This window comes from Micropterus salmoides, unplaced genomic scaffold (assembly GCF_014851395.1).
Source record: "Micropterus salmoides isolate LMB-PRFRI ecotype aquatic unplaced genomic scaffold, ASM1485139v1 Ms_hic_scaffold_11, whole genome shotgun sequence".
Lineage (NCBI taxonomy): Eukaryota > Metazoa > Chordata > Actinopteri > Centrarchiformes > Centrarchidae > Micropterus > Micropterus salmoides.
Window position 1 is genome coordinate 13,799,200 of NW_024040152.1, and position 56,267 is coordinate 13,855,466.

Sequence of the window (56,267 nt, forward strand, 5' to 3'; positions counted from 1 at the left end):
ATAGTTAAAATTTTTGGTCTAAAATCAAGTTATTATCATCAATGTTTTTTAGGATCTTTTTTCTCAGTCTTTTTTGTTTTTTGTTTTTAATACATTAGCGATAAGTAAGCAGTAGAACATAGATCTTTTTCTACAAAATCTATAGAAGCACTAACAGATACATTCCGTCTAAGAGTCAATGTGGAGAAAAGGTTTCACCTTTATGGTGCAAACCCCACATCTAAAGTTTGGTTCATGAAACGATTCTCGCGTGTCGACTGTTTTTCTGGTGTGGATCAAAACAAATATTCTTTGGATATGTTTACGTCCAGCTCTCTAACCGTCAACTTGACTGAGGGTGCTGCTGCGTGCGTTGCTCTGTATCTGAAGTGTTATGTTACTAGGGTCAAAATTTATGACAATACATCACTGCAGGGCGCTATTCATTTTTCTTGTCTTTTTTTTTAACCATTTGGCCTCCCATAAGCACTTACATACAGAAAAACGCACAGTTTCAACCCCAGACAAATTGACTTTAACCCATTTCTGTGCCCTCACACAGAGAAGGCAGTTCCTGTTCGACTCTATTGTGTTTGATTTGGTTCAGTATTTGGTTTGGCATTTTAAGGTTTGCTATTCAACTCTTTGTTTTTGGCTTTTTGTATGTCTTTTTTTCTGCCAAGACAGTCTGTTTGTTTATCTAATAAAAATCTGGAAGCTAAATTTTCACAGTATTTTTTCCAACCACCTGATAAAAATCTCTAGCACGACTACGAAAAAAATAAGGAGCTCTTGTAGTAAGTAAGCGAGTACGTTATTCCAAATGAGTAATAAGCACTAAAGTACAGTACATAAAACGGCATCAAGAGACACAGCAGAGATAAAACAATCAGAACCAACCAACAGAAAAATAAAAACAGATTTTTAGAAGATTTCAGTTCAGTGAGGTCATTTGCGTTTAGCTCCATCCAGGACCAGAGAGCTGAGCTGGAGAGAGTGAGAGGCAGGGGAGGGGAGGAATTTTCTGTCCTTCTTTTGCTCGCCTGTCTATCTGCCTGTCTATCCATCCCTCCATCCATGCTACACAGTTTCAGAGTGGGGTCAATGCTGCAGCCTTAAAGCTAACAGACAGAAAGACAGACAGACAGAGAGATGCGGCGGCTTCACTTCTTTCAACACCTGCACTTTGTCCTCCTCCCCTCCTCCCTCCAGCCACATTTGGTTAGGGTTCTTTTTGGTTTGCTTCTGTCATTCCTTGTGTGTTGTTTTTTTTTTTTGGTTTGGGTTTATTTTTGGTATCCTCTTACAAAAAAAAAGTGATGCCTGCTCCCCTCACTACGGTGTGTCCCTCCTTCGCCTGTCCCAGTGTACCCTTCTTTCCGGGGGTTCAAAGTAAAGGATCCGTTCCCTAAATAAAGCTTCCCCCATGGGTTTTTGGACAGGCCAGGTGGAGGGGTTACGCCAGGGGGCTTCCAGTGGATAACGTCCTGTTCTCAGTCCCCCCCAAAGACTTGTGTCTTTATTGTGTTCATGTGTCTAGGCTGAGGCTCTTTAAGAAGAGCTTGAGACAGCCTTGAGAATGCTTTGGTTTCCTTTTGAGAATTAATGGCAGTCTGAAGTGGAAAATGACAGTGAAATGTGATTGATGGAGTGATGATGGAAACAGACAAATATCAGTAAACATGTCTACACAGACAGGTGTTGGGCGTCTATACTGATTGATGAGGCAGGAATGAGAGCCGGCTGTGACTAAACTTGGCTTTATTAACTAATTTAGCGTTCAGTCTCAACAGTTATTACTTTATATCTCCAATCACAGCCCCTATTTCATACTTTAAAAGTGGTCGGCACTCTTAACCAATGTCATTTTCAGTGTGTGAAGTTTTCAGGGCATGTTCATTTAGCCATGGAGTCATCAATAATGGGGTATCTTGTGCGAGTGAGGAAAGAGTGGTCTGATTAAGAGCACAAAATGCCCCATGTTTAGGTCTTAATAAATTCATTCAGACCTTGAAATCAACTCGCATTGCCAACTCTATTTTGGATCTGTGGCACTTGGTGACAACTGAAATGAGTATCTTTTTCACCGTCATCATCTCTGTTCTTGCAGAAGAGTCACATTAAAAACAAAAAGAATGCACATTGACAACACAAAAACAGATGATGAAGACAATGATGATGACACTGATTATGATTCAAACCTCAAAAGCTGACACTAAAAAAACCTGCAACAATAAATAGGAGCTGGATTGTAAAATGACACTAATAAATAATCAAATAACAAATCCCAACTGTACTTTTCAAAATGTAAAAAATAGATACTGAATAACAAGCCTCTGTCAAGGAAATCTGAAACAAAAAAGAGAGAGGAAAGCTATTCTATGCTCTCAGAACCAGAGGTAGGTAAAGAGACTAACACATGAAGGTACAGTAGTACTGGCATTCATTCATACATGAGCTCTTCACTTGCTCGGTAACAATCTTTTACAAAATTATCCAAAATATCTAGCATGAAAATCTACGGGAGACACATGAGCTGACACAGACAGGATGAGTCAATGGCAGAATGGAGTGGCTCTTGATGTGTGTGTGTTTGTATGTGTGTGAGTAGCAGTAGCAATAGAGTCCTGGTCCTGGATAGCTTCAGTATTTACACGTCCTTTGAATAAAGCTTTTCTCTCCGTATTTTTGGTTTTTGGTATTTGGGATTTTGGTATGGTTGTCGTTTTTTTTTTGTCATTGTGTATTCCTCCTCCGCCTCCTCCTCAGGTAAATTTTTGGTTTAAACTTATCCTCCCTACTCCTCTTCCTTCAGACCCGCAGCTTTTCGAAATAATAAAAAAAAAGGAAAACCTAACAGTCCTCCTCTCCATTTTTTGTCCTTGCCGCCATTCCTTTGTCACATAGTAAAGTTATCTTTTGTCATTTTTGGTTTATGCACTCCGACATGCATCTCCGTCTCTTTCATCTCTTTGTTAAAGAGTCATTGGTCTGTTTTCCTTCAGAGCGAAAGAGTGGAGAGGCATCATGTCGATATCACGCGTTATTGACAAAAGGTCCCACGTTGCCTCCTCCCCATCTGTTTGGATAGATAAAGATTTTTGGTTTCAATCTTCCCCTTTCCCCCCTTCTCCCCTCTTTCACTTCTTTCCCTCCCTCTCTCCTCTTTCATTATGTGTATTTTTGGCATCGAAAGACTGGGAGAGAAAGAGAGAGAGAGCCATTGCGAAAAAAATAACGGAAGAAGAGCGTAAGAGAGAGAAAGAGATAGCTTTGGTGTGAAAGGCGAGGTTCTCTTTCCTCCTTCCTCCTCCTCTCTGATTGGCCCTTGGCGTGGTCACTCAATCTTGGCTCCGCCCAGAGAGGGCGGGCTGTGTGCCATTTCGCTGGAGGAGCAGGAAGAGGCGGGGCTGGAGCAGGGGGAGGGGGAGCAGAGGGTGGGGCTGATGCTGCTGGCCGAGGGGAAGGGGGACGGCTGGGAGGCTTTGGCTATGGCAGCGCTGAGCAGTCCAGCGCCAGGGTTCTGGCCCATGTGAAGGAAGGCGGGGTGGTTGAGGAAGAGGGAGGAGGGGAGGCCCCCTCCCTGGCCCCCAGAGGCCCCCAGCATCACCTTACTACCCCCCTCAAGACTGGAAAGAGGCAGCTGGCCACCACTGGCTGCTAGGGCTGAGGGAGGGAGAGAAAAGAGAAAAAAGTTGAAGGAATATTTCACTTTTACAGTTTTTCAGCTTCATTTAAATTTTTGTTATTTGATATTTTTTGGCATTAAGTAAATGTTTGGTTTAAATTTATCCTTCCTACTCCTCTTCCTTCAAACCCTTCAAAATGGAAACTAAACGCAGTCCTCCACTCTATGTTTTGTCCTTGCTGACGCCATTCCTTTGTCACATAGTAAAGTTTGTTATCTGTAGCTCTAATGTTCAGCACTTTTGAGGGGCTGTTGTTTGTTATAAAGTGTTTTAATTTATGTTTTTGATCTATGAACTCTCTGTCAGCCTTCCTTATCTACCACTACTCAAGTTAATAATTTCCTACGAAACACAGCCAAGCCACAGAAAGTGCCTGAATGTGTTGCATTCAACAGAAGCAGCATAACTGTCACCATCTGTTTTAAATGAAAAGCACAGGGGACAGCCACAAGGTAAAAAGTGCTGCATGAACCTGTGTGTGTTTTTTGTGTTGGGGGGTTGGTATGGGTGGGACGTTTTAAAAATGTTTAATTTTTCCTCCCCAAAAAACCCACCATAATTTCAACACTGTGCCAATGGAGATAAAAGATTATTGCAATAACTGAATGTGGTCTAATATCTGTAGCAAGCTAATTGTGTGTGTGATAATGCAACAGGAAAGCTGATATGAATGGTCTGTTGTTATGGAAATAAGGTATAGTTTCACGCACAAAATACTACATGTGAACACATGATGATACCAACAGCAATACAGATTTTGTTTCCATTGGAGATGAAGCATTAAGCACCCCTGTTACTCAAAGCTCAAAATGCCTTGTGGCTGCACTGTATTATGGTCTGTTGAGTCTACTTTTGTTGAAGAAACTGTTATTTCAGCTATTGATCTCTTGGCGTGTGAGTGTTGAGCATCAAAGTGGTGCGAAACGGTGAGTCAAAAATGTAGTTCTTGCTCTGTGACTCCAAAACTTGATATTTAAAGATGATGCTTTAAACGTTTTTTGTCAACATGTCAATTACTGGTGCACACATTCACGTAATTTCCCTAACAACAATGTTTTCTGTGTCACAGTGTTTTATGGTGAATGAATGAAGAGATGAAAGGCTAAAGATGAGTGAGACAGCACAGACGCACAAGCGAAAACTTAGCCCGCACACGTTAACGTAGCCATCGCCATTCACACACAGTCACTTGATGGGATGGATTAATGGATGTTTGATGGCAACATATGAGAAATAAGTCCATTCTTCCTCTCTACAACTCTCTGTCTCAGCTGCTTCACGCTGTTGATGAGCAGAAACCCTCAGCTGCCTATTCATCCATGTCTCCAGTCAGTAGTCTACCAGCGCGATTTGATTCACCTACCATGCATAACTGTATTACTCATCATCACACTTCTCTTTTTAATACATCCCTCTCCCTTTCTCGCCCTTGCACCACACAGTATGATTAAAAATTAGGTCTGCTTATGGCGGTCGGGACTCTTTGGTGGTCATTTCTGCAGGATTGCACACTTTCTTTTTTCTCTCCTGTGCTATTCTTGTATTGTTCTCAAGTGTAGGAAGGTGTGTGAGAGGGGATGTGTCGTGTACAGTATGTGGCTGAGTTTGAGCATTTATGTACGTGTAGGAGTGTATGAGAGACAGAGGTTTGTGTAAGTGTTTGAGAGGAGGGAAATGTTTTGTCAGTGTGCTGAACACAAAAACTCTCTTCTGGGTGTTTTAATGTATTCTGTGAGATTTTTCCAGTAATTAAATAATAACCTCCACCTCAGCCTTGAGGTCTATATCTATATTCTATATAAGTGTTGCTGATGCTAAGTTTCTCCTGAAATAAACCCATTTCAGTGTCTCGCTTTCTCTGTCTCTCGCACACCTTGGATAGTGGCCAGGGGATTGTTACCTAGGAGGGCTTGGTTCATCCCTGTGTTTACTCCCATCACAGTGTTCCTGTTGTGTCACACACACACACACACACACACACACACACACACACACACACAGCACCACACGTACACAAGCATATATACGGACACAACAGACAGGCAGAGGAGAAAAAGGCGAGAAAAAAAGCAGGTTTAGCAGCAAGGACAAGCAGAGGGCAAATTCAGCCCTGCACATATAAATAGCAGTAGTTTGCTGACAGGTGGCTGTACAGGCGTAAACAAGAGGTTAGAAATGCAGAAAGAAACAGGACATCTTGGAACATGTTATAAAACATCTAAACTCTCATTAACTATGCATTCATATTAAACTATGGAAGTCATTAAATATAAGAACATAGAGCCTTCTGGATTAAACAAAAGTGTATTGTAAGTTTATTGTGTGTCTCTGTTGTATTCACCTCAAGTTTGCAGCAAAATCGGTGATGTAGTTAGACACGTCACCATTCTTTTTACCCATACGCCATAAGCTGTGAACACAAGAACCACACACACAAACACACACAGGGTTATAAAGCACTGCCACATAAGGGAAGCAGTGGCGCCAAATGGCATGTTGAGATATCGTGTGTGTGTGTGTGTGTGTGCACAAACAGTCATTGTGTGTGTGTATCAATCATTTAACTACAAACTGTAGGTGAACCCGAGCATGGTGCAGTGCAGTATTCATGGTGAGCATGTTTATGGAAATGTGTGGCTATGTGTAGTTACAGTTCGTGTTATGTGTGCTTAAATGTTTTGTCTAAAATGGATTCAGCTGCGGTAGCCACCACAGACCAAGTCATCATAAAAATTACTATTCAGATGAATTTTACCTCAAAAGAAGAAGAAAGCAAAAATAGCTGTATTACATAAAGGGTCACCCATATCATTAAATGAAATGGTATCTAGCCAGGCAGATACTGTGGATTATTTATTGTATTCCGACTTTGCAACATCCATCTATGAGATTGTTGCTGCCAAGCCAATACATTGGAGATAAATGGAATTGTGTCTGTGGGATTCACAGCAGTGAGAACCTATATAATAATAAAAATATTATTATAATATTATAATATAATTATATGTAACAGCAACACATTTTGAATTAGTTAATTTGGATAATATGTAGCACACACAGTTAATATTTTTATTATGAACCATTTGATAATTATAGTTGTTAATATGCTTTTTTTTCAGGACTCCTATCGACACCAAATCTTATTCCACTACCTCAGCAAAACCAAGGGACCCTGCTGTCTGCTCCAACTAGAATGGGACTCCAAGCACAGGTATGAAAGTAGAGCCAATAAAAAATATATGGTGTGTTCTGTACATTATCCAGACTAAAAGGACCGAGGGATGTTGCTCTTAAATTCTTAAGCTGTAACATTACAAACCACAAAACAAGTTTGTACGACTTGCTGTCTATTTAGGATGGAGGACTAATGTGTAAAACAGCCCCACTTGAAGGCCGATGTGAATATAGAGCAGAGAGGGAAGATACTTGTTTAAATACGGGGATAAAGGCACACATTTTCAGACATCCTCTCCTGGAAGGTATTTATTGTGCTACACTCATTTGCCTATATGAAAAAAGAAATACTTTTGTAAATATCAACAAAAGAGGGATTAAGGGAAAGTTCAAACCCTGCCAACTTTCTCACCTCTGAACACCTGGTGAATGAAGTGGGTGTGAATGTGGGATTGCCACATTCAGAAAGCTGTAGAAATTGTTAGGTGCAGCCCCTCATTCCAATATCAAAAAGGTGTGGGGGTTGAGGGTTAGGGTTAGGAAAGTTGAATTATCTGGCGAGCCCTTCTGTTGAAGCACACTGGCCCAGTGAAGAGACAGATATCTTAAAACCTGGCCAAATGAAACAAACTATATGAAAGGCTAGATATCTCCAAAGCTAAGTGGAAAATAGGTTTTCTTTTCATAATTTGGTGGTGAACAGATATTTTAAAACCCCTCATTTGCCCTGACCATAACCGCAGTGAAGTAACTGGGGGAATCCCAGGTGGTGTATTGTTTCTTACCCTGTGTTAAGGTTGAGTGTGCTGTGGCTGGGAGTGGCTGGGCTGGCCGTGCTGCGGGGAGGAGGAGGAGGAGTCACTGGGGAGGGTGTGGAGCTGAGGGAGGGGTGGGTGGAGGTGAGGCTGGAAGTCAGGGGGCAGACGGGGGACATGGTTGTCACTGTTGTGCTGAGACTGGTCACAGCCTGCGACAGCTGGCTAGACATCTGGCAGAGAGAAAGAGAGACCGATTCTGAAACTACAGACAGCTGAATAACAGAGTTTATTACCAGCTTTTCACTAAAATACACGTACTGAGAAGACTGTGATGCATGTGTGTCCATTAAGCTAACAGGTGTAACAGTGATGTCGAGGTTGGATATTTACCATGTGAGGGCTGTAGCAGGGTGGTTTGTGCGTTGGAGGGGCAGAAGGGGGCTGGCTGGTCAGGGGAGGGGTAGCACTGGAGGGATTGATGCGTTTCTCTTTCTGCCGGCGGTTGCAGAACCAGACCCGGATCACCTCCTTCTCCATGTTGAGCTGCTCTGCGATCAGCAGTATCTCTTCTGAGGTAGGCTTCTGGTTCTGCAGGAGGGGAGGGCAGGAATTCAGATCATTTCAAGGAGTGCTACGTTTCAGCCACACGATTCAAACCATTAAAAACAATGAGGCATAAATCATTTGTATTAACACAAAGAGCAGAATCTGACATTTAAAAACTCGACACAACAAATGACTGTCCAGTATTAAGAGACTATGCTTTAAAATCTCATAAAACTCCTGTGGCCATTACAGCATTTTCACCATAATATATTTACATATATCAACTCTACAAAAACAAATTGTCTAGCAGGCTGAGATAAGTTATTATTAAATGAATCAGCAGTCACAAAGTTGTTTTGTACTTGGGTCAGGCAAAAATCAATCACTGCAAGAAAAGCATTTGGATTACTTTTAGAGTGAAAGATATACAAATTTCAGCTTTTTAAAATTTCTAATAAAATGTCTTTATTTCTTTATTGAATAATAAGGTTATTTATCTTACCGTCATGAATGCGCGTTCCAGGGCCACGCGTACATTTGTTTCGATGCTGGTTCTCTTCTTTCTGCGGCGACCAGGAACGCCGTCGAAGCCCAGAGAGGAGGAGGACAGGGAGCTGGGGCTGGGTAGGGTACTGTCTATGGACATGGTTTCTGATGAAGGAAAACAAATACATACAGACTGAATGTCAGACTAATTATACTTGTCATACTCTCCTAGCATGTACTTTAAACACATAAACACATGAATGTAAAGTTATTTTGATGAGGGCTCACCTGCATCATTGAGCCACTTCTCCAGCAGTGGCTTCAGCTTGCACATGTTCTTAAAGCTCAGGTTGAGGGCTTCAAAGCGGGAGATTGTGGTCTGACTGAAGTCATTGCCATACAGCTTCCCCATGGCCAAGCCAACATCTCCCTGGTGGAAAGATAAAAGGAGGAAGTACCATTTTAGACAAGTCAAAACACAAAACATTCAACGCAGAGGTAACCTGCACATTCACACATATACAGTAGGAGTCTCTTCCTACCTGTGTGAAGCCTAGTTTGATGCGTCTCTGTTTGAAAGTGCGGGCGAATTGTTCCAGCTCCTCCAGGTCACTGGGCTCCTCGGGGTGAGAGGTCACTGAGGGTACCGTGGTCATGCCTCCACCGCCGCTCACCTCCATACTCTTATCTCGCTGTAGCTGGTACAACATCAGAGGAATGAAAGTGAGAACGAGAGGGAAAGAGAGAGGAGTTTGTTCACTGAAGATGACACTGTTTTCCTTTTCTGACTAAAGCATGAAAGTTTCCTCCTACCTGTGCTTGGAGTCCCATTCTAGTTGGAGCAGACAGCAGGGTCCCTTGGTTTTGCTGAGGTAGCGGAATAAGATTTGGTGTCGATAGGAGTCCTGAAAAAAAAGCATATTAACAACTATAATTATCAAAAAAGCAGATTTTGTGTTAACAACTCCCAAAACACAAACAATTATTCCAGTAAGAGGCCTGCCCACCTTGCTGGCCCTGCTGTGCCTGCGGGAGGAGGAACTGGGTGGGAGACGGGAGCGGGTGGCCGGGAACCAACACCAACTGCTGAAGCTGCAGCAACTGCTGGATATCCTATTCAATCAGATCAGAGAGAGAATGAAAATGTATGAATTCACAAAGGATGGATGGAGGGCTCAGTCACACAAAAATGTCTGTATCTTATCTATCACCAGCCGAGGAAAGGAACAGATTTGGACATACACAAAACATAGAAGTAATCGGAAAAAATCTGTTATTGTATAACGTAACGTATGGAAAATGTGTGCATTCACTCAAGGTGGAAACTGTGAATCATGAAATATACAGTAGACATGTAAGAAGAATTGTTCCATGGCTGGCTCCTCAATCAAGCCGCTCATCAGAGAGTGGCTTTGATTGTTAGTCAGTACCTGGGCGGTGAGCTGGATTGGCTGGGAGAGGGTGAGCTGGGGAGGAGGAGGGACAGGGACACTTTGGGCTGTCTGTTCCTGTGTGCTCTGTCCCTGACCGTGGGACTGTGACTGGACCTGATGCCCTGTTTGTCCCGCCTGCTGCTGCTGCTGCTGTTGCTGCTGCTGCTGCTGCTGCTGCTGCTGCTGGGCTTGCTGATTTGCTGCTGCGGCTGCCTGAGCTTGCTGATTGGCTTGGGCGGCTGCGTGGGCAGCATGAGCGGCATGGGCTGCACTGGACTGCTGCACAGCTGCAGCCAGGAGCTGCGCCTGAGCCTGCTGCAGCAACAACTGCTGCTGTGCTGGCAACAAAGCTGTCAGCTGGTGAAGGGAACGAGTAGGAGAGGAGAGGAGAGGATTGACATAGTAAAAAAGGAAGAAATTTACACAGTAGCACAAAGAAGGAAACAAAGTCTTAAAAAAGCAGCACAAGAGAAGCAAGCAAAGTAAAAGCAAAGCAGTGTGTGTGTGTGTCTGTGGGCACATGTTGCAAGTTTGTCTTACCCCTGCTAGCTGGGAGCCGGTCAGCATGAGCTGTGTATGTTGCAGGGCCGTCTGTGAGGGGGTCGGGCCGTGAGAGAGAGGAAGGGCCGGGGACATCTCACCGCACTCCTCCATCTTATTCTGTGTGGAAGACAGAAAAAAGAGGGGTAAATATAGAGGAACATTAATTTAAAAAAACATACATGCATCCAGAACATAATTCCTAAAATGAGCTTTCTTCTCTCAGAAGATTCCTCTTATCTCACTGCTGAAAAGAGTAATTACACGGCTCCTTACCAACATAAATCTAGCGAGTAACAAAGCATGTCTGCACTAAAAACACAGTCATAGAAAAAGAGCAAATATCAAAAACAAAACAACTACCCAGAACTTGAAACTGGTCAGAAAGGACAATTACAAACATACAACTACATAAGCTTACCTGGCTATTTAAGATCATGCTAGGAAGCGATGATTATATCAATTTCAGTAATTTCTGTCAATGCTAATAATCAGTCACAAATAAGATGATCAGAAATGTGTATCTAGTCTGTCTCAGGTAATGAGAGTCCACTAGTCTCTCTTATTCTTGCACAAAGAGATGAATTATCTCTTCTCCCAGGATCAGGCATGTTTGCACTGGAAAGGGGCACTCTTCCAACTTACTGATTTGCATACAGCATCTCCTGTGGTATGCAAATGAGGAAGGTTTTACCTTTTGGTGAGTTGTGGCTTAATAGATTTATTTCAATTCTGAGACTTTGTGAATAGAGAGTGCCATCATACGCTCTACTCTCAGGGAATTTGTTTACATTCAAGGCTGGGTGGAGAGTCGACACATTATGGACCTCAACGTCGAACACGACAAAAGAGTAATTGAACACACAGCAATGAATACAAAGCGGAGGCAGCTATATTGTCAATAATCCTGTTGTGTGATACTGAAACACAAAAGATTCACAAACATAGGCCCAGACATTCGAACAGACGAGCACAGGCAGTTCAGTAACATGGATACACACACACACACACACACACACACACACTCACACACACAGTCACACACACACACACACTCACCTTGCTGCTGCTCAGTGATGGTGAAAGAGGAAAGGGATTGACTTTCATTGACTGAGCCTACAGGAGGAAAATTAGAAACTTCATATCAGAAATGACTGCCAAAAACAACTTCAAGTGCATTTTATTTTATATTATTCTCTTTTCTTTTCACAACAAACTTTACCAACAGAAAAAATGTTCTTTTCAAACAGTTGTTTTAGTGATTTACCAAGCAAAAACACTCACCGCTTCCAACTGCTTAATTTGTCAACTGAATTTGTTTGTATTTTACACTGTTAATTGAACAAAACAAGTAACCCAAGATGTCACCTTAGCCTGTGAGAAACTGTGATGTGCATTTTTTTACTATTTTATGACATCATATGGACTAAACGATTAAATGAAAAAGAATCGACATGTTAATTGATAATGGAAATAATCAGCCGCACAAATATCTGGCATATCTGTTATCTCTTGTGGTGCATCAGTTATGTAGGTGAAAGAGGTGGGAGATAAACGTAATGATCACAGGAGTCAGATGTACCTGGTGATTCGATTCAGGTCCATTCCGCTCTGAGTCTGCGTGGGAGGGAAAGGAAAAAGTGAGAAATTGATCACGTGTTAGAGTACAAATGCACAAACAGACAACCGCAATATACAGTGCTACGTATGTAGAACTTTTTACATACAATATACTGGTACATATGTATCATGATTATTTGCCGCCACAGCAGCACATCTTACCTGTGCCCTCCAGTGGTGAGTCAGCCCCCGCTTTCTCCACCTCTAGTGCCTTTGACATCCTGATATCTGTAACAGGAAGACACACGAATAAGTAAGTCAGTATGATTGATTCTTAAATCTGGTGTCAGACAAAAAATGCAGACAGAAGCAGAATAATAGATGTTTATGAAGCAGGTAATCAGAATCTTGATGACGAAAGGGGAAAGAGTTTGGCCAGGGTGTTGATCTTATTTAGGTTAGGGTTAAGTGTTTTCAGGTTACAGACCTACACACTGTACACCAAACAACGGGGCTGAATCATTCACAAGTTGAATCCAGCCCACATCCATTCATTCTTTCCAATCAGTGGTTTAACATACGAGTAGGCTGACCCAAGGTGATTGCTTGTTCTAAATTTAACCCAAGGTGTTTATGTGGGAGCAATTTTGTACTAAAAAAGTCTCATGTTGTGTGTCACTCATGACAAGACCACATCACTTCCTGGTTGATACTGTATTGGGACAGTCCCTATGGCAACAGCAGTGAGGGTGGCAAGAATTTGATTAATTTAATTCTGTTTATTACAAAAGTTATGAGGCATTTTGGCGGCAGAGAGGATGATTTGAGGAAAGATTTGAGAGAATATGAGCGTGTGTGTGTAAATGTCTGTGTACCTGTGTGTATGCAGTAGTTTTGTTTTGTTCCTCCATGGTATTATCTCACTATAAGCCTTTTTATTTGTCTGAAACCACAAACTGTGAGACAACTTTTTGTTCTGTCCATTTGAAACTTTTTTCTCTCTTGTTCTCTCTCTCCCTGACAAGCGTGCACACACACACACACACACGCACACAAATACACAGCTACTTCCCTTTTGTGAAAACATGCAAATCTGCCCAACGACCAACTAATTATATCTGCCACCTGCATAATAAACTCTCAGTCCTCCTTTTTCTCCCCCCCCACCCTCTGCATCTCTTCTCTCTTCATCCTTGTTGTTTCTCATGTTGCAGATGAGCAATGACACTATGGCAATGGGATTTTCACATCAGCTTATTGCTGTGCTTTTATCAAAGCAATACAGAAAATACTCTTATTTGACTTTCTTCCAACAAGCAGGTGGTCAAGCATGGTTTCACCATTGGGGGGCAGCAGTGACACATGGAGAAGATGACAAACCTGCTCCACTGACCACCAGTGCAATCAATATAAGGGAAGAAGTCATAGATAAAGTGAGACACTCCCTGATCAAAATAATATTCAACACACTTGTTTCAGTGAAACAAATGTGACAAAAGTGGACTTTGGTACATGCAGTGTCTTTCGGGGAAGGGGGAAGTGGCGGTCAGCTACAAAAGCTCCACTCTCACACTCACACAGGCTAAAACCCAGGGTCAGGGAACACATGCACACTGACCACAGGATTTCCCTCAAATAAATGGACTTTTGCAAAAAGCTAATTTGGTCACCAGCCATGTGGATGCAAACTTGGTTAATCTATTATTAGGGTCAGTTTGTGGTAATCCCAAAGTTACATATACAATATAGTACTGTTTTGGTAATATATGGCTGAAACTGTCCAATGTTGCTCAATGTCTGGTGAAAAACCACTGAATCTGCAACATGTACAAACAATACAAAAAACGTCATGTCTTCCTCTCAAGATACACACATTTAAAACATTAACAAATTGTAATGCAAAATAGAATTAAGAATATTTGTTACTTGGATTACATCGGACTATTGTGTGCTCAAATAATCAGTATGTACAGTGTACAATACCAAAGCCAAATCCACCATATAAAATGATTGTCCAGCTCATAAAACAGTTGTAACGTGAAGTTCCCAAAGTGCTGCCTCTTGTACTGTACTGCCTGCTCGCAGGACACACGGGGAAGGTGTATATTGATTCATGGCTCAAAATGGCCTACAGACAGTAGCATGGTGGATAATGTGGTCAGTAATACAGTGGTGGGACAGTATATCAAGATGCTGTGTCTTTTTCTCACTTCCCCTCGCGACTTCCCCTTGTACCGGGTTGAACGCATAGTGCTAAACCCAACACTTACTGTCAGTGAGGCTATTAATATTAGCCTGTTCTCTCTCACTCTCTCTCACTCTCTTTCACTCTATCTTTTAAAAACCTCCCACTCTTTTACAACACATTGCTGCACACACAAACACACAGCTAATTTTTATTTGACACAGAGCAGAGCTACATGTTATTAATTGTGCCATTTTAATGAACTTCTCTAACTTAATTTGAGAATGAGAGGCAGCATCTCTTAACAGTGGCTCATAGTTTGTCTTTAAGGGGTAAAAACTTAATTTCCAGTAATGTTAAGAAGCATTTTTCCATGTATAAGGTTAAATTACCCACGTCTATTTTGCCCATCGTTAAGCTGTTACAGCATATGCTAATCTTACAACAAAGCGAGAGTTTTTCTTTGACCCTGTCAGAGCCACACAATACTCACTGTTTCTGAAACAGACCAAATTTAATGCTGTATAATCCTGTGTCATGAATAAATGACGCAACAGAAAGGAACGAGGAACAAAAGTGTCTGTGCTCAGGCTGGACTGTTTCTGTTATTCTCCTCTGGGTATTTTGGCTGAGATGAAACTCCACTGCAACCACCCTTAACCCCCCACCAACACCCCCCCCCCACCACCCCACTTCCTGATTCAGGACACAACCCCATCGCCAAGGGGGATGTCTGGAAACCGGAGTCATCACACCTACTAACGACAGATTTCAAAAACCAAGCAGCGCTGAGGGGTGCCTAATTTTGATTGCAAAGGAATATTTTCCATTTAAAAGTTAGCCTCAAAAAGTCTGCTAACCAGCTCAATAGCTTTAGCACATCTGCATGAGGACAACATTTCAGCATGAAACAAGGAGCTGAACAAAGAAAAATAAGAGTGAATAAGTAGATCATGACAGAATATTTAAGAATAAAGGAAAGGAATTGAAAAGGAAAATCTAACAATACAGTAAGAAGCTAAATTAAAACCTGAGATGTGACAGCAACTTCAGGTTGACCATCAAGGATGTGACATTTTATTATGGTCTGTGCTGCTGACATTGTTTCATCAGTTTTAAGTTTGTCAATTAAAACATAACCTACTGTGTCTCCGTAAAAAATACTAAATACTAAAGACGTAAAATGCTAAATATGAGCACATAAAATACCTTACATATGCAAATGCTGCTGGAATATAAGCAGATGTCACGGTGGCAGGTCTTTGACAGTGAGAACCATGACAATTTAAACTATATGCAGAATTATGTTCATTTTTCAGAGTAAAACAAATATGTTTTCAATTAATGCATTGATGCAGGGATTGAGCAGGGATGTAAATGCAGAAGGTGAGACTCTTCATGACCATACAACACATACACATTAAAATTGGGGAAACGCCTCTTTATAGCCAAAGGCAACACTTAATATTTCTCATTTATTCATTTACAATTCTGGCATAAATTAGCAAAACTGCTGACCTGTTTAAACAACGTTAACGTGACCCAGATAGTAGAATGCGAATGTGACAATGTTTTTGTTAACATTCTAAATAAATCCACTTGCAATGTGATGTAATGATATGTCACTCTGGTTTGAATAACTCACGGTCACAGCAGTGACCACAACAGGTTAAGAAGTGACTCTAAGTGGTTTTATTAACTAATGAATCACTTATTGATAGACACAGCACATTGTCAAAGAAATGTGTAATTCTTTAGAAATCATAACAGCCCATCAAAGACTGAGAAACATGAGCTAATTGACATTTTAAAATATTTTTCTGGTAATTGGTGAGTCAGTTAACAACCTGCTGTGCTTTTCTCTTCAGCTAAGACTGTGACTACCACTTCTTTCAGCCTGAGCTGAGCCCCCAAACAAGGCCCATATAGGGCAAGAACTGTCACATTTTGTTCTGCTTTGTTTTCATACCAATTTTGAAATACTGATGACAATGATTTTAGGCTTTTCCCCTTTCAAGTGTCTGTCTTTTTGTTTAAGTATATTTGCATCTGTGTGCTTTCAAAACGTGCTTTGAATGAACAGAAAAATTAATATTTGAAAATGAGCAAAGCAATAATCAGTGCAACCCTCCCATGCCTCCAACACACACATACATGCACAGAAAGTTAACACCGGTTTCAAAGTTGCACGGCAAGAAACCTTACCAGTTAAATATCTCTGAACTGAACACATATGTAACGCGGTGCTAAGCAATATAAAGAATGAGGGGTTTTATGATGACAAATAAAAATTAATTCAAATCACAATATAGAAAAACACTGGCGAGATGTGCAAGCTGCAACACTGGTATTTCATTACCAGTGCATATCAAAAAACTTTTTTACTATATTTTCTTCAAGCTTTTTTAGCATTCAGTATTCAGTATAAACACAAACACACACTTATACACACACAGAGGCATGCTATGGGCGAGGTGTCTGACCTTTCCCTCTGCCTGCGACAGGCGTCCACCCATCCATCCATCCATCCATCCACATCTTTCTCTTCGTACCACCTCTCCCTCTTTGATGCTCTCTAATTAGCTCAGCTTGTTAGACTCAGTGGTATTAATCAACAGCGTAGACACAGTTCTCTTTCTCTCTCTCTCTCTCTCTCTCTCTCTCTCTCTCTCTCACACACACACACACACAGACACAAGAACACACATACACACATACACACACACACAGTGTCCTCTCCGTCACGCAAAGCTTAATTGGTCTTGGTAAATGAAGGCCAGCAGAGAGAGGGCTGCACAGACAGTCACTCACCTGGCAACCACATACTGGAGAAGTCCTTTGCCGCTATAGCTGCTGTCTTGGTCATATCTGTGTCTGTGTGAGAGAGTGTGTGTCCGCTATGTAAAGAAAAACTCTCACTCTCCCCCGTCTCTGTCTCTCTCTAACCAAAAAGGAGGAGTGTATTAAATCATATGGTTGAGAGAATCACTCTCTACATCCCTCTCCTCTCTCTCTCTCTCTCTCTCTCTCTCTCTCTCACAAACGCACATGACAGTCCACACCCCCAAGCCCCACCCCCCACCCCACATCCTGCAGCAGAACAGGAAGTAAGCCTCAAAAGAATAGGGACTTGGCACAGAGGAGAGAAAAATACAAAAAAGAAAAGAAAGAAAGGGGGACACGCAAGAGGTTAGGGAGTGGGAGAGAGTGAGTGAGTGAGCGAGCAGATCGAATAGATAGACAAGGTGAAAAAGAGGGGGATGACGGGTGCAGATGGAAAGTGATGGCGCGGCTGGAAACAGCCACTCACACACGCTCACTCACGCAAGAGAAAAACAGCAAGCTTGACATTCTGACCGAAGAGTGTGTGATACATTTGTACAACATATGACCCAGTGTGCCTTCAAAAACCTATCCAAACCTCAAGTGATGAGACTTTTTCCTCAACTCTAAGTTATTTTAACAAGCTCCTGTTTCTTCTACCATGAGTCATGACCATCTGTCCTCGGTCATATCTGTGTCTATGTCAAGACTGTGGGATTGTTGTTAGCAAGTACATCGGTGGGTGTAAGGTGGTCTGTCGAGGGAGTTTGGCACAAACAAGAGAAGATGTGAGACATCCTCAGCTAAGTTTACCAGCCACAGCTCCACTCAAACCCAAGCGGAAGGAAAAAGTCAGTCACAACAATCACTGTACTACTGACCACGACATACTGTGGGCTGCACACAGTGTTACCCCACAGAAAGCCACACACTAAATTGGTACATGTGACAGGTAGTCGTGGAATGAAAGTGGAACATTATAGATAAACAAGATATGAGCCTCTATCAGTGCCGCCCACTAGGATTAACAGACTAAGAAGCTGCTAAATAAGTGAAAATATGATGTCGGGGAATGATCTTGAGGAAGGAGAATAGCGTGTTTCAGCAGAAATACTGCCTAGACTTTTAAATCTGAAAGTGTCGAGGTGCTACTCTGACAGCAGGCTGAGCTGACCACAAGGTGGCACTCTTGATTCTCAAATGAGTGAACAGGCTCCATCTACGGAAGAGGAGAGGAGGCAGCCCACTGATCGCCCCCTCCCTCTCTTTGCTTTTCCCTTGGTCCGAGTTCACTAATTCAAAAGCTAACGGCAGCAGAGTTCCCAAGTTTAACCTTATAAATACTTTATGTGGTGATTTACAACAGTCCAATGTACTGCTGGATAGACGCTCACTGAGCATATAGCACTGCACTGGAGGTGCCCTCAGTTATTCATCTTCATCCTCAAATACATACAAAATACTGATGTTCTGACACATGTAAATATATATTTACCATTAAGACAATATCAGTATAGAAACTCTGGTGAGATGGGTACAGAGCTTTCCTATAAATGCAAAATATTCTTTGGTAAATAGTTGGATTTAGAGCTGATCAGTCGATTAACAACCAACACTGGCAACTATTTTGATAGTTGATTAATTATTTTGGTGATTTTTCCAAAAGCCTAACTTCTCAAAGTGAGGATTTGCTGCTTTGTCATTTAGTAAACTGAATGTCTTTGAGTTTTGGCCTCATGATCTGATAAAACAAGGAATTCGAGGATGCCATCTTAGACCGAAACTCTGATGGGGGTTTCATTTATTAATCTAGAAAATAATCTGATAGTAAAAATAATCATTAATTACAGCTCTAGCGAGATTTGCTTGTTCTTTCTTTTTTGTGGTGCTAATCAAACATACAGCTAATATAGCAGCCCAAGATCTGCCAGACTCCAGACAGACTTAAATCCTGAGACAAATCTTCAGTTTCACCAATTTATTTGGAGGTAAGGTTTTGACCCAATCAGTGGCCAGGCCTGTCCGAGGACTTTGACAGACTGCACGTTGGGAAGGGGGCGTCTCTTTGGGTCAGAGGTCGTCTGGGCAGCCTGGCTTTGGCCGTGACCTTTGTTCAAACTGCAATCTACCCACATAACTACCACAGTGTGTATCTTTGCATGTGTACGTCTGAGAAGTAAGTAATAAGTGGTTGGTAAAATTTGATTGTGCTAAAGTGTGAGTGTGTGTGCCATACACACAAACACAAACACAAACAAACAGACACACACACACACACACACACCTCCTTCCTGCCCCTGCAAGGTCTGAATCTTGGTTACCCTGGAAACCAGGCCTTGCAACACTGCAGCCTCGCCATTTAGATGATATTGGGATGATGAGAAATGGTCTCAATTATGCTGACCTATTAACACATACTTTATAACAAACTGTGATATTATTAACTTGGAAAATAAACTAAATTAATATAAAAAAGTATTAATTTGATTATTATTATTAGCGAATATGAGGTATGTTTGCGCAGTGTGTTTTGGTCACCACCAGAAGTTATGTTTATAAGATAACAAACACACACACCAACACACACACTCATACACACATACACAATGTGATAGTGGGACCCCAGGGAGGAGGATGGGGGGAGGCTGAGGCCTCTAGAGCGCCATCAATCACTCCAATGTCAGGGAGAGTGGGAGAGGCAGGGGGTTACTAAGAGCAAGAAAAAGAGGAGTAGTAAAAAAAAAAAAAATGGAAGGGAATGAAGGAGAAGGGAACGAGTGATGGTGGGAGACTGAGAGACAGGGATAAAAAGATAAAAGATGTTAGCTGGGGGTGAGGAAGGTGGGAGGAGACTGTATGTATAATGGGTCATTGCAGGGACAATTCAGAGGTCTCCAAACCAGTTCAGCATCCCTCTACGGCTCGGTCCTCCTATATCTAGTGCAGCCTCAAGCCTGGAGCGCACACTGGCTCTAATTCATATAATCCATCATATTCCTCTTCTTATAGAGGGGACAGAACACGGCTCAGTGATGGACAAACCAAGTCCTCTGCACAGTCCAACAGCAAGGCTATATTCTACAAGGTGAGAGATTTAAAATTTAGTCTAGTGTATAGTTGTGTGTGTGCAGGTGTAGCCCCATGAGGAGTTGCAGGATTATAAACAGTAGGTCTAGAAGTGTGTAGACTACAGAGGTTGAGGTTTTGTATGAGAAGCAGCAGGGGCTATAACACACTCACACTGTTGGCTGCCGTGGGACCGGTGCCATGTCACACACACATACAAGCCTCCTACACTATTCCTAACACCTATTCCTCTCCTGTCCTTAAACCTCTCAATCGCTGCTTTTCCTCTGGCCCCACCGCCCCTCCATCCCTCTCTCACACCATTCCCCTCTTCTCTATATCATCTCAGCAGCCCATAGGGAGCTTGTCTAGACAGACACCGCTCTCTCCCACGGCGTTACCAAGGTTGAAGCTCAAATCTTTTTCTTCGCTCCCCTCTTCTTCTTCTTCTTCTTCTTCTTCTTCCTCTTCCTCCTCCTCCTCTCCTAGCACAAGAGCATAGGGTCTACTGGGACGGACTGGTGGCCTTCATCGCCAGCTCAAGGAGCATTGAGGCCCGTTTAGACCAAACTGTTCACTTACACTTACAAAGCAGGCTGTTGTGTAGAATTAGCTTTCATATTAGTCCAATTAAAATACAAAAAAGGGAGTACTTTAGTTATGGCAACCATTGTCTTTTCATGCTCTTTCTGCCCATCCATCCCCTCTTTCACCTTCGCCTGCTCTGCCTTTTTACCTTCAAACCCTCTCATCATCATCCCACTCTTTTTTTGCGACCTTCCCCCTTTTCTTTCTCCAATTCAAACTTTCTCTTCTCCTCCTCTGTCTCTCTTTTTCTATCAGACCTGCTGGTCAGCAGCAGCTGTGACATCACTGGCCACTGTTCTCCGCTTGGATTGGACACTCGGCCACGTTGCCAGGCAACAGCAGTGAAAGGTCTCAGTGTGAGCGTGTGAGTGTGTATGTGTGTGTTTATGTCTGTTTATAGCTACGTGAGTGAAAGGTGTGTGAGCGATTTTCCTCGCCTTGCCCTTTATCTGTGCATGAAGAATGATCAGAACAGATCTACTTCTATGCTTTATCTCAGATCAAAGCATGTAGATGATTGTGCTGCCTCGCCACTCTCCTCCACCACAGAAGAAGAGAGATGTGTGTGCATTGCGTGAATGAAAAAGAAAGAGGGTACGAGTGTGTGTGCGCGTCAGTATCTGCACTTGCGTCGGACCAAATAAATGTGTATGTTCATGTCGTATACGGGTATGTGTCTGTATGTTGTGTGTGTGTGTGTGTGTGTGTGTGTGTGTGTGTGTGTGTGTGTATGTACGTGTGTGTGTAAGCCCCCGGGAGCGGGTGGTTATTGTATCTGACACAGCGGCTCTTTCTCGCGCCTCATATTTCTGGGCCGATCGATTCCTCTGACTCCCGACAAGACAATAATCGCACCTCCCTCTCTCACTCCATCACTACCATTATTACTGACCTCCCCAGGGAACGAACAGGGTGGAGGGAGGGAGAGAAGGATGAGGAAGAAAGAAAGGATGGAGGGAGGGTGAGGAATGAGAGGGGGGCATAGAGTTGACAAAATGAGCCTATGATGATGAAAAAGCTAAAAGGGACAATGCTGAAAATGAGACAGTGAGAGCTGGCCTGGAAAAGGGACATCAGCGGTGTAGAAAAGGAGAAGAGGGCGAGAGCGAGGAAGTTGAGATAAGGTGATGGAGGGATGAGGTCCGAGGGAGAAAAAAGGGCAGGAACGATGTGGATATGACATCTGTGCGAGGTGATAGAGTGAAGGGAAGAATGAGAGAAAGCTAAAGCATAACAGGAAAGGACAGGAAGGAGGGGGGGGGGAAAGCGAGCAATATAGATCATGCTGAGAAAAGAAAGGAGGACACAAGTGAAGGAGTGCAGAGAGAGTGAGAGACGGAGGGCCGAATGGAGGGACAATAACGGAGAGAATTAGTGGAGGAGAGATGAAGGATTCGCGCTATCTTCTTCTAATAAAGGAGAGAATGAGAGACAGGGATCGGGGAGGGAGACGGAGGGGGAGGGGGTTAGACTGAGGTGAAAGAAGGAGAGAGAGAAAGAGAGAGAGAGAGAAAAACATATAGAAACACACACACACATATATATATAGAGCGGTGGCTGTAGCGCAGTGGAGGTCAGCGCGCAGAAATATTATTAAATTGACAAGACTACAATAGTTGATTGGCAGGCTGACTCCTGCACTGCCATTCAGTGGAGAAGAATGGAGACAAGGACTCACACACACACACACACACACACACACACACACACACACACACACACACTCACAAAATGCATCTGTAGTTTCACCAAACAATCAACACAGCATGTAGAGATGTAGAAACACACACTGTCTTTTGTCTGTTTTGCGTGTGCATGTGTGTGTGTGTGTGTGTGTGTGTGTGTCTCAGTTGCCTGCGTGAGCCTGTCACTGCCGTGTCTCTATGCTTTGAATCCAGATTACAATTACAGTAATTGGCTCTCAATTCAAGGGATTGCTGTTTGACCCCCTCACCTCTCTCTCTCTCCCTTGCCCACCCCCACACATTTTGCCTCTTCCTCTATCTACCCTCCTCCTCCTCATCAATATTCCTCCACCTCCCCTCTACCTGTATTGCTACATCCATCTTTCTCTCCCCCTGTCCCTCCCTTCCTTTTCTCGTCCTTATCCCTATTCCCCCCTGTACACACATTCACACACTAAATATCTTCTTGCCACTTTTCCTCCCTCATCTCCCTGATTCTACCTTTCTCCCCGATAGTTGGGGAAACGGGGAATCTATTGTATACTTTCTTCATCCTGTATTTATTATGGAGAGATAGCTGTTCAGCTATACAGTCAGGGGATATATTGTGCATTTGGGGAAAGAGGTGAAAGAGAGATAAAAAGAAGGAGGTAAGGAAAGGGGGTGATAGAGGTGGTGGTGATGGTGTGTTGGAGAGGTGGTGTTGAAGAGATCGAGGAGGAGGGGGGTTAGGAAATTGGTCTGGCTAGCGGAACAGCTTTTCACCTCTCTCTCTCTCTCTTTCTCTCTCCCTCTCTTTCTCTCTCCCTCTCTCTATTCTGCTTTGTATTCTGCAGAGATGACAGGGGGAAAGCTTTATTGCTCCGAGTTTGTATCGATCGGGGCCCCTCTAAGGGGGGAGGCCGGGGGACGCGCTGAGCAGGCCCTTTCTCAACGACCGCGGCGCCAACACCCCCCCAAAGCCTCTCCTCCGCTCCTGCTCACCCCCCTCCTCCCAAACCCTTCTCTTGCTCGCAAGCTCGCTCGGAAATTCAAATTCAAGGCTCTTATTCTCAAAGGTTATAGGAGAGGGAGAGCAAGAGAATGAGAGAGAGAGATTGAATGAAAGAGAGATGGAGGCATCTGGCTTCTTCCCCTGACTGAGGCCCTGAATGGAGCTGAGATCTGATAAGCAGAGCCCACAAACACAAACAAGGGAAGAAATTGAGAAATAAAGGAAAGCAAAAGAGGAATATATCAGCCCCCATCCTCTTCTTTTCTTCCCTATCTTTCCATCCCGTTTCCCCTCTCACTAACTGTCCCCTGCCCTCTCCTCCTCCCTACTGTATCTCCATTTTTTTCCGAGGTGAAAATGATTTTGTTGACAGGTGAAGAATGAGCTGGGTCTGAGCATGCATACTCTCTGCTTCTGTCCTCGTTAGAGGGACACTAGGATTAGGGTTCACACTGAATACTCAATGAGTGCAAAATTAAACTCCCTTTTAAAATTCCCTCTGAAATCCAGCTTGCAAAATAGAAATCACAACAAACAGAGATAAAAATCATGAAGTTAAAATAACAAATTACTGCTCTTCAGGCTTCTTTTTTCACCTCTTCTTTTTGACAGGCATTAAATAAAAAGGGGGCAAAACCCAATGTCAAAGCCATGGCCAACTGACCAAACACTTGACTCACACATGGAAGTATCCATGTGTACACACACACACACAAACACACACAGACAACCTATTTATCCGTTAATGTCATGCACAGCACTGCAGTAAGGCTGGGGAGAACAACAGATTGTCCATCAGGGGGTTACAGGGTTCAAGTCCATGACCAGAGGGCTAGAGGAAGGTTAGGGTGTTGTAGGTTCAACTCCCAGGGGGCGAGGAGGATCCCTGCTGTCTCCCGTCCGACTCCAATCCACCCCCTGAAAACCTCCTCCAGGACAATATAACCCCCCCCGCTCCACCCTTCTTTTCTCTTCTCCATCCTGCTGCTGGCCCTTTTAAGCCCTGCTTAGTCTGATCACACACGTGTAAACCTGAGCCTTGCCTCCAGACTCTCTCTATTTGTCTCAGATGTGCACATGCATGCGCACATGCTGGCCTGCTCAACACACACACACATTCACATGCAATCATACAGATAACTCACCGATGCACAAACATATTCATAAGACTCCGATACACTCTTACAATTCAAATACAAAAGATTTGCTCTTGCTATCTTCTGTTTTCCCATATTATAGCAAATCATTTTATTTTCAACCTACATCGTGATTGAAACGGTTGCTTCCCTTTTCCGACTCCATCTCACTTACTCCTCTTGTGGTAAAGACCAAACAGAATCACAGCATTGCCTCAGCTATCAGCTGCAGCAGATGTGAGTGGATATGAGATATTTGTGTAAACATTGGATACATATACTGTATATATATATTGTCATTGATATTGCTTGTGTGGTTTACGTGCAGCTCCAGATTGAGTTCAGAGTATACATCAGAGACTTCTGCTGGATGCTACACGTCTGATTCATGAAAGAATACACACAATACGCACCTGCACACACACACACACACACACACACACACACACACACACACACACACACACAGTACAATAACCTCCAGGCCTATAACCTTCCTTGTTGGCCGGATGGGTGGATGCATTATTAAACACAGGATTTCATATGTAGAAACAGAATATGAATGCTGCACTGGGTCCAACTGTGTACATTCGCTTGGTCGCTCCAGTCCTCCCTCTTTTGCATTTTTCTTCAAACTCTTTAACTTATTACACTGGGTGTTTACTTAATATATTAGGTACTTTATTTACCTAATATTGTCATTCTGTTTTTTCATTTTGTAACTCTAATACTGCTATTTTTGTTGACTGTATACACAACTGCATGTCTGTCCATCCTGGAGGAAGGATCCCTCCTCTTTTTCTCTTCCCGAGTTTTTATTATTATTTTTCTTTTCAGTTTTAGGTTAGTTTTGTGAATCGAGGGTGTACATAAACAGGATGTGAAAAGAACATTTATAGCCTTCTGAGACAAATTTCTGATTTTCCGCTACATAAATAAATTTGACTTGACTTGACTTGTGTTGCTTTACTAAAGGCTCTAGTTCTTTCTAATTGTTTTGAACAACACCAGAAAAAATGTATCAATTAGAATATGGATTGGGGCCTTGCACTGGAAAAGGATGTCTGCCTTGATGTCACAAATGAGAGTGATGAGAGATATTTTGGTGATGACATGCCACAGGGCAGATGGTGAGTGTATAACGTCATCCTCCAAATGATCACGTGTGCCAGTCATCACAGAAACCAAGCATAAGCAGGTGAAAACCCACTGGATCCCACTGATTAACCAAGATGCCCGCACATGAGGAGCGGTCGAAGGGCAACTAAACCACAACATGAGCGCTGTGTGTGTTTACATCTGTAGGGCGGGCGGGCCGGGCCCTGACTCTCACGGTAATCGATGAACGAGGGAGGAAAGGGAGGTAGCGGGCGAGGCAGGGATGTGTGTGGGGGGATGGCGGGTGGGAAAAAAATCGGTAAAGAAAGCAGGTTATCTCCCGTCATTAGGGGAGGGGGAATCCCTGTCTAGAGGGGAGGAGGAAGGATGGGTGAGGGAAGGCTGGGGTTCATTGATAAAAAGGGAGGGAAGGAGGGAGGGAGAGGGGAGAAGGGGAGACTATGTTTGGCATCGAGAGAGAGCAGACAATTATCTGTATTGATTAGAGCAGCCCAGTACTGTGAAGACTGAGAAAACTATGACTGGATCAATATAGAGAGCGAAAGAGAGAGAGGGAGGGAGGGAGAGAGAGAAAGAGAGGGAGAGAGAGGGAGTTAGAGGATAGACAGACCAATAGAGAGAAACAAACGACAAAGATAAAAGATACATATAATGAAAAACATAAAGAGATAGAAACATAGTTTATGGTGCAAAGCAAAGTCAAAGACCCAAGGTGGCGTAAACGGTAAGAGGGGGGTAAGGGGGAGACAGGGAAAGTCAATGAAAACACAAGGAGATACATTACATTGTTGATGTCATTACTCTTTATCATTGATTTGTCAGCACAACCACAGAGTTCATTCAACAAGCCCACCAGAGCCCTCCCATCACCACAGCACACGGATAAGCAGAGACAGAGAGCTTGAAAAAGACATTAACTAAATACACACTGAGTGACCACAACCTGACCACTGAGACTGGTGTGCATAGGAAATCCTGGCAACCCAGAGAAAACTGAAAGCCAGTCAGTCACTACCGACAATAAAATGTAGGGACCATGCATAAGAGAAATGGATACAATGTCCAAGCTGGTGCACCATTTTTTCCAAAGTAAATTGCTCACATATACCGAAAGTTTTCAGGTTTCAAGTTCCATTGTTTTAGGCCCCACAGAGCAAGCGCATTAGAGATATCTATCCAATTGTGAAAGAGAATATGTCTAATTGGGCTAATTTGTGACATGTGGGACCTACAATGGAGAGTTTGGTCACTATGCTGAAATAGCCCCGTGCTGTTCCTGAGGGCTTAATAGTGACAGTTCAGACAACACTTCATGCTATGCTGCAGCTTGTATGCTGACATAACAACCAAGTTATTTACCAAAATAACAGAAGTCAACATTAACTTGTTTATAAAAACTGACAATGCCAATGGTGATACAGCAAAATACGCAGTCAGTGTTTGCAAAAATCTGCTTTTCTTTTATTATAGTATACTACATAACAATGTGGTTGTATAGTGCGGGATTATGTAGTTTGTACTGTATAGTGTGTTTTATAGTGTAGTAATGTGAAAACCATCTGTCATCTTTTTTCTTACATTGTGATTTATTATACTTACATTGTCAACCTTGTACAACATGCTTTGGTAATAACTGTGCTTTATTATGGCCATGTGAACGAAGCTAATTTGAATTTGAGAGTGAGACAGAGAGAGAGTAGGGATGAGAGAGGGGGGAGAGTGTGTGTTGGAGGGGGAGAAAATTATCAGGAGGGAGGCGGTGTTCAGGTAGGGGGCCTTGCTGTGGGGCCTCTTTTTGTCCGGGACAAAAACCCAAAATGGTGGAATAGGGGTGGAACAAAAGGCACACAGGGGGGAAAGAGGAGATTGACAACCTGTGCTGAGTAAAAACATCCTGCTGGCATACACACATGAGAGCACACACACATACACCCACACTCACACCCACACACACACACACACACACACACACACACACACACACACACACACACACACACATATACACGCGCATTAATCCCTAACCAGACCACGTTGAGTGTGTGTGCAAGTACCCACTAACTACACTTCCGGTTGCAACTTACATTTCAAGGAATCCTTGGCCCCATTACCCAGGCAACCCAGACCCACACCACAAACTCACACGCATGAACACACACACCAACACGGGGGACCGCATCTGTCATTCTTTAGTTTATTGAACATTACAAGATGATAGAATTCTGCCTCCTACTCTCCTGATATGTTTTGACGCTGAAGAGCAACGTATTGTCAGAAAAGGTTTATACAAAAGCAAACAAATAGATGAAAAACATAAACTCCGAATGGGGGAGCTGGGCTGGATATTGAAGAAACCTTTGGTAAGGGCAGAAAATGTCAGGTTTGACAAATGACCTTTTAAACATGGAGCAGATGTAGAGAGTCATGTACACTTTGGACAGGGGGCAGCTCAACTGTCTGTCTCTTAACAGCTAGTGAAAAGATAAGCGTCACTGTCCCATACTGTTAAAATAAAACACATTACACCAAGTTTAAATAAATATCTGGAAGACACCTAAGTGATTCCTAAATCAAAAGTGGATTTTATTCTAGCGGGAAGAAGTTGGAAATAAGGAGCAGAAACAGAGGGGGGAAATGTACAAAAGCATTCGAGATGGGGTGAAACAGATGAAAATAACTCGTGGAGTATAAAAAATGGGGTGGGGGGGAAACAGAAAATGAGAAGAAAGCAATAAGGAAAGAAACATTTGACAAAGACAGAGTGGAAGGAAGAACAGGACATGCATTTTACAGGTGTACAGTTATGCATGCATGACATCACCGGACCCCTCCTCCAGCCCTTGGGAATGGGCACCTTGGAAACGGTCGCTAAGGGAACAGAGTATTGAGAGAGAGAGAGAGAGAGAGAGAGAGAGAGGTGGACGAGATGGTTGAAAAAAACTCAAGAGGTACAAGACAGATAGCTAATGAAAAAAATAAAGACATGTGGTCATGGAAAATATACTAATTCCCTAACAAACCAACGTTTACATTTCTCATGTCCCATTCCGCAAATGAGCCACCTCTGCTCATAAAGGGTGAAAAGCAAGCTCCATCACAGCTAAAGTCTGCATTGTCCTCCTCCCCATATACTATGACCTCTCATCCACTCCAGTCATTTAGAGAAGGGAGATTTAGTGCAGCACCGATGCAGCGTGATGGTAAAAAACCAGCACATGATAGAGAGGCAGAGATGGCCTCGGGTCTCCGGTTTAACACATGGAGAACTACTGATGGAAAAACATGTTGATGGACAAAGAGAAGCTGGTATAGTGAAATGTTGGCTGTTAATGTATATGGGTGCTTGGAGGTCATTTCAACCAAGAAGCTAGAAGCTCAGAAGTGGATTGAGAAATTGAAGTTAGCACACAGCACACGCTTTGGTCTTTTGAGGCGCCGGAGTAATGAACACAAACGCTGAAGCCCACAGGAAAAAAAAAAACGCCATGCCATTCTGACCTCAGTAAACTCTCCTCATCCCTGCAGACGATGTAGTGTCCACACACACACACATACACACAGCGGCTGAGTGGATGCACTTTGCCTGCCTCGGTCCTCTCCTTTGACCAGTAAACAAGTCACTCTCAGCTCCCAACTTTAATGCTTGATCAACATTACTGCATACTATCACCACATCAAATAACTGCAGCTGCAAAGAAAAAATATATATGTAGATATATTTTGCATCAGCATAGCGTGGTTGAGTTTATGCACATAACAAACACCTAAATTCTGCATGCAACATATTCGCAAAGCGGCATCATATACATATCAAAAGCTTAGATTTGGTGTGCAATATAGATTTGGTATGTATGCATAATATGTGATCAATATCTGTTGCTGAATAAAACATGCTACTGGCTTTTGACAGGCCGATTTGAAATGGAGATGCTATGCGAATACAAAAGGCTTCGGTGAGATTGGCCCTGAACCCTACACATAGCAGCAGTTCACATTTAGACGCTCTCACCTGCATTCTCCATAATGCATGAGCTGCCTGAATATATATCATCCCCTGCACAGCTCACACACACACACACACACACACACAAACACACACACACACACACACACACTTCCACATGCACGACAACGGAGGAACACACCAGTTTGTGCACAATGACAATGGTTCATACGCACAAGATAGTCATGCACACCTACATGCTCACACACACACACACACACACACACACACACACACACACACTCAGCAGTCCAACTACAACACAAAACAACCCAAAGACATGGACTCTACAGTGAGAATGCGATACTATACATGTAGTCTGAAGAAAAAGAAAGAAAAAAAGAGACAAAAACCAAACTTTTCTGTAATGTAGAAGAAGCGTTTGGCAACCTTAAATCATCTATTTTCTATTTACTGACAGAATTTTGCCGGCAGAAAAACAACATAACATTTTTAAAAGCTTTGATTGCTATGAAACATGTAGGAGCCATATCTAGTAAAACAAACAAAAAAAACTGAGAAAACACACTGTTTTTCTTCTTTGATCAACTGGTGTGAGACACAAAGGCAGTGCTTAATCAAAACACTGGTAAGCCATCCTGAACTTCTAGGCTTTCAGCAGCAGGAAACAGGGTGAGGGTTGCCGAACAATTCAGTGTGAACTGGTGTGGAGTTTTTGTGTGTGTTTTTGTGTGCGACCGCCAGTGTGTGCATGTGTATGGGTCTGCTGTTTATCTGTGAGAGGCCATGTCAGTGGTGTTTGTGGGCTGCCAATTAACACACACACACACACACACACAGTTTCTGAAAGGTAGAGTCAGCTGAAGCGAGGAATGAGGAATGGAAAGCAAGAAAAGTAAAGACAGTTGGACAGTTGAGACTACAGCTGGGAACATTACAGCAGGGCAGATTATGATGTACATTACATTACAAGATAGACAATAGTAAATATGCATTTACAGGGCAGCATGCCTGTTTTAGAAGAATTTACTTAGTGCCTCTATCTCTTTCTGTCTCTCTGCTCCTGCTGGTCTTTAACCTTGGCCTCTGATACTTCTGCCTATCGCAGTAATGTCACCCCCCAACCCCCATCTCTCCCTTCCTTTCTCTCTTTCTTGCTTTTCTTCCTCCTCCTCCTCCTCCTGTCTCTCTCTGTCCCCCGGCACCACTGTTGTCCACTGTTCCACTCATTCATAGTAAACACTATTGATTTTCAGCAGGGAAAATAAAAAAAAGCCCATGAATTTTAATGCCCCTATCTGTCCCCTTCTCCATCTCTTCCTATCCCCCCTGCCTCTCCCTTCCCTTCACCCTCCCCTCCACCTCCACCTCTTCTTTCCTGAGGGGAGGATAAAGAGATGGGGATCGTGTATGTGTGTGTGTGTGTGTGTGTGTGTGTGTGTGTGTGCCGTATGTGTGAGTGTAAGGTGGTGGTATACAGGGAGGGGGGTTGCATTTCTCATTTCCCAGCTGTGCCTCTCTCACACTACCCCATCCTATGTTTCGCTCCTACTTTTCCCTCCCCTCTCCCCTCCACAGCGGCTTCAACTCTGAGGAGTGGAAGCAAACGATGCTCACACACACACACACCGTCACACAGATAGGGGTTGTCCCATCCCGCTGGTATACACGCACTTAAACAATCACATGCACACACTACAAGTGATATAACTGCCCCTCGGTCAAGGCTAGGCACAGCCAAGACAAACATAATCATATAAACGCCCTGATTTACACACACACACACACACACACACACACACACACACACACACATAAACACAGGTACTGTGAGTGACACAAGCCATTCACCATCCCCAGATTTCAGCAGCACTGGAGTCAAGTATTTAAATTTCCTTGCATCTCGCATCTCTTTCTTTTTCTTTCCAACAACTTCCTGCTCTATCCTCGCTCCCTCTCCTCTGCCTCGTTGCATTTCGTCTACCTTCACACGCCCCTCCACCCCCTCCGTCTTTTCTCTTCCTCCCTTGGTCTCTCTCTCTTCTACTCTGTGTATTGATTTTGCTATAAGCGGTGTCCCGTTTGCGACAGGTTAGCACAGACAGACAAAGGCAGACTTCATCAACCAGCGTTAAACACAGGAGCCACGTCCTCAATAATCACTCCATCACACAAAAGACGACGAGAGAGAGAGAGCGGAGAGCGAAAGGAGCATGTAGCGAGTATTGACGGTGAGGTGAAGAACAGAATGGAAAATGGCTGTCGGAGTAATTTCAAGGTTTTCTTTTTGTTTTCTTTAATTTGTAGGAAACACAGGGAAATATTCTACCGCCTGGATTAGGCACAGGAAGATTCACACAAACACACATTAACAAACTGAACTGAACTGATTCTGTTCCCCTACTCTTTGTTACTTTGTTTTTTTTGATCAGCACTCTCACACAAGCCTAAAACTTGGCACATGCATAGGTTTGAGTTATGCTTCATGTTCAGTGCAACACTGGCTCCAATTAGTATCGTATTAAATTTTTGGTTAGTTCCAGAGGAGGAATTTTCTTCTACTAACCTCATTAACAGGGAGTGTATGTGGACTTTACTGGTCTTTTTAAAACAGTCACAATTTATGTGTGTCTGTGTGTGTGTGTGTGTGCATGTGCGGGGAACCTGTGTGTGCAGTTCCCTGTGTGTATACGCAGACAGTTTTCATCTCCACTTAATCTCCCGCTCCTAATTCAGAGTGTACATTGAGCCGCCTAATAGGATGTGACTGGAGCGCCTGCTGCAGCGCTAGCTAGCTAGCCGCTAATGAGAGGGCCGCCACAGCCGGAGAATCAAAGCGCTTCATCAGCACTCCTAATTACTGTAAACCTCGTTAGCTGGCTGGAGAGCTAACATCTGCTCTCACTAACTAAAGTACATCCAAATATATCACGGACCAGGCCTGGTGTGTCCAAGCGAGAATCAAAGGCCGTGCTGCTACCACACCCTGTGAATTCATTGTTGTTGCTAGTCTGTGTTGCAATTACAATGACAGCAGAGGAGGTTTGGTGCTATTTGTGTTTAAATAAAAAACAGAAGTCCAAGTTCAAAACTATTTACATTGTAACCATAATCAATACACGGTTTTCCCATTAGTTGTGGTTACAGAGAGCTGTTAGAAAGCTTGTCTGTGATGTTCTATAGTATACTGCGGTCTGAGGGCGCTAATGTTGCCCATATATGAAGCAGCAGGTGTGTGGACAGCAGGTTTCCATGTCCTCTGTCTGTTTGCCCGCTCACCCCCTCTCTATCTCTGATCAAAGCACTTCGTTTCAACCCCACCACCACCTTCTGCTGTTCCTCTCTTCCTCCTCCACCTCCCCTGGCCTCTACCTTCTCCCCCATCATAATTTGACTGATGATTACACTTGTCACTCAAGGCAGCATGTGGCCAATTAGAAAGAGGGGCGGAGGGGGAGGGGAGGGGCGAGCAGGTTGTGATGAAGGGGATGGGCGGCAGGAAATTTTGGTTCCAACTTTCCATCGTTTGTTCCACTCAGGTAGTCTTTTTAGCTCCTAGCTGTGGGAGAAACAAATATTTGTTTCAGTTCAATTTTCCTTAAGAGACTCAAGAAACATCCAAGAGCCACTCTTTCTTCCCCTCTTTCTGATGCTCCAGCCTTGTCTCACACTCTCTTGGCCACTTCAGTATCTCTCCATGTTCCAGGGTAATCACAGACTCATTTAAAGTCACTTTTGTACACTACCTCTGACTGGTGGTTAAGAGTGCGGCCACAGACTAGGCTTTTATGGGCCTTAATGTGTCCTACAGACACTTTGGCAACCAGGCTGCTGCTGCCGAAGATGCGGGCAGAGAGAGGAAGAGAGAGAGAGAGAGAGAGAGAGAGAGAGAGAGACAGCGACTTAACCAGGCTGAAAAAAAGGGGAACGAAAGAGGATGAAAGAGGAGGGAGGGAGAGGGACGTGGGCGACAAAATGGACAGAACATGGGAGCGGCAAAAGAAAGGGGAGAGAGAGGTCATTTAGTCATTCCTTTGGCACCCCCCACTCTGCACCTCCTCCCTTGTCCCCTTTACAAGCAGACAAAGGGACAGAGGGGTGCAGCCCTTGTATAGAAGGAGGGGTATACGCCTCTCTCTGTCATCCCCTCTTTCTCTATCCCCCCTTAATATTTACAGACATCCACTGAATATTGTTGGTATGGATAGATGCAGGTAGAAAGGGAGCCCAGCTGAAGTAATTAGCAACACATTGGAGGACTGGTGCAATAATCTAAAATATTAATTGGAATATTGTATTTTAAAACGAAGTTTTTAAATCAATCACAAATATTTTTGTTAACTCTGGAGTATTTTTTAATATCCTTGCACTTTGTTTCACAAGCAATGAGAAAAAGAGTGGGACTATGCACTTATAAAAGAAAGGCAGAATAAGAGAGCTTGCACAAGGGAATGAAAGGGAGAAGAGGTGGTGGAGTACAACAGATTAATTTCAGAACAGAGCGCTCCTGCCGAGAGAAGGATGGAGAGCAGAAAGGATAGAGGGGATAAAGAAAGGGGAAAATGCAGAGAGGAGAAAGAGATGGTGGAGATTAAACATGCATTCAACTCTCTCTGAGGGCTGAGCTGCTTTTGGAGAGTCTCTGTTGTGTATGTGTATGTGTGTGTGTGTATGTGTATGTGTATGTGTGTGTGTGTGTGTGTGTGTGTGTGTGTGTGTGTGTGTGTGTGTGTGTGAGTGTGTGAATGTGTGAGCTGTGTGAGTGCGCACTCCAGAGGGTGCATCTGCGATGATGTGACATTGCTTATAGCAGACATGTTCGCTGCCTCCGCTTCAAAACCCGATCGGTAAGCACTCTTATTGAGCCTCACTCTGAAGGACAGCAGTGGAACCTCAAAGGTTAATAGGACCCCTTCATTACCATAAATCTTATCAGCTAAATGAAATGGAGAGAAGGACCCCTGATTTAGTCATCCCCTCTGCTGGGCTAAGGGGAGACACCCAATCAAACCCCTGGGTTTTATTGGTCTTTTTATTATCTAAATGTACAGGCACATGAGCGGAGTGGCAGAGGTGACAGCCTGCAGCAATCAACAACAAAAAAAGACAGCCGCTGGCGAAAACACATTGTTGGTCTGTTTACGAGACCACAGTCATCCCAGAATATAGACTGTTTAGGCGTTGCATGTTTAACCACGAAGACATGCATGAAGCGTTGGTCCCTCTGACAGGAGGAATGCATGGAGTTTGCTGTGAAGCCTTTCCACTGATGTTTGAATAAATCGGGCAATCTCAGTTGAAAAACAGCACTAACACCAGCTGATCAACTGTTCAATATGGTCAGCGGGAGTTCAAGTCTGATGTGGATGATTGGCAGCATGTGGCGAAGCCCACTCCAACCTGATCACAGCCAGGCCACCACTGACCGAGCATCCAAGCACACAACAGGATGTCCCTAGGATGTCTAGAGGTCAAGTGTGCATGAGTTCTCAGTATGTACATCATCTGTATGTTGCTGTAAGAGAGAGAGAGAGAGAGAGTGGCTCCGAGAAACACAGAAGGAGGTATAAATCAATACCCACAATGGAGTCAGGTGGTTTGTATGTGTTTATTCCTGCTGATGTGTTGATTAACTGCCTGCACACACACTCCATCTATCCCTTTCTGTGTGTGTTCTCCAGGTGATAGGTCTGATTAAGTGGCCTGCTCACCCGGCCTCTGATTAGGACTAATGCTGGGCTGTATTTCACTGCACACAGCAACCAAGTGGATAAAAAAATATTCCTCCGAGTGTAAGTCTGTGTATGTGAGTGTGCCATTCCAATGATATAATATGTAGCGAACACATTCAAAAATAATGGCCGGCTCTTTGGATGAAGACGTTTGCATGATTTCTTGCTGTGTCCTACTGTGTATGTTCTATGTGTCTTTGTTAGAGAATTCATATTTAAAAGCATATGTGTAAAGGTCATTGTATGTTGACAGAGTGTGTGTTTGAGAGTGTTTATATGTGTGTGTGGTAATGGTTATTAATAAACTAATGGCTGATGAGGATGTACTGTATATGTGTGTGTGTGTGTGTCCTGGTCTGTCCTGTTCCCTGGGAGACATTCAATACCACTCACTGTTGCTAATGAGCTGTGGGACCTCATCAGCATTAATACTACATTAGTCTCAACCATCAATGGAAGCACACATACACATACTGTATACAAATACAACCCACTCGCGCATACGCACACCTGTGCTAATCCATAAAAAAAAGAAAACAGTTAATAGGATTAAAAGGAATTTTCCGACCTTGCTATAACACAAATAATGCAATGTTATAATTACACATTTAGAGACTGACGATTAATCAAAAAACATGTAACAGGTTTAATTACCAAACGCTATGTTTATATTTAAAAAGAACCATAAGTACATAACTGCCAGAGCAGGTGATTACATTCTCAGAAATGGGGCTATATTGTCACATACAACCCGTTTCTGTTGCCAGATGATTTTATTTATATCTTATGATTACAATTCTCTTCAAACTGCTGCAGCTCCACGTCTCGTCATCTTGTCAAAGTGTGTCGAGGGCATCTATGTGAGCCTAATATACGTAAATAGCCGGACCCATTAGCTTCTGAAGCATTTTGCCATCTGCCTGCAGCATTCAGGACCCTGTGGCTGGCTCATATACTGCAATCTAATTCTACTACCACAGGGAGAGGAGCTGAGGGAGAGAGAATTGTATTGTGACAGAGAGCAGGAGGGAGTGGGAGAGAAAGGAAAAGGGAGAGGAGAGAGAGGGCTACAGAGAAGGAGAGAGGTAGCTTAATGCAATAAAGCATGTAGTATTGACATCTTTCTCGTGTCTATTGATTCCCCATTATGTTGCTAACAAACCCAGGTTGACATTTTGTCATTTGCAATCATGTTAACACTGCGACTTGCACGCTCCCCTCCACAAACCGATCTATACCTACACACACTAGTTTGCACGTGTGCTCAAGCTTGTGCACACACATAAACACACTGTCTCTCTTTCAGCAAATGGGTAAGCACATGCATGGTCTCACATCATGGAGCCATCGAAGACAGACCCAAAACGCGTGTAAAAATGTCTTGAAAGTGGCCATGAAGCACAGACACAGAACTGCAGACATGGTGATTAACGGATTAAGACTGAACGTTTTAAGTACTGCTTTAAGTAAAAACACTACTTTAAGTAAAAACATATGAATAAATGTATGATAAATGTTACTCTGAAACTCAGAGACAGAAATAAAATGAGTCTAAAATCTGAGGTGTCTTTGTGTGTGTGAGAAAGTTATATGGTATATTGTAGGAGATGGTGGTTAATGGTGTGTGAAAGAAGGTGCATAGCTGAGATGAACTGAATCTAGGTGTTTGTGTAAGTGTGTGAGTGAGAGAGCGAGAGAGAGAGTGAGAGAAAAAGAAAAGCAGTCTCCAGTCTCCAGTCTCCTTGATGTCCCATCATATCATATCAACCTGAGGTTTCTCCTCTATGTCCCATTAAACTTTCATACACCAGTTAATGCTGATGGCTTCACAAACCACTTTACTACACACACACACAAATAGTTCACAGAGTGGTGACCCTGACCTGTACCTTCACAGACACAGTGCCATTAAAAATAGAACAAACCTGGATCAGTTAGAGCAGCTCACTATCCAGGTGGAAAATGGTCTTACATGCTTGTTTTATGGTATATGATGGTCTGTCTGTTTCATGACAATGTGTATGTGTCAGTGTGTGTGTGTGTGTGTGTGTGTGTGTGTGTGTGTATGTGAGCCCCCACAGGAGTTGTGCATGAGTGCTCGAGGCCTGTTGTAACATGAAAGAGAATGAAAACAGAGGAAGCAGAGAAGGGTCAGTTGGGGCTGAGTCAAACATTGATGCTGTGACCTCTGACCCCGCACAAAGCTCCAATTCAAAGGAGTCAAGGAGCCGCTACCAGTTAAAGAGCTTGAGTCAAGAGTCCTATAACTCCCCAGAAAAGCTGTGTTTGTATGTGTAAGTGGAGGGGGGGAATTAAAATGTTTTGTGGGAACTATCAGTGGAGGTTGGAAAAGCACAGATCAAAGATCAAGGACACAAAGACTGAACTTGACAAAGTTAGTGAAGACACATCTGGGGTGTGTTGACTCTATCTTGGTATTTTTGTGAGTAAAAACGCTCATGTGATGCCGTCCCCTGTGGCTTGTAAGCGCACAGTTCTTGAAGAAACAATAGTCCTGTTTCCATCCTGGGATGTTAAACTGACCCTGAACACTTTTAGAGACAAACCTTCGGAGTATGAAAAGGACAGCACCTTGTATTGTGTTATCAGAATGGAATAAAATCAGCATAGAATTGTGAATGTTATCCCACCATCTATGGAGTCCAGCAGCCTGTGTACACATCCCATCAGTGTGCCTACTTATTCAGATGCTGGCCCTAACCCCGGACGCTGCAACATAATGGCTCATCCGTGGTTTACTCTCACCTCTCAAGCTCAAACTGGGTTTTCCTCTCCCTCCTCGTTTTTCACTCTGTCATCTACTCTTACTTTCACCCACTTCCCTCTCTCTCCCGCTCTCTCTTTCCACATTTTTTTTATCTCATTCTGACATTCGCCATTTTTCAACGTGCTGAGCGCGAAAACTCCTCCTCCAAGGTCCCCGCTCCATCCCCTCGCCCTCCCTCCAACCCCTTCTCTTCTCTCTAGAGATAAGGTTGGTAACAGGTCCCCCCTCATCCCTCTACAATCTGTTTCTCTCTGTCACCTATTCCTTCACTGTCACATGCTGTGCACTGTTGACTGGGTATGAGGAGTAAGGGTGAAGCCTGGCATCTCTGAAATCAAATGTGCTCGAACTGATCTGGAAATGAGAGGGGAGCACTGTACTTGGATTGGGGAGGGGGTGGGCTGCCCCTTTAAGAGCCCAACCACTGGCTAAAGTGCACACCAGAAACATTTATGCACCATTACATCCTGATACTCAAGTTGCTGTATGTGTATGCATTAGTGAATAACTCACAACAATACTGAAATGTGTCTGAAATAAAAGCTCCTTGACCTCATACGATATTCTCCCTTACTTCTCTATACTCTGCAGTCCATCAGTGTGCTCATACAGGACAGAAAACACATTCCCAGCCAGCGCATCCTTCCCCTCAAAGATGTAGAGGGGGGAAAGGGCTGAGCAGCTGTTGCATGTCTGAGAAAAGAGTCGAAGCTGGACTGAGCTGGAGCTCTGAACGGCAATCAGTGACACACTGAAGCCAGCCTGGCTGCTCCCACCATGCGTCCTTTTATTCCGCTTCAGCGCAGATGAAACGCAGACAGCGCCCCAGCCCCAGCCGGCACCCTCCCCCTCCCTGACTCCACACTCCCTCTGCTCCACCGCTTTCAACCGTGCAGCAACCAAGCAGCAATGGGACACAGAGATGTAGTCACTGGAAGTGACTTTCCAGCCTTGTCCTCTAACCAGGATGCAAGTCAGAGCAAAAACCAGTCACCACGGCGAATCAGAGATGTTCGGCAAGCTCAAATTCGAGTCTCCAACACATAATTTACATGAAATAAAGCACGATCGCAAAACAGTGTGAAATAAAACGAGAGAATGGTGCTGTTTTCTCTCTCTCCTCTCGTACGTTTGTACTCCTCCGTGCACCTACTCTCTCCTTCTATCTCCCCCTCTCCCTGCTTCCACCGGCCCAGGAATCGATCTCCGCAGGATCGATAAGTTGGCATGAATATTCCCTGCCTGCCGAGAGACTAGTTGGGGAGAGACGGAGGATGAGGCTCAGGCGCAGGCAGTGGAGGAGAGGGGAAGGATGGGGACGGAGACATGAGAGAGAAAAACACGGAGAAAGGAAAATAGGCGACGTGGAAATTAATCAACACACGGGTGAAACGGTGGCGCATCGTTCCTGGACAGCAAAAACGGACATTTTACGCAATTAAATTTCAATCAGTCTGAACGCTCCAGCGCGCCCAGGGAAGCTTCTTTGATTTGAACAACCGCCCCGCGAGTGTAAAGGACTCTGTTTAAGCCTTCAAAAGGAACCGGAGGAGTGTGTGTGCGTGTGTAAGTGGGTGTGTGCGCCGACTGCTCTACCCGCTGCAAGTGCATCGGCACCGAGCAAGGCGGGGCGGGTCTGCATGGCTGAGTCTGACCGACATGGAGGATGTGTAGCAGAGAGAAGAGAAAAAAAATGTCTTACCGGAGTTGGAGCGGAGAGCCAGAGGGGACTTGAGGCGCCAGGCGTTGAGGTCAGGGGCAGTTCTCTGAAACACGAACGGCACCGGCAAAGGAACAAACATGATCTTCCTCCGGCTTCTTGTTTTGATGCAAATAATCTGACAGAAGTACTGTAACAAGCTCTGTGCTCTTCTGAAGCTTCTGTATCGTCGTCCGTCTCTCTGGTAGACAGCTTTGGGGAAATATTTGGTATGGAGAGCTCACAACATTCGCCGTTATGTGTGTACACATGTAGCCCAGCTGCGCACTTTTATTTACATGTATGTATGTCGACTAGTGGTCGGCATTAGTTTTGGTGTAAATGTGCATAGAACATATATGTAGGATGGTCCCTTGAGTGCAGCAGATAGCGTACAGTCCAGACTAACACACAGACGGATAGACAGGAGATCAGACCTCACTTCTACAGGCTACAGGAAAAGTTGTGTAACAATTACAGGCCTATTGTAGTAGCTTTATAATAAAAGGCTGTGTGTCACCTGCCCGTCGTTGATGCACCTGCGTCTCTCTGTTACCCTTGAGCTGCTAAAGCGTTCTCCTTGAGTAAACATAAAGGCCCGGGAGCTTATTTTTCCTCTCACTCCTCACCAGTAATGTTTCCTATAGGTGTGAAAAGGCATGAGAACAGTCACTAGCCTACTCCTGTAGCATCCCCGGCCGGCCTTAGCTTTGGTATTCGCTTTTAAATTTAAAACACCACAGTAAATGATGATACATAGAAACGACAAGACCGTGTAAAAGGCCAGCAGAGTTATAAAGTCTTATTTGGATTTCTGTATTTGGTTTGATCTATTGTATTTGGTCTCTAGCTGCACGCGCTCCTTCTCTCTCGCTCCTTTGCATGAAGGCTACATGTAAGACATTCATCTGCTCGCGCAAAGCTGCGGATCACGTCGCGAGCACATTTAAAACAGCTTCTTTAAAAGGCTAACGTCAACAAATAAATAAACAAGTGGGGAAAAGGCTGCACACACACACACACACACACACACACACACACAAACACAACGCGCGCGCTTGGCCCTGACGCTCCTCCTCCCTCGCTCTGTCACAAGACAGTAATTAAAACGCAATCAATCGATAAATAAATAAATAAATACAGCGAATAAATAAATTATTTAAAATACTACAACACAAAACAACAGAAATAAGAAAGCGTATATGATCCGGTTATGGTATCCCGTTTTATCGGAACACTTGCCTATCTCCGTCCATCCGTCTGTGTGTCTTTTTTGTCTGTCTGTTTGTCCCCGTTATTATTTGGGAACCCCAATAGCTCATTCGACCCGGCTCCCTCCAGGATTGTAGCGATCTGCCACTAGGCTGGCCGCAACATTGAGACGAAAGAGGACCCGCTACTACTCACACATCACCACCCCACCCCCGCACCTCCCTCCCTCCCTCCCTCCCTCCATACATCCCCTCCCTCCTCCCTCCCTCCCACCCCCCCCCCCCCATCTCCCTCATTTTCACCACCGCTGCAAAAGGTATCCTGTATTGATTTCTGGATTTTTTCACCCCTCTTAATAATACCGGCTATAATGATGCCAATGGTGATCAGTGCATTACTAGAGGCCTGCTTGGGAAGGGATGAAGACCAGATAAGAGAATCCATGGATACCTATAAGTGCTTAACGCTAATACCTACCAGGATACCCAGCATGCACACAATTAAGTTATCTCATCACAGCTGCTTTTAATAAGCCCTCCTGGGTGGACGAGGGTGTATCATTATGTTATTCAGATATAGGAAGACAAGAGTGACCACTGCTGTTCCAAGCATGAGAAATATGAAGCTGGTTTGCAGCCTGGAGGTACTTTTAGGTGAATATAGTAAACAGTGAGATAAATGCAACATAGGCTATGCATGGACAATTTTCATGTTTGCATTTTAAATAGGTTCTTAAAAACCATAACATAAATAAAGTTAAAAAATGTATAAAAATACATAAGAGAGCCTGGGTGTCAGGGGATGAGCTCCTTCATGACAGAGGTGATCACCACCTCCCTCTCCTCCCTCCTGCTCCCGGATCTTGTTTCCTCCATCTGGGCCAAGCATGTCGGCCTCCCCAGCATGCCTCTGCTAGCCTCCTGCCCTCTCCCTTCCCTGCACCAACATGTTACACACTGTCAATTACAGGCCAGCATCAGTCAACGCCCGGCGCTTACACACTAGATTATTGTCAATATAGATTTTTAAATAGAAAAATCTATACCTTAAACATCGCAGTCAATACGGGCAAATCAATAGGAATGAGCAAGCTCTTTTTCCTGTAGGGCAGAAAGGCCCTTCCCCTAGGGCTCTTTATACCTGCTCACTTAATGCTGCGAGTGATTAGGCCTGTTTTAATGGAAATTGCACATACAATTTTGTTATTATCACAAGACTTGTCATTTTCTCCTTCATCAACAGACAGCCATATTGTCAAGAAATATGTGCTGCACACCAAACTGGCGTATCCTTAATTATGAAAAATGTGTCATTCTCTGTAGGAGACAACCAGGTTTTATTGTCCTTCTCCCTCCGCTTCACGTATGACAGATGACATCCGCAGGTCCAATGAGGGAGAGGAGGGGAAGGGAGCAAGAGGAGAACATAGAAGAGAGGAAGAGGAGAGAGAAGGAGGGGAGACAGAGGAGAGAGATGGAGAGTAAGAATAGGTGGAAGGAGAGGAGGAAAACTGATAGAAAAGAGCAGAAATGAGTAAGGTGAGGAAGCAAATGAGAGAGGGGAGGAAGGGAAGTGAGGCAAGAAAAGGAGAGAGGAGAAAGAAGGAGGGAAGGGAGAAGTGACTAGTTGTCCTTCAAAGACCCCCTTTCTCCACAGAGGGAGCCATGCGCGCCCCCATTCCCTCCTCCCTACACTCCTTCCAGACAAAAGCAATTATTTCTTGTAGAATGTAGTGTGGTTGTGCGCGTCTGTGGAAGAGAGGAATGGAGGGAGGGTGTGTGAGATTGAAGGAGGGGAAAATAAGATGGTGTTGGAGGGGTAGAGGAGGATGGGGAGGTGAGGAGGAGGAGAAGGAGGAGGAGGGATGCGAGTACCTACAGCATCCACCCGACTCGTCCTCAACCCACTCTTCTGACCAAACTCTTCTTTTTCCTCCATCTGACATGACCGCAAAAAGACAACAGAAAACTATCAGCACTCGTGTAAAAAGACACCCCCATTAAAACACTTGCAGATGAATTTCTGATGAACTCAAACAGGCAGAGGATGCTTGGATGTCATTATCCTAAAGTCAACGTTAGTCCTAAAAACTTTCAAAGTAGAAACAAACTCTTCTCTTTTCTTTTCTTTCTCTGGCTGGCCTTTTCTTTCAGGTAGACAAGTAAAATAGACTCAATCACAAGAATCCAAAGGCTATAATACCTGGAGATGGCATCTGTCCATCTGTGTGTCTGTGTCTAAGACTGACCACCAGAATTCAGCAGATTGCCCCCCTCACTGTGTTTCTTGCTTGGTGCCTATAGGGCCCCTGCAGCGAGTCAGTCTCTACAGTTTCACTCCCCAGGGACCCTGGGAGAGACCCATGGGCCCAAAGAGAGAGAGAGAGAGAGAGAGCTCCCCCAGGGGGTATGCTCCAGCCAATAACCCCTGCTGGACCGCTCTCATCGGGGGCCCACATGGTCCTGATTGTCCACCTCCCTCCCTATCAAGCCTTACAATCCATACAGAGATATATAGCTGGTTCCATTGTTTTCTAGGCTGTATCTTCCCCCTGCTGTATTGAAAAATGCTCTTCCAAAATTCTCTCTCTCTCTCTCTCTTTGCCACTATTTTTTCAGATAGAGAAATACTATAATATATGTAATATTGGATACTGGATACTAGCAGTATCCAGTAAGTCCAGTGATTATTGTATATTGGGTGTAAAATATCTACTTTTTTATCATCGCAGACATTTTAAAATTATATTTCTAAAGGCGTGCGTTTTTGAAATCTGTATTTTCTTTCTGCACAAAAATGGTCACACTGTTTTTCTGTAAATGACAAAATGAATACAGCTTTTAAAGGATTGCATTTCTAGTACTTTCTACATTATGTCTATGCTGTAGTTTTGGCAGGATGTCACAATTTTAATATGTATATTCTGCAAAGTCTACAAATTGCTGTGGGAGCAGGACATTTACTATACATAAATTTGTTCATGATTGCAAGGGTGCTTTTCATCTGTTGTCCATTTTTAATAGATGGAAATTCTTTACATTATCTGGTATTTTATTACAGTTTTTCCACTCGATCAATGCATGACATGTAACTGCAAAATTAAAAAGTTAATAAAATGTTGCAACCTTACTTTGCTTTTCTTTGCATAGTTGGCAAATGGGAACAATTATTAAAAACGTATTTATTATGATTACATTTATTTTATGCCGACAATTGTCACTCACTAATGACCAGATGCAATTACTCTACATTTTCCAAGAAAAGGCACAATATTAATGTAATGCTTTAATAAATAAATAAAAAGGAAAAAAACCTGCTTGTTAAAATGTACTTTATTTGGTGGTGTGGTGATGGTTTTGCTCTCCTACACTAGTTCCAAACAAACGTATTCATAGAAAACAATTTGTTCAATTCCTCACTACAGCATGTTTTCTATGTCATGTGCTGTAGGTCAGGATGTGGCATAAAATATTTATCCAATCAGAAAGAGCCAGAAGTATCCTTAGGCTATACATTAGTCATAACATGGGCCATGCATTAGTCATACAGTTTATTGCACTCTTGGTAATTGCCTGTTATTCATTTTGAATGATTGATTTGACTGGTTGAACACGGTGTTTGAAAATTGACCAAAATTATTTTTTATTGTAAATGATGCAGAAGAAGCAACGGCAACAGCAGGTTCCAAGTGAGAAATTATTACTTTGCCTCCATGAAACGCAGTGTATCAATCAGACCGCATGTGTGCGTGCGTGTGTGTGTGTGGAAAGTGTTTGTGTGTGTGCTTGTGTGGTCTCTTATTCGCCTTTCTGTGTGTGTGTGTGCGTGTGTGTGACCCAGATCATCGGTGGGTGTTCGCATCCATGTCATGGTCGTAGTTAAATGGTGATGTCATGTTGACAAACGAGCTGGTTGAATTAAATTCTCACTCATCAATAACAGCGTCGGTCGGGAATCAATAGCCACCAACAGTGGCGTTACTGGCTCTGTCAGAGGCCTAACAAGGCCCTATTAGAATGGACAACGCTCTCTCACTGTCGCCCCGTCCCATCTCAACCTGCAGCACAAAGCGCCAACGCACTCTTCTCATATCCTCTCTGCACACACACACACCAATAACACACAGCAAAATGCAATATTCACATAAAGCCATGCTCTGACATGATGTATAGATTTGTCAAGATAATATAGATGTGATGCATGGGCTTTTATAAGGTTTGTTTGTTGGTGTCTTTTCCAGTGTGTGTGTGTGTGTGTGTGTGTATGTGTGTGTGTGTGTGTGAGTGGGCAAGTACTGTTTGTGCATCTCGGTTAGAGCCAATGGCAAGGTTGTGCAAGCTTTGGATCCCAAAACGGAGTTCAGATCGAACCAAGATTCAATCAATCCAAGAAGACACACATGCAGGAGAAGAAAAAGTGAGCACTGTGTGTGTATGTAGATGTCAATGCCAATTCACAGCCACACAAAAAAAGTCCCACATGCTCACCAAGAGTGATAAAACCTAAATTTAGATACACCCTCACAAACTCAGATACACATGTTGAGACAGAAAATACAACAGGACAGACACACAAACACACCATGACTGTACACCACTATCTCCTTCCTTTCACTCCCTGCATCCCTCCACTTTTCCTTCTCTCCCTTTCCTTTAGCGTACAACAAGCGTACTTATCCAGCTAAAGCCCTTGTTCTTTCTGTATTCCTTGTCTTTTTTATTAGTTTTTATTAACTTTGCTCTCTGTCAGCACTCTCAATAATCAATGCTGATATATTGCCAATATCCAGCTCAGTCCCTCGTGCCATCTTTCACAGAGGCTCTGTTATTGGGGTAGATTGGCCCAATAATAATGATATTTATTATAGATATTTATTATCTTGGTTTGTGGCAGTGCTGTAGACGCACCCTGCTGAAGACTTACATGCCAGCAAACTCACCGAGCAGACCCATAAATGCACACGCACACACACACACACACACATACACACACACACACACTCTCTCTGGGGCTCTTTAATTTACACTGGTAATATCAGGCGATTATTCCCCATACAGATAGTGTAGGGTTATCAGCAATGTTAGCACAGTGGCTATAACTGTATTCACTCAACAGTATAGAGTCTACTGGACCTGCATGTGTGTGTGTCAGCTTGTGTGTAGTGCTGAAGGTTCACCTATGGGAGCCTACCGGTGCTGAGCAGTGTTTAGAAGCCATGGGAGGGTTGATGGGAGGGGTCAAGATTCAAACAACGCTTGGTCAGGGGAGGGGATGCAGGAGAGAGGGGACTGGACAATCTGGCCTCTCGCCCTCCACAGCACCCCTCATCTCCCTCTCCTCCTCCACAAACACACACATACATACACACACTCCCCAACCCCCCCAGGCCTCATCTACACCCCCTCCATCTCCCTCCATCCCTCCAGTAGCCAGGGCCCCAGACGGTAATCCACCCCAGTGCTCCTCATCCTTTCATGTATTGATTTCCTCTCCTGCGCCACGGTTACATGTCGCACCCACGTCATTGGGTCCGGCTGCTTCTGCTACCACCCCCTCCCATCTCTGCCTCACCCATCCACCCACCCTTAACCCCCCACCATCTTCAACAACAACAACAACTAAAGGGGTGGCGGGGGGTGTACACCCAACCCATCCAGGAGAGAGAAAGACAGAGGGGGGAGGAAAAAGAGCAGGAGGGGGCTAAAGGGAGAAAAAGGAGGGCAGATAAAGCACTGCAGTATTTCAGCAAAGCAACCAGCATTTTACAGGGATAGAAACAAACAGGAGACGATGGAGAGAGAAATAGCAGGAAAAAAATCTGCCCCTGGGGGTTGCAGAGGATATTGTGGAAATTATCAGAGTGCGACACACGCTGGAAGTCCATAGCGAGAGATTTATTTCAAATTTGTCTTTGACACTGAAATTCATCACTGAGTAGGCCTGTATCCGCTCTAATTCTAAAGACACATCTGGATGAATACGAGGAGCCATGGTTCTATTTTGTGAGAAATAAAGAAATTCATTATTAGAGCTGCAACGATAAATTGATCAGTCAATTGATTATTCTGCAATCATTTTTAAATAATTTTCAGTTGTTTCCCAAGAAAAAAAGCCAAAATTCTCTGGTTTCAGCTTCTCACGTGTAAATATTTCTTGCTTTTTTCTATTTCATATCCTTGTAAGCTGAATCTCTTTGAGTTTTAAACTGTTGGTTGGACAAAACACAATGTTTGAAGACATTTTCTGATATTTTATAGATCAGACAGATCTATAACCCATTATTATCGATAACGAAAATAACTGTTTGTGGCAGTCCTATTCATTATTCATTATCAAATACTTAAAACTAAAAATACAGGGAATCCAATCTGCTCAAAAGCTCAAATGATCCTATCCTTAGCCATCATTTATTTTAGAGGAGGAGGTGTCATCTTAATTTAAAGCTCACACTTTTTGACAAAACTCTTAACATGAACATTTGCATGAATTTGTGCTTTTAAAACATCCATGTGATCAATATGTGCTCCAAAGTGTATCTCAGTGTGTGTGTAACATCCCTGAGTGAACGGATGAAGTATGTATGAGACTGCAGTCTGGGCGCACGACAGGTCAAGGTTATGTTTTGAGTTTGTATGAGTGCGAGTGCATCGCTGTCATGCCGTTGTGTGTGTGTGTGTGTGTCTCTTGATCATATCTGTATCTGTGTACGAGGTGAGAGGGCAATGCCCGTGTATTACATGTGGTTGTGTGTGTGTGTGTGTGTGCTGAGTCTGCAGGTTCCTATTTCTCATCTAAAAAAGCGGTCAGTAAGAGTGACCATCAGGCAGTTGGAGCCTTATTGTCGGCGGGACCCTGCATGTGTGTGTGTGTTTGTACAATCTCACGTGAGTAAAGACACATATTTTTCATTTATCAGTGTGTTTTCAAACCAGCATGTGTGTGTGTGTGTGTGTGCATGTGAGAGTGCATGCTGTAAGGCCATCCCTATCACCAGAGCAAACACAGGCCCCATCACTACAAAGTAAACAGCAGCTTGGCCCAGTGTATGCATTTTAAACACTTTATCGCTCATTGTCTAGCCAACACACACTCTGCTATGAAATAATATGTTATTTTACATTTTCTGCAGATGTCACAATGCCAGTGGAAAATGTAAACATTGAAAGCTTAAGCAAAACAGTCTCCCTGTCAATGTCATCATCATCACTGTCATTGCCAGATTCACCATTACCCTACTAACGCAGCCATTAAAGAGTCTTTCAAACATCATACATTTAATGTCACTGCAGACCATTAGATTATCCTTGAGCAGTGATATTGAAGTTTTTCCTCTCAATGTTGCCGACAATAGTTGCTTTTCCTTGCTTGCCATTTGAAAGCACTTATCTTAAGTGGATCTATGGAGGGTAAATTGTAATTGCAACACAGTAATGCTACATATGGTCCATATATTGTGTGTTGTGCAAGGCACTCAACTGCACGCTGAGAGAGAAAAGCAGCAAATGACTTTAGAAAAGGTTAGCACAATTTGGTCAAGTACAGAGGCTATAAAAAGAAAACACTATTAACTGAATGTCTGAATTTGAGCCTTAACACTTAAGCCAAGAAAAGGTCAAATGCACACACAGACGCAGCACACATATACAAACAGATGTAAAAACACATATATGTTCTCGTCCATACATGCAGGGAGACATAGCTTAGTGCACATATAGTTTAGCTCGCACACACAGAAACACAAGTGTGCTTGCATGCGTGGAGACAAGCATGGACACACACACACACACACACACACTCGGATACAGCCAATTAGGTCCACCACCTTCAGAGAAACACCAGTGGTCATGTAAGATTTGGAGTCCAGCGGGCCTCTAAAGCCTAACACAGTCATAAGCCAGAAATAACACACACACGTCTCCAGTAGGCTCTGCAGACCATGTGAAATAGCAAGGCAAAGACAAAACACTCCATTCCATCTCTGACATTTCCAATATCTGTCCATCCCTCATAAACCTCTGTTCATCCATAAAGTGACTCGTTCTTCACAGCTGAACATGTTCCATCTGGGCAGCTAGCAAGCCAGCAACCCGCTGCCTATCCCTCATGCTTGTTATAATTACAAAATTATTGATTGTCTTTACATTTTACAGCTTTTCGTCTGCCTTACAGCTAGACACGTCCAAGCTAAAAATCATGACAACATATTATAGATTTGGTGTGATGATTTGAAAGCAGTTTATTTAACTGTGTTGTTTGCTCTTTGTTTCTTCTCTGCATGTGTCTACCGAACTTGTGTTAGGGAGCTTTTTCAGTCGACCTTCCCTCACAGTTCATAACCCCGTTTTCCCTTCTCACCTCCTGCACTCCTTCTTCTTCTTCTCTCACTCTGTTAATTCACTACACTGTCACTGGCCAGTGTATTTACCTAACACCAATCTCTTTCCTCTTCCCTCTTCCTCGCCTCTCAGTCCTTTTCTCCATCTCTGCCCCTGCGAACGGTGAGACTCTGTGAGTGAGTGTGCAGGAGATTTAGAGCGGGGATCAATAAGAAATTTAAAAATCAATGCACTTAGCGCCAGGAAATCAATGGGCCTAATCGGGATGCCAATCGGCCCAGTCAAAACAATTAAGAGGGAAGAAAAATGTTTAACAACCCCCTCTCTCTTGCTTACACAGACACAGGGGAGAGAGTGACGGAGAGAAGGAGGCCTAAAGAGGAATATCAGAGGCAGACAGAGAAGGATGAGATGGAGTGATATATGGGAAGGAAAGGCTCAGGAGAAAAAGCTCAAAGCTTAGACCCAAGGAAACAAGGATTGGAGGGAGGGGCAGAGAAAGGCAGGGAGCTAGGGACAAGAATGGAGATAAAGAACAGTAAAAAAGGAAGAATATGATGCAGCGGCGTGACAGTCATAAAGGACAACAGAGGAGAAGAGGAAAAGTTGAAGGATGCAGCTCGATTTCTCATCCATGCTTTTCATATGAATATTCTGGCGTTCGTTCCAGAAAGAAAAAGAAACATGTAACAGAGCTGAGGGTTACAAATGAGGTTACGGTCTGTGATCAGAAACACAAAAGTAATACCCTCCCTGTGGAAGTGGCGCTATGTGGTTCATCAAAGACATCCAAACCAGCTGCTCCCACATGGTCAGACACAGTGCAGTGTAGCACTCATCCTCACCAGACAGCCAATCAACTGACAGCCGAATCACAAACGACCAACACTTCCAAATCAACGACATCAAAAAAAGGAGACATTTTCCTCCCTGTTGAAGCATCCAATCATACCCAATGTTTGTCAGCCCGGGCACCCAATGAGGATGCTGGGGTTGAGTGCGGGAACAGCAGAACGAGTTGGTAGGTGGTGGTGGGGGGGCTAATTTGGGGTCAATCAATAGATCTCCCCTCTCTCTATCTTCTGCCTGCTCACCACGTAAAATCAATGGGAAAGCCAATAGTTCCCCGCCCCAGTGTGGATTAGTGAACACACAACTAATCAGCCAGTCACTGAAACTGACATCTCAGCTATTAACCTATTGATACAGGACACACGTGTTGAATACACACACAGAGACACACGCACACACAGAGGCACATTCCAATACAAACAACTGCTGTAATGACGAGTGAAATTCCTTCAGATCTGAACACACACAAACACACTGACGGGCTCTTTGAAGGTTAAGCTTAGTTTAAACAGCAGAAACCTCATGTGCAGATCAATAAATAAAATATCAAAATATAGCATGTCAAAAAATAAATTTTCCCCAAGACAATACGGTCTTCTTTGTGCTTCAAAGCATGTTGAATGAAAACTAAAGCATCACTCAGAGCAGCAGCGATCAGGTGTTTTACAATTAGAGTGACCGACGAGTTCGACAATGTCCTCTGATTTAGTCGAAGCCAGGAGCCATTTAGATTTTTTTCTCAGCCTCTCTCTGCCCTCTCCAGTCCGACATCACATCACATCAAATCACGTGCCTCATCTTTTCTCTGGGATCCCTGGCTTTAAGGGTCAAAGGGGGGACTCAAAATGACTCTGTGTGGACGCCAGCTTCACTCTAATTCAGGTTTCAGCCAGCGGCCAGCCAGCAACAGCCTCCGTTAAGGAAAGTGGGAGTACGTGACAGAGAGGGAGACTATGTAACATGGTGGCACTCTGCCTGTTTGGACTGATACACTTAATACATTTTTGAAAAAGTAGTTGTCATGATATTGTGGTAATACACAGCAGAGGCATGCTGAGGATGCTCAGGATTTCAGGAGTTACCTTTTGATATAATCCATACTGCTGGTTTGACAAACATTTCACAAATAAGCTGAGAAGTGATTGAAAATATGACGTAAAAAATCACATTAAAGACAATAAATTGCGCGACTCAAAAGAAACCATTGCTGAGTTTTTTTTGTGCCAAAACACCTTGCTGAGTGTCTTCAGGAAGATAAAATAATATGTACCTGGCTCTTAAGAGGAGCACTACACAAGGATCATTTTTCAAAAATAACAGCCTGACTAGCTTTCATCCCTTACTTTTGAAAGCCCTCTTGTTTTCTGAGATTGCCTCTCCTTCCTCTGTTCCTCCTCCTCCTCCTCCTCTTCCCCTCCCTGCCCCCTCCCTGCCCCCTCCCCTCTCTGTCATGTTTTAGTTTTCATATGTTGGTTTTGTTCTTCCTCATTTTCCCCTTGTGTAAAAAATGAAAGGCTGAAAATAGGATGAGTGAGGGGAAAAAGGCAGGAGGCAAAACCAGTGACTGTACATTGGTGAAATCACTGTCTGCAGTGCTGAGACTGTTCTCTGCACTGACAGTTACGCACTACAATACAGCCCCAAACCCCATCCATATACATCACACCCTGCAAACCAAACATTACCAATAGACAATGTAAAAATGCCCCCTTGGCCCAGTGCTGAATTACTGTATACCAATGTGATATTCTCACAGCATGACAAGAGGAACAGCATTGATCAGCCACAGCCAGCTGCATAAAAAAATCCTTTAAATCGCATTCAGATGTACAAGCTATTTGAAAAGCTAAACCCGGCTCATGCATGTTTTTTGAATTAGTTATCAACCATGCACATTGTAGTGTGACAGGCGAGGCAAAGCAAGGGTAACTGTCTGTCTTTTCCTATTTCTTTCTTCTTGCTTCTTGACATCCTTTCAGCAATCCTTTTTCACACGTTAAACGCACAAAGAGAATAGAAGTGAGAGGCGTATGAAGTAGAGTGGATTTTGTTTTTTCTTTTTTTGTGTGTGTCTTTTCTTCTCTTCACAGACATTAAGTCTTCCATGGTGGACCCAACACGAGAGGCAGGCAGGCAGTCATGGCTTGGCCGACATAACTCTACATTTAAAGCCTAATCCACACCTCGTCCTCCACACTGTTGTGGGCATGATGGAGATGGTGAGCGAGAAAGTTATTGAGTGAGAGACATACAGAGGAATATAGCGGGAGAGAGAGAAAGTGTGAAGTGGTATTGTTGAGATGTCCAGGCAAGTCCGGATGCATTGGTTCCGTATAACATTCCTATTCCATTTCACCAGACGGATGCTGCCATTCTGAGAGAACGCAATCCTGATTTCTCGCTTGAGACCTAATATCTGCACCATACAAATAGGAGGATATGGAGGGAATGTGATACAGACTTGGAATATGGCTCTTTCTTCTTATCCTGCTCAGCCATATTGATGTTTTTGAGCCTTTCATTGCTCAGCCAAAATGAAGTCTTTCAGGGCCGGAGCCATTGACAGATTAAGAAAACATATCCTATTTTGTAGGACATGACAGAGGCTCTCTTGTTATCTGAATAATATGAGCAGTGCTGAGGTGGCACGGAAACACTATTTGTGAAACATTGTGTGGTTAAACTCAGGGTTGAAATTACAGCCCACTCTCACAACAAAAAAGCAGAACCGTGGAAGCAAAAGTAGTTTTTCACTGTGGTTGTAACATCAATTTAGTTTTTTTTATTTTCATTTATCCTCTTGCAAGGAAAAAAGCTCATTACATTCAGTCATTTTGTTATATAATTAATAATTGGAAAAATCAGTCCATGATTATGCTACAATATCCACAAACAACATTTCCTATTCCACAAGTAAGGCTGAAAACGTTGAGGTATACATGGCAACACTGCTGAAACATCACACAACAGGGAAACTGACAGGCTGGAAATCACTGAGGCCAAATCACAGAAAATTGATCACATCCTGCAAAATGGCTGCAGTGACAAAATTGGTGAGAGCTTGAGCTTGCTCGGGACAGAAAAAAAAAATGGCAACTGCCTTGTGACAACTGCACGGTAATTGATCCAACATTGAAAAATGATTTTGGAACAAGCTCTGATGAACGTATTCTGACATTAATTGTGATGGTGACATTTAAATTACTCAGGTGAGTGGACAGCAAGCAACATAATGAAAAGAGAGGCTGGGCAGAGGTATAGTGGCGAAACAAGATGTGTGAATGATAACAAAGAAAACAACAGGGGAAAACCAAAGAAAAAAAGGCTCAAGAGATGAAGGAGGAAAAATAAGGTGTGCTGCAGTCATCTGGAGTGTGTAAAAGGGTTATGCTGAGAGGTGGCATGTTCAGATGCGATAGACAGAAAGGAGAAGAGGGAGGAGGTGGGTAACAGAGAGGTAGAGGGAGAACAATTGAAAAAAAAAAGGCTGGTAGAGAGGGAAGAAGAGGTTTAGGATTAAGGAACGAGTGTGGGGTAAAAGGAGGAGGATTACGGGTTTGGGTGAGAGAAGGACAAAGTGAGAGGCGGGTGGGATAGAGGAGGAGAAAACAGACACAGAAAGAGGAACTGTACAGGGCTTTTGACGGAGGGAGCAGGGATAAAAAGATGTATTTTTCCTGCTTCCTCTGTTGTCCTCCCTCTCCTTTGGGCAACTTCCCGCTGCTCTCCCCCTCTCTCCTGCCTTCCTCCTCTGTCTGACACAGTGGGAAGATAGGTAGGAAACCTAATCGAGCCAGACACACCGGCTGCTCTCTGCTGACACTCACAGGCGGAGGGTGGGCACTACAAATTCTGCTGACCAGCCCAACCAACACCCCCCTCACCTATCGGCCGGAGCGGCCATCAATCTGGCACAATAGCCCGGAGGAGGCTGGGTGAGATGGGATGAGAGGGAAGGGGATGTGGTCCTGTGATGCTCACTGGGTAACGCATGCTGCTAACGCTTTTAGAATTAGGAGTTTGATTCCTGCTGGGCACGTAATAAAAATTTGTGGGTACCTGGCATCCGTCATCTGTAGAGAATGCCCTGATAATATTTGTTAAAAAAAGGGGCCCATGCAATAAATAATCACAATAATCACCCTTAAAACCTTACAATACATTGGTTGATTAAATCATTAGTTGATAAAAATAATTCTGTTCTAGTTATGAAAATATATGTAATCATTTGTAATAACTTTAATAATTTAACAAGAAAAATATCAAAACTTGCAAGATTTATCTCCAGAAATGTTAAATGTTTCACCTTTTTTTAGTTTCATATTTAGTAAAATGTGAATATAATTTTTTTTTTTTTGAGAGTTTTGAGAATACATCACCAATTCTAAAACCATTTTAGAGTCTGGCAACTTGTTATTAGTATTATGTCATTATTATTGAAATTTTAAAGACTAATCAAATGAATTTGCAGTGTTGGTGCTTTAGAGCAGATAATAAATAAATAAAACTAATGTTACTGTGGTACTGATTCGTAATGTTAACTGGTATATTAATAAGATAACCAGGTGTTGTTTATTTTTATGCTGCTTTTTTTTGTCTCATAATAGTTGTGAATTTTTTCCAGTGTAGCTGGTAAATGCTGGTAATCTTTTACTTTGCAGGTTTATACCTAGTCAAATCAACACAGATCACAACTATAGCTTGCACCTGTATGCAAGGCAAGCTCCCACCATCATTGCTTGCAGCCATGCAACTATAAACCAGTGGTTCCACAACATAGTTTGAGGTTGCCATGATATTGTTTAGTTTTTTCTTGCAAAATTCCAGGTACTTCTCAGAGCTCAGGCCTCTTCTGACACTTCTGTCTGACTGGAACAGAAAACATTATTTGATTGGTGCACTCAACACCCTGCATAAGCTCAGTCCTGTTATGGTTTCATTTGAAAGGGTAAAAAATCAAAAGTGTTCAGGTCTAAACTGGACAAAAGCTAGGTCATGGGTGTGGTGAGAGGGAGCAGGGTGGCTTGTCCAGGGTCCAAAGCTGTGGCAGTGGGGCCAACGCTCGGCTCCGTCCTGCAGGTGAAATGGATGAGAGTCAGCGTGTTGGTGGGGGGGTCTGCCTCCCTGGTCATTGTGTTGGGGGAGGTAGTAATTACACACTGACCGTTACGGTGACAAGCAGTGACACACAGAGGCTTCACTCGGGGGAATTAGATGGCGGACAGACTATGGGATGTACAAAGGTTGTATGGACATTGTACAGACGCTGCATTCCATTCTTCTTTTTTTTACTTACATTAGCTATGTGTATACATGTGTGATTGTGATTCTGTGTTGATGTGTGTATATATATATATATATATATATATATATATATATATGTATTTTGTGTGTGTGTGCCCAGGCTAGATAGCACATATTTGCTAATCTGGAGGGGGTAGCTGGAGGAAGAGGGTAGGGTCAGAAGCCAGGGTCAGGTGTTAATTCACTGCTTCAAACCAGAGCCAAACACAAAAACCAGGGGAGACCGCAGCAGAATAGATCGACAAAAACCACAAGGATACATTCAAGGTCCACTGTGGTAACCACCTCTGTCTCTCCACCTGCCGATTTCCTCTTTAGAATCCCCTTCGCTCTTACTTTCCTCCCTTCTGTTCTAAATTTTACCTCCTCTAATTCCATCTTTCCCCTTTTCCCCATCCTCTCTCCTCTTCCTGGCCGGTCCAGTACGCCGCCTCCTCCCCCAGCTGTTAGACCCTGTAGGTCAGTCTGTCTGTAGGGTCATCAGTCTGGGATGAAGCTGATCTTTGACCCCCGAGCACTTGATGTATTCCAACCACAAACCCGCAGACACACTCACATAATGGACATGTGTGGCCTCACAAGAGGCCCATTTCATTGTGGTCATTTTTGATCAATTTAT

General features: G+C 43.5%; 1 protein-coding gene across 6 annotated transcripts; it reads right to left on the reverse strand.

Moving 5' to 3' along the window:
* Positions 1–1,723: 1,723 nt before the first annotated feature.
* Positions 1,724–40,826, reverse strand: pou2f2a (POU class 2 homeobox 2a). Of its 6 annotated transcripts, none has more exons than XM_038711046.1 (15): positions 39,948–40,807; positions 12,388–12,453; positions 12,188–12,222; positions 11,665–11,721; positions 10,606–10,725; positions 9,640–9,745; positions 9,446–9,537; positions 9,175–9,330; positions 8,921–9,062; positions 8,649–8,797; positions 7,991–8,188; positions 7,628–7,830; positions 6,010–6,078; positions 5,542–5,615; positions 1,724–3,645 (listed from the first exon to the last, which is right to left on the reverse strand). In XM_038711046.1, exons 1-15 carry the CDS (start codon positions 40,045–40,047, stop codon positions 3,317–3,319), a joined length of 1,896 nt encoding a protein of 631 aa, XP_038566974.1. In that variant the 5' UTR covers positions 40,048–40,807; the 3' UTR covers positions 1,724–3,316. The 6 variants fall into 6 exon arrangements, with proteins under 6 accessions (XP_038566974.1, XP_038566969.1, XP_038566970.1 ...); XM_038711041.1 differs by lacking the exon at positions 5,542–5,615 and adding an exon at positions 10,063–10,422 and having other exon boundaries at positions 3,464–3,645; positions 39,948–40,821; XM_038711042.1 differs by lacking the exons at positions 5,542–5,615; positions 39,948–40,807 and adding exons at positions 10,063–10,422; positions 17,162–17,315 and having other exon boundaries at positions 3,464–3,645.
* Positions 40,827–56,267: the final 15,441 nt, after the last annotated feature.

Coding starts and splice junctions, on each gene's coding strand:
- pou2f2a (XM_038711046.1), bottom strand. CDS start 40,047: ATGTTTGTTCCTTTGCCGGTGCCGTTCGTGTTTCAGAGAACTGCCCCT. Junction 8,798..8,920: donor GAAGTGGCTCAATGATGCAG/GTGAGCCCTCAT, acceptor TTCCTTCATCAG/AAACCATGTCCATAGACAGT. Junction 7,831..7,990: donor CCTGCTACAGCCCTCACATG/GTAAATATCCAA, acceptor TCTCTCTGCCAG/ATGTCTAGCCAGCTGTCGCA.